The sequence below is a fragment of the Furipterus horrens genome, unplaced genomic scaffold, assembly GCF_987537825.1.
Source record: "Furipterus horrens unplaced genomic scaffold, mFurHor1.1.pri manual_scaffold_2, whole genome shotgun sequence".
NCBI lineage: Eukaryota > Metazoa > Chordata > Mammalia > Chiroptera > Furipteridae > Furipterus > Furipterus horrens.
This window is the reverse complement of record NW_028327172.1, coordinates 113,499,827-113,571,915: the sequence shown is the minus strand read 5'-3', so window position 1 is coordinate 113,571,915 and position 72,089 is coordinate 113,499,827. Positions and strand designations below refer to the sequence as shown.

The 72,089-nt window shown below is 35.8% G+C and overlaps 1 pseudogene; it reads right to left on the bottom strand.

The window, feature by feature from the left end:
* Nucleotides 1-19,751: 19,751 nt before the first annotated feature.
* LOC150019304 (eukaryotic translation initiation factor 2 subunit 1 pseudogene) lies at nt 19,752-70,807 on the bottom strand (annotated as a pseudogene).
* Between the last annotated feature and the right edge of the window lie 1,282 nt (nt 70,808-72,089).

Genomic DNA, 72,089 nt, shown 5'->3' with positions numbered 1-72,089 from the left:
GATGGTAACTTAGTGTTTATAAACCTCTGTCTTCTGATGATTAAGAACTGGAACCTGTCCTCTGTGGTTTTAAAATTCCTTTTGCTATGAGAGAGCCACATTCTGTAATAGCTTCTTTAATCTTCAACCTTGGCCCAGAGAGGAGAGCTCACACTGCACATCTCAGTGATGCTGGTCACCCTCTCACCAGCATGCTACTGTGTCCTTGGTAAATAATGCATGCTCTGGGGCATAATCATCTGCTGGGTCTTCCAGCTGTACATCTTATATCCATTCCACCATCATCTGCTCTTGGAATTTCAGCTTTGTTCAGGGTAGACCTTTTGTTTTTCCACGACTTTAGGAACCATCCTAGTGGTGAGTTGGCACTGTGTCCTGGATTATTATATTTTATTAAAGTACTCCTAAGTCAATAGACTCTCCCTATTCAATTTTATGTTCCAGACTCCTTCATTAGGCATCCTCAGAAACTGACACCTCCAGCTCCTACAATTAATGCTGTTTGGGTCCTTTAGGGTATAGTTATTTGTTCCCTAAGCAACTCCAAATGGCTTGAGATTTGCCTAACCCTAAACTGGTAATACTGCAGCTGAACCTGAGTTTAGGCTTAGGAGACAGGGGAGGGCATTGGGATGGGTCCTAGGAATGGGAGTGGTGGGGGGACATATAATGCTTTACCAAAGGCAAGCCTCTGTCTTCCTGCAAGGGTTGCAAGAGATGGCTCTGCATAGTCAGAAGTATCAGAGAAATCTAAGGATCAAAATCTCCATGTCATCCATACAGATGCCTTCTTTCAGTGTGTCAGAGTCCCAGGTTTTCCACTCCAGGCTCCTGACTGACTAGGATTAACATACTTGCCTTAGTTGGGAAAGGGAGTTTTTGGCTTTTGCCTGCCATCTAGGGAATTTTTTGGCATATAACCAAAGAAGCCCTTTGATTTTTACACTTGGCTTTTAATTGTCTATAATTCATCCTGAGCTGTTCATTGTATTTATGCTGAGCATCAGTGCTGCTGTATAACAGTTATTTGATACTTTCACCTATGTAGCTATTTCTCCATACATCCCAAAGTCTGATACAATGAACCTGCTTATTCTTCCCCTTCCAAGCTAGTGCATTTCCTTCTACCCTCTCATGAATATTTTAACAACTGGATGACTGCCTTGTGGCACAGGCTGTTTGTGCTTTGCCTACCACTAGTGGTTATGTATTTATTAACAGCCAGGTTATAAATGATTTTATCTTATTACCAGTTTTTTTTAACCATTCTGTGGTAGATTAAGTTCTTTAGAATTATATGCTAAAATAAACTTTGGAATGTGAAATATGTTTTAGAAATCAAGATATAAAAAGGGAAGGAAAAAGAAACAGAACTGGGGAGAGGAATCAGCAAAACTCAAATTTAAGCCAAACAAAGCCTTAGCCAACTTAGTGGGGGACTGTGGAACATGTATTCAACATTAGAGTGTCCCTTGTCAGTCTGAAAAGACCTGATCTTTATACTTCTACATCACTGAGTCAATGAATGCGAGCCACATTGTAAAGAGAATTAATCAAGGTTCTCCATAAAAACAGAACCAATAGTGTGTGTGTGTGTGTGTGTGTGTAGAGAGAGAGAGAGTGAGAGCCAGAGAGACGAGATGAGGGAGATCTGTGTCATAAAGAATTAGTTCCTGATTCTAACTGGACAGTGAAGGAAATGAAGACATGAGACTTTTGACAGGGATAAATGAAACAAGGTAAGAGGTCTCTGTGAGCTCTAAATACGGGTAGTAGGAGAATGAGTGAGGAAGCTGAAAGTTAACTGTTTGTGGTCATAATCTGGGGGATTACAAGTATGATTTTGTGGTGAAACAGTAAAGATAAGTCAGGGAATGGCCATCAGAATGAGTACTTAAAGTAGATACTGAGGAAACAGAGGCTTTTATGTGGCTGTTTGGATGGTCTCAGGCCATTTGAAGACATCTAAGATGGTAGGAGGATTTGGAGTAGAAAGAACTGTCATGAACAAGGGGACACATTTTTAAAGCATGGGATATATGATATGTGATCCAGGAGGCTAGCAAACTATCTTAATAAGGTGGACTAGAAAGATGCATATATTTCTAAGCAAGAAGCTTTAATTGTGAGGGCAAATATGGAATGCCCTGACTGTAGCTGGGCTTCGGGAAGAATATTAGTGTTCGAAAATAAGTGAAGTATGAAAAAATGAGTAGCTTCCATCTTTGAGAGCTCCTGAGGAAACAGAAGAAGTATTACTGACAAAGAAGTTTTTTTTTTAAAGCTAGACAATGAGGAATTTTGATGTTACAGTGGAAGGAGTTAGAATGAAATAGAAAATTGCATTTTGTATCACTGTGAGAGCACTAGAAAAGATGTTGCTCACAGAGTCACCCCTCTCTCGGGGGCTACATCTTGAGTGGTGACCAAATATAATAGAAATGTGAGACATGGTAGATGCAATTGCCATCATGGGTCCATCATAACAAACCCTATTGGGTGAAGGGTTGTGTCAGAGCACGGAAGTTCAGTGGCTTAATCTGTTGTCTCTTCTAATAACAATTTAGGCTCTGTGAAATGGCAGCTGGGCTGTCCTTTGCTGTATGATTGAGAAGATTCAGAACTGGGCAAAGGCTGGTGATGATGTCAGAGGATTTTTGAAGACTGTTTGTGGACTTCAATGTTAAGCATAGCAGACCTATCTACTTACCAAACCAATTACAAAATGCATGTACACAGAGACAGTGTCAACATGATCGTATTGTGCTACAATATACTTCTTTTAGATCTAGAGAACATTAATTTTATCTAATACACCTGATTTATATTTTATGTCTCTAGGTAGAAACTATTTGTCATTCATGATAAGTTTGCAACTCAAAATTTAGCATCTTCTCTGTAATACGAAGCTTAAGAAACAGATGGTATTCCTTTTATGACTTATTATCAGAATTCTTTAGGACATATCAGAAGTAGGCAATTTGTTGCATGGATATCACAAAATTGACCTATGAGTCAATTGTTGGTGATTTTTATTTTTCCTGATTGTCTGTGTCCATCTATTGAACTCTCATGCTCGTGTATGAATGTTTTTCTTCGAACTGCTCTCCTCACTTCTCTCTTTTCCTTCTCTTTCCTTGCTTCATTCCTTCTTCAATTTTATCTTTCTTATTTTCTTGTACTTCAGTTTCCCCCCTGCTTTTTTTTAATCACCTTTCTCTTTCATTATTTTTGGTTTGTGTTTAATTCCTATCTTTTGGGTGAAAGTGTTAGTGGCTCATGTTTGGGGGTTTATATGTCCTTTATGAGATGATTCAGAAACTCATAAAATAAGATGGAAAGGGGAAGCTGTTCACTAAGTTAATGAGAACAAAACAGAAAGGTAAAATCAGAGAGAAAAGCAAAAACGAGACAAAGAATTATAGAGAGAAAGGAGGGAAGCAGCCAGCAAAAATCACTGAGAATAAAAAGCTTACACTTAATTTTTATGAATACATATCATGTGCCTCCTAAGAAAGAGAGATTATTGTATGAATTGAGAAGAACATAATGGTGACTAAAATAGAAAGTTTGCCTTAGAGTAATTTACAGTATAACTTAAAGTATTAATATATTTATGTAATCATATTATTGTCTCTTTAGCATATGGTATCATGAGTATTATTTATATAATTACCTGATTTACCAGCCCTGGCTGGTTTGGCTCAGTGGATTGAGCGTCGGCCTGCGAGCTAAGTGTCGCTGGTTCGATCTTCCAGTCAGGGCACATCAGAGAAGGAAAACTCTGACTCCAAAAAACCTCCGCTGCCTTGCGGCATACCTCTTCAGGGGAAAGGCTAAGGGAGTAAACCCCGACAGAAAATCCGGAGCCGGAGTCCCTAAGGCGGTTTGACGTTGTAGTCAACACCGGCAACTCCTGCGGCGCACCTGAAGCCAAGCTGTATTGACTCCGTCTTTCCCTTGGACCCTTCAGCTGCGAAGAGAGGGGGGGTCTGCTGCATGGGCAACAGCAGACCCTCCATATCACCCTGCCCAGGCTCTGTAGCTTCAGCTTCACTGGAGAGGACACTCCAGCGTCATCGCAAGATGTCGATTCAACACGGGAGGAGACAGATACCGTGTCACTCCCAAGTCGGACTGCACAACCATTCTCAGCGGTGCAGATAGACTCTTAAGAAGCTACACCATCGTCTCTCGAGACGGACGGCTGCCGACGACGACCTGATTTACCATTGTTTATATATTGACCTATTTTCTTTGTATTTAAATCTCCTTAAGGTTTACTCTGGCAAAGTCACAATAGCCTACCAGGGGAAAAGTGATTCTTTCAGTTGAAGTAGCACTAAAAAGAGAAAATAGTACCCCTAGGACTAAAAAAATATAAAGTTAAAGGGCAATGGAGAATATGCTTACTATACACAATATACCAGGAGGAATAACTGTTTTGAACCTGACAATAATGGAATTGTAACAGAACCCCTGGGCTGCTCCGATTGAAACAGAACCCACGGGCTGTTTACTTAGGGGCCCGATTGCCTGCCGCCAGAATTATAACTCTCAATACCAGAGTTTGGTGAAAAGAAAAAGAATTGTTTATTTACACATAGTCCTGCCTCCCCCTCCCAGACCTGGCCAGCCTTAGGAAAGTCAGAAACACTGTTTCCCTACTTCCTAGGCACAGTTCAGCTTTACCAGTAGCTGCCAATCACTCAGTTCTGACTGGGGAGGTCCTTTCTGTGCTGTGGTGCCCTCCAGCTCTCAGTGCAGGACCGCCTGGATTCTCAGCCTCCTTGCGAACTGTCTTCTTTCTGTAAACCGCGTGGATCTCCTCTTCTCAAAACCGCCTGGCGAGAGCTTCTTCTTTAAGCAGCCTGGAGACCCCTTCTCCAAGCCAGATGGAGGGAGCCCACAAGAGCCAGAGAGTGAGGGCGTGAGGGCCAGAGAGAGCCTGAGAGAGAGAGCCTCCTAGAGCCAGAGCCAGCCCAAAATGTCTGCAGCTGCTTCTCTCTTCTCCCTGCCTCCCCTCTCTCCCTGCGTCCTCTCATGCAGTGGGTGTTGCAAACCGTCCTGACCATTCACAGAACCCTACATAGGCTCTGTCTGCTTCTTCCATACCAGCCCACAGTCCAAGATTCCTCCCATCTTCCTGAGTCTTGGAAGTAAAGCGGATCTTTGCAACAATGTTTCTAGCCACTAGCTCCACGCATGCAAGGGCATCCTGAAAGCTGCTTCCTGCTCCCTACCTCCCAGCCGCAAACTCTGGGGTTTGTTTTTGGACTCCCCTGTTTCTGTAACAGAATGATTGGAAGTCAGTTTATTAAAAGTTTAATCAAGCCCTGGCCAGTTAGCAAAGTTGGTTGGAGCATTGTCCCGATATACCAAGGTATTGGGTTCAATTCCTAGTCAGGGCACATACTAATGAATGCATAAATAAATGCAACAAAAAAAATTGATGTCTGTCTTTCTCCCTCTCACATCAATAAGTTAAAATTTAAAAAATTGAATCATAGTTAGATAGACAGGAAGATAGATAATGGATATCCGTATCCAAGAAAGTAAACAGCTAATTGTTGTTATCATTTTAAAAATTTTTTGAAATTTTTTTCTGTATATTAATTTTTAAATAATTATTTTTACATTCATTTGAGAGTAGATTTTAGTTTAAAAATATTTTTTTATATATCACATAATTATTTGATATAGATGACATTTTCGTTATAATATAATCATAGAAAGAAAATACCTTGATATTGAAGGAGTTAAATTGAATAAAAATGATTTGTCTACAATTATGTAGAAATTCTATTTACTAATTTCTGAATAATATTTAATTAAATGATAAATTTTATTTGAGCTTACAGATTATTTCATTAAAATAATTAAATATCTATTTAATGTTCTGTCTATGTTTTTTCCTTAGATAGGAAATATGACATGTTTAGCCATTAAACTAAAATGTTTAGAAATTTCTATGACTCCTCTCATTGATTCACCTCTCATTTGAAGTTATTCTGGTTCTATCTCCTAAATGTCTTTCAAACTTGCCTCAGTTTAAATATAGTGATAATTTTCCTTGGTCTATGTAACAGAGTCTATGTCCTTAGTAATAGTATCAATTTTTAGTATCTTACATTTTTTCTAGTTTGTCACATCTACTTCAGCCTCGTGGTGAACAAGTAACCACCCAATGCCCTATTCATTAGAAATATTTGCCATTTGATGAATCTGTACTTTCAAATTTTAGTGCTAATGTTCATGCCTGTGCCTTTCTCTGTCATATCCATGGTTTCGACTGTTAACATAATAATGTTTTTTTTTTAATTTTTAATTTTTTTAAAAAATCTTTTCAAGACTGTAATGGAACAACAATAAATTAATTTAAAAAATCTTTTCAAGGTAACAACCAATTTCTGCGCTCACCTCCACACACTATGATTGGGACATATGCTATAAAACAATAAAGCATTGAACAGGCTGAGAACAGGAAGGTAAAGAGGTTGTGCATTTGGAAAAGAAAGAGAAAATTTGTACAAGAAATGTTGGCTGCTGATAAAGTACAGTACCCTGAATGTAACATGTTTTGTCTATCTGGAAACAGTAAGTTAAATTGTTGAATTCAAGGTCCATAGCATTATTAAATTGAAGTTTTTATTGAGATCATTGAAAATTCATATGCAGCTGTAAGAAATAATGCATGAAAATCCAGTGTAGCTTTTGCCCAGTTTCACCCAATAACAACTTCTACAATTCTAGTGCAATTTTGTGACGAGATATTGACATTGATACAAACTGTTCATTTCAATCACGTTTACCCAATTTAACTTGTACTCATGTGTACCTATGTATGTGTGTTTAGTTATATACAGTTTTATCATTTGGGAGTTTTCTGTAGCCACTAGTACAGTCAAGCTCCAGAACAGTTTTATTATCCTGAAGATCCTTTGTGTTTCCCTTTATGACCAAAGCAAGTGCCCTTCCTATCCATCCCTATTCTTCTACCCTGGTAACCACTAGTCTGTTCATTTCTAAAATTTTGTAATTACAAAATGTTATGTAAATGGAATTATAAAGTATGAGAAATTTTGGAATTGTTTTCACTTAGTATTATTCACTCAGAATTATTTGTTGGTAACTTATCCAATTTAAGCATATTCCATTATATACATTTAACATAGTTTTACCATTCACCTCTGAAGAACATTGGAACTGTTTTTGTTTTTATTATTATAAATTAAAATATTATCAACAGTGATGTGTATGTTTTTGTGTCAACATGTTTTGATTTCACTGAGATAAGTGCCAGGGAGTTCAATAACTGGGTTGTATGGTATTTGAATTTTAGATATATATATATATTTTTTATATATATATATAAATAATATATATATAACTGCAAAATTATTTTCTGTTGTACATTTTACATTCCCAAAGGAAATTTATGCACTGATTTAGTCTCTTTGAATCCTCACCAGAAGTTGGTATTCATACTATTTTTATTTATTGTACCTATTTTGATAGGTATATAGTGATATCTGATTGTGGTTCTAATTTGCATTCCCCTAATGGCTAGTGTGTTAAACCTTTGTCCATGTGTTTATTTGCCATCTGTACCTCCTCTTCATTGAAATGTCAGTTCATGTCTTTTGCCCATTTTTCCAACTGGACTGTGTGCGTGTGTGTGTGTGTGTGTGTGTGTGTGTGTGAGTTTTGAGAGCTCTTTTTATATTCTAGATACCTCTCTTTTGTAAGGTATGTTGTTTTCAAATGTTATCTTTTTTTCCAGTATTTGGGTTCTCATTTCATCTACTTAGTAAGATCCATACAGAGAAAACATTTTAAAGTTAAAAATTCAAATTTATTTTATTTTTTTGTCTATTATACTTCGAGATCAAAAATCATCTAGCCCTAAATCCCAAATTTTATTGTGTTTTTATATTTTATGTTCAAGTCTTTGTTTCATTTTGAATTAATTTTTGTATAAAGGTATAATTTTTTAGGTTCATTTTTTTTTTTGCTCATAAATGTCCAGTTGCTCTCACACCATTTGTTGAAATAGATGTTTAATTGAACTAAATTGCTGCATTGAATTGTTTTTGCATGATTGTAAAAAATTGTTGGAAATATTCATGGGGGTCTAAATTCTAAGTTTGCTTTTCAATTCCATTATTCTGACTGTTTCTTCTTCAATACCATGCTGTTTTAGGTAGTCATCCATCGTCATCGGCAGCCGTCCGTCTCGAGAGACGATGGTGTAGCTTCTTAAGAGTCTATCTGCACCGCCGAGAATGGCTGTGCAGTCCGACTCGGGAGTGACACGGTATCTGTCTCCTCCCGTGTTGAAGCTACAGAGCCTGGGCAGGGTGATATGGAGGGTCTGCTGTTGCCCATGCAGCAGACCCCCCCTCTCTTCGCAGCTGAAGGGTCCAAGGGAAAGACGGAGTCAATACAGCTTGGCTTCAGGTGCGCCGCAGGAGTTGCCGGTGTTGACTACAACGTCAAACCGCCTTAGGGACTCCGGCTCCGGATTTTCTGTCGGGGTTTACTCCCTTAGCCTTTCCCCTGAAGAGGTATGCCGCAAGGCAGCGGAGGTTTTTTTTTTTTTTTTTGGAGTCAGAGTTTTCCTTCTCTGATGTGCCCTGACTGGAAGATCGAACCAGCGACACTTAGCTCGCAGGCCGATGCTCAATCCACTGAGCCAAACCAGCCAGGGCTTGTTTTAGGTAGTATAGCTATAGTAAAACAATATAAAATAGAGTGATTCCTAGTATGCATCTTTGCAAAAATTATCTTAATTCATCTAAGGCTTATGATTTTGCATATCATTTTTAGAATAAGCTTTTCATATTTATTAAAAGTATTGCTGCAGCAAGAAGAATTTCATTAAATCCATAGATCAATTTTGAGAAGAAATAATACTTTTGCTATCATGAGTATTCCAATGCATGACCACAGTATATCTTCCAATTAAATTAGATTGTCTTTGGTTTAATCAGTGCTTTATAATTTTTAGTGAACTGGTGCTTTATGTGTTTTGTTGAATGTATATTTAAGTATTTCCTTTCTTTAGAGTCATTGTAATTGTTACTTTTTCTTACATATCAGTTTCTGCATTATTATTGGTACTACATAAAAATGAGAGTGACATTTATATTTTGAGCTTATATCCTGAGACTTCACTAAACCCAATTTTAGTTTTAGAAGGTTTTTTCCTGTTTGTTTGTTTATTGTTTTTAGGTTCAGTTGTTGAAAGATATGTATTTATTGCCATTTTATTGTTCATATTTTTGCACTCTTTTTCTCCTTTTTCTTCTTAAAGAAGACCTTTTCATATTTTATGTAATATTGATTTAGTGGTGATTAACATCTTTTTCTTTTTTTGGCAAGCTCTTTATATATCCTTCGATTCTAAATGATAGCTTTGCTGGGTAGAGTAATCTCAGTCATAGGTGCTTTCTTTTCATCACTTTGGATATTTCTTGCCATCTCCTTTAGGCCTGAAATGTTGAGAAGTCAGCCAGGAGTTCTCTTGTAGAAGTTCTGCTTTTCTCTTATTGCTTTAAAAGTCTCTCTTCATCTTTAACTTTTTGTGTTTTAATTATGATATGTCTTGGTGTGGGTCTCTTTGGGTTTATTTTGTTTGGGACTCTGAATTTCCTGGACTTGTGTGTCTATTTCATTTACCAGGTTAGAAAAGTGTTTTGTCATTATTTTTTCAAATAAGTTTTTAATTTATTGCTCTCTCTCTTCTTCCATCAACCTCATATATAAATGTTGATATGCTTAAAGTTGTCCTTGAGGTTCCTTGTAGCATCCTCATTTTATTGGATTATGTTTTCTTTTGCTCTTCAGTTTGAGTGTTTTCTTTCTTTCTTTTATTTATTTATTTATATTTATTTTTATTTTTGTTTTTCTCATTTTATTTTATTTTATTGTTATTCAATTACAGCTGTCCCAATTTTTCCCCCATTGCTCTCCCCTGCCCTGCCCCCACCCCCCATTCCCACAGTCAACCACACTGTTGGTCATGTCCATGTTTCTTTTATACTTGTTCCTTGATTAGACCCTTCCCATTTTTTCTCCCATTAGCCCCCTCCTGCTCCCCTCTGGTGGCTGTCAGTTTGTTCTTTATTTCCATGTCACTGGTTTTATTTTGCTCATTCGTTTTGTCCATTAGGTTCTGCTTATAAATGAGAATACATGGTATTTGTCTTTTGCTGCTTGGCTTATTTCACTTAGTGTAATACTCTCCAGTTCCATCTAATGCTGTTATGAAAAGTAGGAAGTCCTTTTTTCTTTCTGCAGCATAGTATTCCATTATGTAAATGTACCACAGTTTATTGATCTACTAATTTACCAATGGACACTTAATCACTGATTTGATTCTCAGCTTTATCTACTGTAGTATTGATTCCCCAAATTATCCTTCATTTCAGTTAGTGTATCCTTCATTTCTGATTTTTTTAATGGTTTTAATGTCCTTTTTTATGCTGTTGAAGTTTTCACTAAGTTCATCTACTCTTCCCCTGATCTTCCTTATACAGTGTTTTGAACTCTACATCTAGTCAATTGCTTATCTCCTTTTTTTTTTTTTTTAGTTATTTTCCTGGAGTTTTGTTCTGATCTTTCATTTGGGAGATGTTTCTTTGGTCTCATTTTGACAGCTTCCTTATGTTTGTTTCTATGTACTAGGTAGGGCTGCTATACCTCCAGGCTTGGTGGGATGGCCTTATGAAATAGGTCTTCTGTAAGGTCCAGTGGCACAGCCTTCCTGTTCATTGAGCTGGGAACTCCAGGTCTGCCCCACCCTGTGGGCTGTGTATACCATCCTATTGTAGTTGAATCTTAATTGCTATTGGCACATCAATGAGATATGTTGACCCCCAGGCCCACTGGCTGCAAGAACTGACTGTCACTGACAGGGGCCCACCCCACAGAGCAGGATTTAATTCAGCAGGGTTCTGGTGTCTGCTGAATCCTCCCCTTGAATGTGTTGCTTATGAAGTTGGTTGGGTGGTGCTATGACATGGTATGGAGCTGTCCATTTCATGTACTGGGGCCTACTGAAAGCTTCAGGCCAAGGTCAGTTGCTACCTGTGTTCTGCCCAGGGCCATCAGGCATGAGCTACAAATTGATCTGTAGATAGCTCTACTTGTGCTGGACTTGAAAGTGCCCAGGAGAGGCCAAGCTGCAAATCAAGGCTGACTGCTGCTAGTGCTGGGCCAGGGGCCACTTAGCAGGGGGTACAGGGCATGCTGACTCCAGATGATGCTTCTTTGAGAATTTTAGGAAAGTCTGAAACATGGACCAAGAGAGGCCATTTATATGTAAAAGCCACTGGAAACAGTTTGAGTGGACCCAAAAGTTGGGTGGTTCAGGGTCTCAGGGAATCAACAGGGTGGGGTGAACAGTAATTAGCCAGGCTGATAGAGAGAGACTCAGATATTACATATACTGGTTCTATGTGGGGAAGACTCAGAAAATAAATAATAGTTTCTGCCAGCACTTTGGTCTGGGAGAAAGCTATCCCTGAATCTTTTGTCCTGATGCCATAGAGTTCCTCCCTGTATATTCCTGGTGCCTTTGGAGCTGCTTCCCCAGTGCTGGAGCTCAGAGAGATGAGTCCAAGTAAGCCTGTTCACGGGTCTTTTAAAGGAAGATATACCTGAGATCCCAGAAGCCCTCTTTCTCACTCAGCCAAAATCCTTGCATGTTTTCACAGCCCCCATAGTCCTTGGGATTTTCTGTATAAATAATCATGCCATGCATTTAGGAAAGTTTTAGTGTTTCTTTTTTTTCTAATTAATATTTTCTTCTTCTTCCTTGTCTTTTTCTTTTTCTTTTTTTTTACATTGGCTAGAATTTTGCAGTGGCTAAAATTTCAGTACCATGTTGAATAATAAGCCCAAGGGAACATTCTTGCAATTTACTTCTTCTCTGATGTACAGAGTACATTTTTCTTAATACTTGTTCTTCATCAACTGAAATTATCATGTGATTTTTCTTCTTTACAGCCTGTTGATATTATAGTTTTGTTGATTGATTTTTGAATGATGACTGAGACATACTTATCTAGGAAATATTTATTTGGTTATGGCGCATAACTATATTTTATATTGTTGGATTTGCTTTGCTTTTTATTCCCCTTGAGAATTTATGCCACTAATTCCTTAGAGGTAATAAACTATTCTTTTTTTTTTTTTTTTTTGTCATGCTTTTCTTTTGATTTTAGTATAAGGTAGTACTAGTCCTATGGGATAGACCCAGATATCTCTCTTTTCTTCTATTTTCTGGAAGGGACTCTGTACAACTTTGTTATTTCTAATTAAATTGTTGGTTGAATTCTGCAGTAAAATGATCTGGGCCTGAAGATTTATTTCTGAGGAGATTTTTAAATTAGAAATTCAAATTCTTCACTTAAGACTATTCATATTATCTCCTATTTTGATTGATTTTCAGTAGTTTTGGGTTATTGAAGAATTACTGCATTTAAAGTAAATTGCCAAGTTTATCAATGTAAAGTTCCCTTTACATAATATTCCCTTATCATCTACTTACTGGCTACAGGATATCTAGAGATAGCCCTTGTTTCATTCTCAATATTATTGATTTACTTCATCTCTTTCTTAAGTGTTTTCCACCTTGCTGAATTGTTATAAGTTCTTTTGATTGTTTTGAAGAACTAAGTTTATGTTTTCCTACTTTTCTGTAATTATTTTATTTTATTTTATTTATTTCTAATCTTATATTTATTTCTTTTCCTGTATTTGCTTTGGACTTATTTATTTTCTTTTTATGTATTTTTAGGTGAAAACTTATAGTATTGATTTGAGATTTTTTCTCATTTCTAATGTAAGCAGTTGTGGTCATCAATTTTCCTTTCAACATTGTTTTGCTGCTTCCCAAATATTTTAATATGATTTATTTTCAGTTAATTTCATTGTCTTTCTTTTTATTCTCTCAGACTTTTCTTTTGACCCATAGATTATTTAGAGGTGGGTTATTTAAATGCCATGAGTTGAGAGATTTTTCTGTTGTCTTTCTGTTATTGATTTTCAGTTTGACTCCATTATCATCAGACATTGCATCTGGTCTCTCTTGGTGAATGGTCCATTTGCTGTTGTTAGGAAGAGTGATTTGTAAATTTAAATTCAATCTTACTGATTAATTCTGTTGTTCATATCTTCTATAATCTTGCTGATTTTCTGCCTAGTAGTACCTTTATCAATTGATGAGAAAGGTATATTGAAGTTTTCACATTTTATATGGATTTGCCTTTTTATCCTTTCACATCTATCAACTTTTTTTCTTGTATTTACTGGTTCTTTTATATGATACATATACATGAAATATTATTTTGGTTTCTTGTGAATTATTTTGTCATTATGCATTATTCTTCTTTGTCACTATTAATCTTCTTTGCTCTAATATCTTATTTATCAGATATTAATATCCCCATTTTTGCATTTCTCTGATTAATATTTGCATGTTACATAATTGCCAATCTTTTTACTTTGAGACTACTGTGTCATACATTTAAAATGCATTTTCGATAAACAGTGTATAGTACTTTCTTAAATCCAATACCAATCCTTCCATTTTAATTGGTATATTTAGATTACTTATATTTAATATGACTATATTAGAGCTTAAACCTGCTATTTGTTACTGAGCTTTTGTTTGTTCTGTACTTGCTCTTCTGTTTCTGTTTTTGTGTCTTCTTGTGGGCTACTTGCACATCTTTTAAAGACTCTATTGATTTATTTATGCTTTTAAGCATATTTATTTGTATACTTTTGGTAATGGTTTCTCTGAATATAAATAAATGGCTTATTACCATATATTAGTATCAATATTTACCACTTTTAGGGAAGTTGGGAAATCTTTATTTTTGTTCTTGCTCCTCCCCCCATTTAAATATTATTGTTTTGAGAATCAGCTGGTGTTATTTTTTTGTCTCAGTCATCAATTTTTAAAAAATAAAACTAATAGGATAGGAATAGTTCATTGGATGTACCCCTATCTTTGTTCATTCTACTGTTCTTTCTTCTGGATTCATGATTCCTTCTTTTATCATTTTCTTTCTGCTTGAAGAACTTCCATTTAGGCAACTTTCAAAGGTGTGTCTGTTAGCAAAAAATTCTGTTAGTTTTTATTTAACTGAGAATGCCTTTATTTTCTATTATTATCTGATTAACAATTTCAATGAAAGTAGAATTTGTGGTTTAGTGCCATCACCTGAAAAGTGTTATGCTACTTCCTCTGGCCTCCATGATTTCAAATGAGTAATATAAATTAAAGGCCTTACATAGGACAGTTTCTGATATTATTTATCCCAAAATTCTTTCAGTTTCACTCTTTTTCTTTCTACTGCTGGAACCCTAACTATATTCCTGAGACTCTGTTCAATTTTTTTTTCAGTATTTGTTGTTGTCGTTGTTTAAGTTGGATCGATTCTATGTTTTGTCCTTAAGTTTACTCTTTCTACCATCTCCACTATCATCTCGTCTCTATCCTCAGTGGTGTTTGCTCTCCTATTGAGTCAATCCATCGAGTTTTGTTATTTGTTATTTTGTCTTTTGGTTCTTTAATTTGCCTTTGGCTCTTTTTAAAATTTATGTCTCTTTATCAAGATTTGTTTTTAAATTTATCTCCAGAGAATTTGTAGTTGATTGTTGAAGCATTTTAGTAATGGTCAATTGTCTTTTCTCATTCAAGTTGTGGTTTTCCTGATTCTTGGTGTGCTAGGTTTTTTATTTCACTTTTATATATTTTTATTGTATCCATTAGGAGTTTTTTAATCCTAGCTTAATCTTTTAATTTAGTAGGCAGTCATCCTGTTATGTTTAGCATTGTAGCTCCTAACCTACATTTGTGGGCTATTATTCTAAATGCAGCTGGGTTTTAGAGCCTTAATGATGTTATTTCAGTCTGCTTAGTTTATCAGTTCTTTCTGGGGTTTCACCCAGTCCTAGTCATTACTCCTTCCCATGGGCACTTCAACAAGTACATTGGACACATGCTTCTGTGGTGGGGTCCTCCTTGTTGATCTTAGGGGCTCTTTGTGACAGAATTTCCTTTTCAATCTCCTCTACTACCTGGCCATACTGACTGGGAATATCTTGGTGGCGGCACCACTGGAAACCAAAGGAAAACCAAAGGGGGTTTCTCAGGACCCCAGGGATTAGGAGAATCCCAGGACCAGGCTACTTATTGCAGTGTGGTCCTTCTCTCTGGTCTCACCTGGTCACTCTGGTATCTCTCAGTGGCAGAAGGTGAGTTTCAGACCTTGTAAGAATAGAGAACACTTTTGTGGCTATTAATTTTTTGTGGAGCTCCCACTAATGGCACTTGTTCCAGTGGTGCTAGGTTCTTTTCATTTCAGGAGATGAAATAGTCTACCTGAGTTTCCTTCTCTTGCTAGATTCGGGTTTTGAAAACACTGGGCTTCAATAATCTTCTATTAAAGAGAATATGTGGGAAACACTACTGCTGTGTTATTTCTCTAGTCCTGGGTCCTAAACCAATTCCTATTCCTCTGGCTACTTTTCAGAACTCTCCTTTTGGTCACCATTTGCATTATTTCTATGGTTCTAGTTGTATCTAGTCAGGATGAGCAGGGTGAAATGAGTCTACACAATCTTGTTCAGATCCTCATATTATTTTAATTTCAGCAAATCCTTGCAGTTCTCCAGAATTTAGTACATGTCAGATAGATCAAAATACACTTACTGAAATCTTACTCCAAAATATTGATAATTCATTTGTAGACCCAATAATGTACATAGCCTATATATTTCAACATGAAAAAAAAAAACACCAATTTTGACTTTTACTATTTTATAATCACTCCTATTAGCATTAGAAGCTGAACTTCATAGACTGATAAATGAAGTATTGCTACATGGCATTTAGTTTTGAAGCTTAAGAAATCAGAAAAACGACAAAATAGTACTTGAAAGTTATCTGTTAATGAGAGCTATAACAATGGGGGATAGAATTATGAAGATGTAAATAGGAGAAGTAGGTAAGATTGAATCAATTTTTGAATGTCATAGATAGTGAAGTGACCATTTTGATTCAATGTTACTTTTTAAAAATTTATATTGATTTGGCTATATTTTTGTATTTTGTGGTGGATAAAAGTCACTGTTTCTATTGTTTGATAAAGACAAGTCCTTTAATAATCTTACAGAGAAAACTCAAGGTATACATATGATTTGAAACATTAGTGGTCTCCTGACAAATGCAGATGTGAGGACAATAGTTCAGAAAATTTAAATCTCTTTATTTCCAGATATAACTTTTGAGAATTGAAATCATCCATACAGCTCACGGTTCACATTATCATGACTTATTATTACACTGCTTTATCAACATAATTTTACTGTTGCCCCAGGGAGATACAAGTTGTGAATACAGTTATAGTACTTCCTGAAACACCCCTGCTCTCTTCAGTAGAACACATTGAATGACAGTTAATACCTAAATAATCTTTGAAATTGTTACTGTGTCCACTTACTTCATCATAACCAAGTCCCATTCAATGAATGATCTGTCTTGAATTATTCTTAAATATCTAATTAAATACCTCTCTCTAGATACTACTAAGGATCTATTGCAATGGTGTTCTCCCTTTCTGCAGCAGGCAATAAATTCAGCTTTGTCTTTTCAACAGGTTTTATTGCTAATATCTGAGGGAACAAGCACCTGACAATACTTAGGAATGGATATAAACAGCCATTCAAATGGATTAATCACCATTTCCTTCTAAAAGTGTTTCTTGAGCATGAACTATACCTTATAATCTGCTCTGGGTAATAGCAATAGAATTTGTCAATGTTTACTGTTGCACTGACCATCATGTGAAGTACTTTATAGGTATTATCACAATTATCGAATGAGCTATGTATTACCATTATCATCTTCATTTTCTGGAGTCCATATTTTTAACCTCTTTTTTAAACTCTTCTATGCTCTGTTGTGCTTCTAAGGACTGGAATTTGTTGAATTTTCACCACCATCTCCACCTTGAAGATAAGATTAATTGAATTACATACCCAAGATATATTTATATATTTTGAAAAAGACAGAATTTAAAGTTTAGAAAAAGTAGCTTACTTTCCCCAGGTTACACAGAAATAAGATTTGATGGTAGGAATTTGAATGCTAATTTTTCCACTAACACTACTAAATGAATCTGGTTTACTAAGTTCTGAAACATCCTAAATGTTTATTGAAAAGTATGCACAAACTTCAGAAGTCTCTGAATCAAAACAGTACTTTTCTACTTGAAAATGTAAGGCTGATGCTCTACACAAGCAAAAATTCTTAAAACCATTATCATAAAAACTTATAGGTCTTCTTCATTATTTCTACCCTTGTTATAGCCCTGTGTTCTCAAACAAATGCCCTTCAAACACTGCTTTGATAATTCCTGATTTCTTAAACTTAAAAAAAAAAAACATTAAATGCTATTTAGTCACTCACAGAAGTGATACCTCATTCATCAACCTATTAGGTACTGCTAGTAATGTTATGGCAGTGATAAAGAAATAGCAAAAACACCGACCTGGTATTTCTCTCTCCACATATAAAGGGCAAACTTAGTGATTACCTTGTATGCTTCATTTAGCAGACTGACCAGACAACAAGCAATGCCTAAACTAAGGGCCTTCTGTTTAATTTTGCATTTTATATACTATATTAGTTCCACTTATGATATTCTAAATTATTTCAAAATTCACACATATAGCAGACAACTTCTTTCTTTGAGTTCGGTTAAAGCACTAATTCCATGCTATAAAATTCCTCTGATATGCTCTTTTCTCTGAATTTGTCATAAGTTCACATGTCATCTTTTTCTTCAATTTGCTGCATTTACAAAAATGCTGAAAATTAGCACATTCTAAGCGATGATATTTTAAATTTAGATACACTCTAATGTGTCCTAGAGAGATCAGTTCTCTTTGTTCAGGCTCTAAGTAAATGTAAACAGGTTTGGCTCACTACCTTTGGCAATCTTGAACAAGCGAAAGCAAGTGAGGGATACATATAAATATATGTATATATATATGACATATGCCATATATATTCATATATATGGTTATATATGATATATATAATCATAACATATTACACGCACACACACACACACACACGTATCCCCCATATAACATGGTACTTCTATAACATGGTTTCACTCTAACACGATATGACTGTAAAAGATATTCAAGAATTGCTGGTAGAAGAAGAAACTGATGAAGCAATTTTGGTGGAAATGGCATCTGGAATGTGCCAAAATAACTTAGGGGATGATAGCACTGATGAAAACAAAGAAGTTAAACAGTTTACTCTAAAAAGCAAAAAGAAAGGCCTAGACTTAGCCGAACAGTTAGTCATATTTCTTAAATGAAGATCCTTGCACTGAAAGGAGCACAAAGTTTAAGAAAAAATTTCAAAATTTCTTAGCACCGTATAATGAAATTTATAAAGATCTCTCAGCTAAAAGCAAGCAATCTGAAATAACAGATTTTTTTGCAAAAGGTAGGGCATAGAAATCAAGATAATGCCGAAGAAAGTTCAGATGATGAGGATATCTTATCAAAAAGAAAACACTTCAGTAAATGGAGCTTAGTAGTGATGATGAAGAACACATTACTTAATTCATATTAATATGTAATATTTTTGATGAAAATTGCTTTAATAAAGATTTCTCTTGTTATAAAAATATGTTAGTATGCTTTTTTAATTTTTGGAACCTAACCCCCCTTTTTGTACTAGTTCTTTGTTTCGTATAACACAGATTTGCATAACACAGCATTTGTTAGGAACCTGACAACCATGTTATACAGGGGTTACCCGTATCTTGGCGAGAGATATTTTATAGCACTAATGACTCTGGTAAATTGCTATTGTTCTTGACTCTTTGTTATTATTGATTCTTTTTATAAGTGAGGATTATTCAGGTTCAAAGGTAGTTTTGATTTCAATGAAAAAAATCGTGAAAAGCTTAAATGTCTGTTTTTAAAAATACAAATTTGTTTTTAGATATGGAACTTAACAAACATAAAGTTACTCTGTCAAATTACCATAGACATTTCTAAATGCTTATTCAATTTTTGTGCTTACCTCATTGAGTACTAATAACAAACATTTGACAGACCTCCTCTGCCCAAGATAATACTATGAGTATCACTATTTGCTCTCTATCATTTCTCAGGTCAGTATTTTAAATTCTTGTAAGAAGGATCTGCTTGACTCATCCTGGGTCAGATGTCAATGGGGGTAGATGAACACACTGGCTATGGATGGGCTCACCTTGGGAAGAGATACCATTTTTCCTTAATAAAAGAGACTGTCATTTAAAAAGAAATTCCAGAAATTTTTTTAATGTTTTCTTGCTATATGTATATAGAAAGTTTGGGACTATTTGCATTGGGTGCCCCTAATAAATTACATGGAGGCACTGCACTACTAACAGATGTCAATCTGGAGACATCAGAAATGGAAATCCCAATTTTATGACTATTCTTAAACATTTGTCTCTACTCAAATTATCCTCACCCTTAAAAATACTCAATGTGTTGGAGCTACTGGGTGAAAAGAGCTGACATTTTAGGAGCACATTTCATGTTTTTGTCTGTTGGAACACTTAAGTATATGGAAATAAAAACTATTTAGCTTTGAAGTTTTCTATACTGGAAACATTTAAGTCTAGGGATTACAGCCAGGAAGGGCTGTTCTGTGTTCCTTACACTGAACTCTGTTTCCCACAAAGGTAATTTTTGGCTTTGGCTTCCATTTGTTTCCCATTGCCACCTCCATCCGCTTCTGCATTTCCTCTTTCAGGCCTCTCCAGCTGCCTTGCAAGTTCAGTTTCATATGTGTCTGTGACCACTTTGGGCTCCATTTGAACATTGAAGACACCCCTCTTTCCTTCAATCTTTTCTTTTATAACAGCCATAGCTGGATTGAGGAGAGAGAGGCTTCTGTCCTCTCCAGGGTTGGGTGTCATTACATATCAAGGAGGAGCTATTAGATTAATCTTGATGGGCATGGTTTCTGTAGGGCAATTCACTCCTGCTCCCTGGGCTGTTTTTTTGTTTGTTTGTTTGTTTGTATTTTAAATTGTACCCATGCTTTCATAATCATAACAAACCACTTCAATATCTGCTGAAATTTTTGAGAGTCTGTAGGGTCAAACACCTATTAATGTTGTTCATGAGTACTTCCTGTTCATCTTCATTAGAATCTAAACTATCCAAAAGAAATGGATCTGAGACTGCATGCTTAAACGCATCCGAAGCACAACATCTGGGGCTCTTGTACTTGCCATCAAAGACCCAAGCAGTCCCCTGGAACAGGTTTTCCAGATGCTCATCCTCGGGTTATTGTAACGCTCAGCAACATGATGAAGAATGCTGTAAACAGTTTTGGATTTGGTGAATTTATCTTCACATTTGAGTGCTTTCCCTGGAGAAACTCTTCTTTTCAACAAATCAATGTAACCTTTTACTTTGTCCACTTTAATGACAACTGTACATTCATTCCTGCCGATTCAGATGAGTTTGTTTATAGAAGGAAAACAGCTTCTGGATGACTCACTAAGAAGAATTATGCCTTCAATAGTGTTCTATTCCAGCAGGCTGATATAAGACCCCATTTCAGCAATGGACCTTACATTCACCATTACTACACCTTCCACCTCAGGAAATTTGTGTTGATAGAATCTGTAATTTAGACCTGACACTCTAAGGTGTATGTATGAATCCTGCAGTAGGGTCCTGGACCATGGTCTTTAAGTAGAGAGATCAGACTTGATCCACCCACGGCAGCTGCTGATTTTCTTCAATGTGTGCTTCCCTCAAAGAAACTGTTATTTTTAAAACATGTCAAATATTCTCTTCTTGACCAAACTACTTTTCACAATTGAACTGCTTTCTCAGTGAGGTCCTGACATGAGAGCTTCCCTGTTTGTCTCTGAATTGTTTCATTTTAGCAGAAAACCTCCTAAACTGGTTGAGACATAATTCTGTCTCCTCAATATCCGATCACCCCTGCCATCTGATCGGGTTTCTCACCCTCAGTCATCCCGGTGTATGTCTGATTACCCTGGCTGCCCTTCAGCAAGAATGTTGGAAAGTCAGTTTAGCCAGAATCTCCCCTTACCCCTGAGGTTTCCTCTTAGTAATTTGTTATCTACTGTATCGCATGCTGCATCTTGGCTATAAATTCCCACTTTTCCTTGCTGTATTCAAAGTTGAATCCAATATCCCTGCCTGACTATGAAACCTCATTGCAATGGTCCCTACACTTGTCATGATGATCCTGAATAAAGTCTACCCTACTGTTATTTAACAAAAGTCATGAAATTTTTTCTTTAACAAATGAGTCATAGACGTCTCAAGAAGGCATAAAAAATATGATCCAGTTTGCACTTTTTTCAAAAAGCTTAAGTTCTACTAAAACAGGTGTTCAAACTGTCCCATGGTTAAAAGTGAAAATGTGTGGTTCTTAGGAACCATGTGTCAAGTCTTTCAAGAGACACTCAGCAATATGCTGCTTAACACAGTAAAAATCCATGTGACATTGTTTTTCTTCTTTAACACAAAATAGTAGGACCTACAGGGGCAATATATTCAACAGGTCATATATCTATCTAGATCAAAGCAGAGCAAAAAGATTGTGCTTCTGAAATAGAGCATATGTTTGGTGGACTTGTTTTCTGTGCAGCAGCACAAGGAAAAAAATAATGGGTGAAAGAAGGCAAGGGAAAAAACTGGAAAGGGTTTGGGATTTGCAGTCAGAAACACTTGACTTCAAATGTCCAGATCCTCACTTTCACTTAACTGTTAAAAAAATTTACTTCTGGAAAAAGTGGGTTAATAAAGTAATAACACATCATGGCATTCTTGTAATAGTGGAATGAGGTAATACATGTAAAAACACTAAAACCATGTTATTCATTTAATAAAGCACTTTTCTTTATATATAAGATACCTCATCTTAATCACTTAAGTACCATGAAATTCTTATATGATACAAGTATTTTTGCATATGAAACTACTGAGAGATTAAGTGTACAGACTTGTCTTAACAGTTTTAGCATATGAAATGAAGAAATCAGGCTCTGTTCTTCCAGCTCTGTTAAATAACACTGGATGTTATTATTTCATTGAGTTAATTTAACATTTCTAAACATACTAAAAATTATGGATTCTTAGTTATAAGGATTGACGTTTCACATATATATGTGTGTGTGTGTGTGTGTGTGTATGTATGTATGTATATATATATATATATATATATATATATATATATATATATATATAGTGGATCTCTGTCCTTATGGTTTTTTTGTGAGAGTGGAGGTAACAGAAGCATAGGAAAAAAAATGTATGGTGCATATGGTAATGTACAACACAAATAAGATATTAACAGGCCAGCTGTGGAAGAGTGGACATTCAACAGCCCAAAAGCAACTTTAGGTTCTAGACTAATCATAGACTCAGAGGTTAGACATAAAAGGAACTGAAAGGAAGACAATACAATCTATTTAATTAGACAACAAAAAAGGACTAGATTTGGGGAAAGACAATATTTTATTTTCTATGCATTTGTGTCTCTAACACATCTTAGAAAGAAATACGAAGTTCAGTTATTAAGTATTTGCACCCTGGCTCATGTGGCTCAGTGGGTTGAGTGTTGGCCTGTGAACAGAAATATTGCTGGTTCAATTGCCAGTCAGGGAACATGCCTGAGTTGAGGGCCAGGTCTCCAGTTGTGGGCTTGAGAGAGACACCCAATCAATGTTTCCCTCTCTTTCTCCCTCTCTTCCCATCTCTTTAGTAAATAAGTAAAATCTTTAAAATATATATAAATATTTGCTTTTGCTGCACAGATGAGATGAGGGAATGATATGGGCTTCTATCAAATATGTTAATAGTTGAATCATAAAAATATAAGAGAAGTATGGAAAAAGAAAAGGGCCAATGAAGAAAAATTGGATTCTCAGCATGGAACCCCAAGACATAGCACAATGACAAGGAAATAGCAAGTAGTCAATTTACATTTGTTGATTCAATAAGTGAGTGATAGGACTACTGAATGTCACTGTTGCTGCTACTATTATTATTACTGCTAGTCTTGTTAATTCGACTGCTCCTGCTGTTATTACCTATATAAGCATATTCAAGACAGATTTCAAATATTAATTTAATTTTTCTCTGTGTGTTTTATTTGCCTCTTTTTCACTTGAAGGTGAAGGATTATTTTTCCTCCATGAGCCTCTCTCTTTGTGAGAAAAAAACAAACAACCAATTTCAGGACAAGTGTAAGTGGAATACTATATGATAATTCTCCAGACATGCCTACTGTGTTATTTCCCCCTCTCCAAAACTAGGTAAGTCTAGGACTAGGGAGATGAGTGAGACCATAGAGCCCCAACTGATCCCTAGTCACTGGAAACTAACTGCACACTACTGACATAAAAAAATGACATTTTCTATACGACAAAAATAATTGTGGCAGTAGATATCTAGGGCAACATGACTAAGCATGGGAGCACACAGGGAAACCTCTGCCCATAATCAAGATAGAATTTAACCTATCCAGCAGGCAAGCCAGCATGACTTGCCATGGCTTTAGGCTTTGGGTGGTGGAGCTGACTCCCTGGGTTTGAAGGCTAGTGTGGCTGGTTAAATATCTGTGAACAAGTAATTTGACCTCACTATTTCTCAATATTTTCCTCTATAAAATGTACATAATGACTCATGGAGTTATTATAAGTAATAAATTTGTCAATACACTTGGAAATGTGTGCCTTAATGTTCTTTGTACATTTTCTCATTTAGTCTCAGAAGAATTCTATTAAAGATCTCATTTCCTCATCAAGACATCGGCTTAGAGTTGTGATGTAACTTAGCTAAGCTCATTCAGTTAACAAGCAAGAAGCTTATTAAAGTATTAGAGCAAGAGGTCCAAAGGGCATCTGAAACTAGAGGCATATTTAAAGAGGAAAATGATACAAACAAATGTTGACTGTTGATGTCCCAAAAGTAACAACAAAAATACTTGTTTACTAAACAAAGCTAAGTTTATTAGACTTGTACAATAAGTTAGAACTCCACTTTGAAGGGTCTTAGGAGTACCTTAGGGTAAATACACACACACACACATAATATAATGTGTATATAATATATTACATATTATATTTATCATATAATGTGTATATAATATATTACATATTATATTTATCATATAATATGTAATATATTATATATAATGAAGCACTGAAACTGCTTCATTTTAAGGTGGCTCTTGACAAGTAGGGAACTGGTTGGGATTTGGAAGAGTTTATACCTTAACATTTTTAGTTTTGTGATTACTCTGAGGGAGTATCTTGAGACAAGTATTTATGAGCAAGGTGAATGTATATCATGATAATTGAGCAGTTAGTTGGTTCATTCTTATCTCCTAAGAACAGGTATTTTTTGGGAGCAAGCAGTTGGGATATTTTTGCTTGGTCTTAGTGTTTTTTTAACACAGACACAAGGAATTATGCTGGCTTCATTTCTGAGAGGAAATGGCAAAATATTAGGAAGAGCCCAGCTAAAAGTGTGTACCTAAAGGTCATCTGGAGACACCTATCTTTAGCAAGAAAATTCCCACACAAGTTTGGATGTAAAAATAAAGGCCTTGTATAACATTTTCTTTCTTTCTTTTTTTTTTTTGTAAGACATTTTCTAGAGGTATAGGATATAAAAATGATTTGAGTTTTGCTTTAATGTAAGAATTCAACTCAGACTGGAAGTTATTAAAATGAATGACTTACAGAAATCCTCAATAGGAGAATTCTGAAAGCCAATTCAATGTTAACTTCTAAACTACTAGTATATAAATTTCCCCCTTTTAACCTACATTTCTTAATTTTATTTTTTTAGTTCTCATTGCTGTCACAGCCTACCTTGTTTTACATACAATTAACTTATTACAAGGAATAACATTGTTGAAGTTAATTTTATATTTCAGATGCTTATAAAACACTTATTAAAATTATTTGCTTTTTAAAAAACAGAAAAATGAACTCATTTGGGGAATGAATAATAATGTCCACTAATCTCTCATGTCACTGAAGCACAATGACTTATCTCCACAAATGCACAAATAGATTGAATTTCCATTGACATTGGCAAGAGATGGGGATGAAAGGAATGAGGTGAAAGAGGAGGACCCTCAGGAGGGTGAAAAAGGAACCTTGTGACACTTAAGCTTTAACAGGCAAATTGCTGACATCACAGATTTTCATAAGCAGTACTGAATTGTAACATAACGTCAACAAAATCTGCTAACTGAAATATTTCAGGAGTTGTATTTTGCATCAAAATACATATATCATGTTTTAACAAAAAATAAACAAACACATGGACAACGGGGAGGGATATGATTGTGAGAGAAGGGGTGAGCTGGATGAGGGAGAGCAATGGGGAAAAAATGGAACTACTGTAATTGAAAAACCAAAAAATAAAATTTAAAAAATTAAAAATAAAAATAAATAAATAAATAATAAAATAAACAAACAAAACAAAACTAGTATGACATTTTTCCTAATTTAAGTAAGTCTAAGCCTAATTCATATAAAAAAGTTTCCTAAGTATACAGACATACAGAAGTTGCAGATTCATAAATTCAATTTGAGAGACTCATACAGTCTTTTTATTCAATGCATTAACTAGGATTATGTGTCAATAGTATTTGAATTCATGGAGGTCAGCAAATCTTCAATATATTTTTAAATGTTGTGATTTACTGTCCATGACAAATAAATCCATGGATGTCCTAGATTCTCTGATTTTTATGCCTCTATTTTCATTAGTGTGTGAATTATTAGTGATTATCTGAGTCAATAGTTAACTTTTAATTTTTCTGTTTGGTCTTAGGTTAGTAAAGCTAAATTTGCAAAGACAGAAATTCTCATCATCCAATGTTATACACAAGTTATAAGTTATGAAGGTCATAACTATATGCATAATAGAAAGCCATTCTCATGAAAAGACTTTGATTTCTAAAATTATAAATTTAATAAATGGAGGCTTTTACTTCACATCACACCAATGAGAGACAATGAAAGGTATTACTTTGTGTCTAGTGCCATCAAGAAAATCACTGAGGCCAATTAACATCTAAATTTGCACCAAGTGAAAGTGAAATGTGGTCAAGACTCATTGTACCAATGACAGTTTTACCGTAGTTGAACTAGATAATAGCAGTGGGATGTTTGAATTAGAACATGACACACCATAGTCAAAGGCATTAGATCAGTAATTATTCAGAAAACCCCATCTCCAGGCAGGCTTCTCTACTTCCTAGTTTGGCAAATAGTATCACTTTTTCTTGAGTCAGTTTCCTCAATGATAAATTGGGGAATATAATGATATATTCTTTATTGAATTGTTATGAATCTAAATGTATTAAATTGTAATGTGCTAAAAAAGTGTCTGGAACATAGTAAGCATGTAATAAAGGTCAGACACTATTGTTATTCATTGTAGAACAGGCACATTCAAAAAGATGTGCATCAGAACAGTCACTGCTATATCCATATTGTGGGCAATTTAATTTCAGCAAAGTGATACCATCTGCAACATAAAATTAATGGTGCTAATGTGAAAGTTGGTTTAATAATTTTGTTTATTAATATTTAAAGTATTGAAAATTCTTGAATAGGCACTGATTTATGGTAATTACTATGCAAGATTTTGTTAAGTAAATATTAAATTCTGTTTATAAATTCATTCAGTTTCTGAGAACAGATAACAGAGAGAGTTTAAACTTAGGTTTTTTTTACAGATTAAAAAAAACAAAAATTTATTTTGTTTAAGAATCTGTTAATTTTTTTGCCATTTAAAACTATCTGCACAAGCCCTGGCTGGTGTGGCTCAGTGGATTGAGTGCCAGCCTGCAAACTGAAGGGTCACGGGTTCGATTCCCAGTCAGGGCACATGCCTGGGTTGCAGGCTAGGTCCCCAGTTGAAGGTGTATGAGAGGCAACCACACATTGATGTCTCTCCCTCTCTTTCTCCCTCCTTTCCCATCTCTCTAAAAATAAATAAATAAATAAAATGATCTGCACATTAGCAAAATATTACAGAGATGCTTCATACAATTTATTTGAAGACATTTCAAAACAGGAACTCTGGACTAGGGATCAAGAGATGTTACTTGGAGGCCCAGGTGAACAACTAATTAAGGCTATTAAAACTGACATCAAATTCACTGAACCACTGTACTCCGTTTCCTCATCCACACATTGATGTTTGAACTAAATAATCTTTGAGGCAAATTCCAAGATGTGGTTCTTTGACCAACTGCATAATCTGAGTTATCCAGTAAAAATTCTAACTTCTTTTTAAGTATGCTAATTTAGAATTACAGGAGCTAAAATACTGGAAACTGCATTTTTTAAGTAGTTGAATCTTATGCTGTCTGAGTTTTAAAAACCACTGCTCTAAAAACTATTACATCTTCAACTTACGTTTTTCATTCATTGGTTTACAATCCAGACTCCAGTTCAAAGCTTTCAATGAAGAGCAATTTACTACTTCAGGAGGCAACTGATGAAATTTGAAGGCCTCTCTAATTGTTCCATTTATTTAGCCAAAACTGTATTTCTGTAATTTATACCAACTCAAAGCAGATACAAGTGGAAATTATAGTAATGGTAGCAAAGAGAACACTAACAAACATAAGGGCAGGGTGACATTCTGAACTCGTGTTTATTCTAGGCACCAATGCTATATTATCATTTGGAATAGTTGTGTATAGCTGTATGCATATTATAAAGCCACTGAACGCTGTTAGATTATAAGAACAAAAGCATGAATCCTTTCTAAATATAAGTGGAACTTAGAGTCATCCATACAGTGTGGGAGGAAAGGAACCTGATTATTTATAAAATAAGAGTAGTTAACATGTAGTAAATGCTATTTTAATTCAGTTTAGTAATATATGTTATTTTTGAACCTATGTTAAATATACATTTTAAGAGATTTACTCAATAAATTGTGGTATTTACCACTTTGTATCAGTAAGAAATTTCTTATATGTTAGAAGACCTCTGAAATATTCTTGAGAAGACATGTTTTGACTTATAGAGTTTGAAACAAAGAAGGTCTATGGAGAAGATTACCAATGTATCAGTAACATGTTTGAGTATTTTAAAAGAAAATTTTAAAATTATAGGTAGTAATATATGTCACTTCTTTCACTACTGATACTTTATTTTTTGTAACATTTAAGTGTTTATTTTTGTTCAAAATGTTATAAATTAGATTTAAACCACAGAATAAAATTTTTCAGGGCAAAATGGATATTCAAGATGATAACTTTATATGTCTATGTATTGTTTAATTATTTGTATTATTTTTCTATTTTGTTCAACTTCATTTAATAACTACCCTTTATGCTTCAAAAGAGTTACTAATAAATGCTCCCTTGCTTTGCTCACATTAACTTTTTAAAAATAAATTTATACTTCCTATACCCATTTCTTCCAGGCCCACCCCCACCTCTGGCAAATACAAATCTGTTTTCTATTTCTATGAGCTTGTTCTTTTTCTTCTTATTATTTTTAATTCCATATATAAGAGAGATCATATGGTATTTGTCCTTCTCTTTTTAACTTATTTCACTTACCATAATGCCCTCAAGCTCAATCCATGTTTTTGCAAGTAGACTTTATTATTTTTATGGCTAAATACTATCCCATTGTGTATGTGTATGTGTATGTGTATCTATCATCTATCTATTTATCTATCATCTATTTCACACTTTCTTTATCCAATCATATATCAATAGACACTTAAGTTCTTTCCATATCTTAGCTGTTATAAATAATGTGCATTGAACATGGGGTGTATATCTTTCTAAGTTAGTTATTTAGTTTACTCTGAATAAATACCCACAAGTATAATTGCTGGACCATATGGTAGTTCTATTTTTAATTTTTTTGAAGTATCTCCATTCTGCTTTCCACAGTCGATTCACCAACTTATATTTCCACCAATAATGCACAAGGGTTCCTTTTTCTCCATGTTCACACCAACACTAAGTATTTCTTGTCTTTTTGATAGTAGACATTCTAACAGATATAAGGCCTAATATGCCATTGTAGTTTATATCTGCATTTTTCTAGTGATTAATGATGTTGAGCATCTTTATGTTCCTCTTAGCCATCCATATATCCTCTTTGGAAAAATATCCATTCAGATATTCTGCCCATCTTTAAATTAAGTTATTTTTATTTTTATTTTTTTGCTTTTAAGTTATATGAGTTCTTTATATGTTTTAGATATATCAAGTCCCTTATTAGATATAAGATTTTCACATTTCTCCCATTCAGTTGGTTGCCTTTTCATTTTGCTGATGGTTTCCTTTGTTGTGAAAACTATTTTCTTTGTGTGTGATATAATCCTATTTATTTATTTTTCTTTTGTTGCTTTTGGTGTCAGATTTTAAAAAATCATCATCAGGGAAGGAACGAAGGTTGTTTTCCTGAAAGATGGCTAGAAGGGACCTTAAGGCACAAGGAAAGACCAGAAAGACTTGGAAAAAACAGGTGTGTACAGGCAAGGATGAATGCCAGATATGTGGCACAGCTTCTGTGCCCTGAAGAACAGACTGAAGGTCACCCCAAATATTCCTTGGGTAAGTTCCAGCAAAGCAGAACTAAAGATCATAAGTGATCATTTGCTGCTCTTGTTATGTTTATGCAAACGAACAGGATAAATTAAAAATGGACTTAATGTAGTCCCTTTAAAGACAAGGAGGGTAACCTTAGGGAGAAAAATTATTATTCAAGGAAAATCACAATGATCAGTAGTAGAGTATAAAACAGGGCAACTAACCGTCTTAAAAGTTTCTTCTCCAGATTTAGAGACTCGTTTGCGGGTTATGTTACATAAATTAACACGTGTTTTTTGTTTTCAAAGGACATAAGCCTATGATCGCATTACCTGAGTGATTATCTGTACGCATAAGCCTCACTTAATCCTCTCTGCAGCGCTGCCTCCTGAGACTCAACGGTTTGGCTGAACTAAATGGCTGGGTTGGGGAAGAATGGGGTGGTCTGTGGGCTTCACTTTAAAACGGGTTTCTCTTTTCTATCCTAATGGCTTGGACAGAAAAGGCCCAGAGGTCTGAGAGGGGGAAAAACCTAAACTATTTACCTCAGCCCAAACTAAGTATAATAGGCAAAAGGGTTTTGGACAGGCGAGATGTGCCTAGCACACCTTCTTACAAAGAAGCCTTTTTTTTTTTCCCCCCCTAATATGGAACATTGAAAAATTAATCCCTGCCTTTTGTCATCTAGTAGTTATGGATTGAATGATGTCTTTTAACCCTTTTCACCAAATCTGTTGCCCCCAGAACACAACAAGGACACCAGCCTGTTAAACCAAGCACGCCGTTGACCGGAGACAGCCAACTGACCTGGAGTCTGCACGATCCTTCCCCATGCGGGAAGGCCACCCTCCCCTCCACACCCCCACTCTTATTAGGGTTTTCTGGACCCAAGGGTAGGTAGGACGACGACCATGTCCAGCTTGAAGCAGCTAGAGGAGCTTGAGACCTTCGCCCATTGTCCTTTACAAGATTACAAAGGGTCCTAATATTTGAGAGGGGGGGGATAGTTAATTTTTATGAACCAGGGGTATGGACTTGGGGGGGATTGCTGGGGGAGGGGGGTGCTGGGTGGAGGGGAGCAAGGGGGAGAAAATTGGAACTGTTGTAACAATATAATCAATAAAAAACATTAAAAAAAAAAGATCAATGTTAAGGATCTTACTGCCTATGCTTTTTTTTAGGAGTTTTGTAATTTCAGGTCCTATGCTCTAGTCTTTAATCTATTTTGAGTTAATTCTTGTGTGTGCAATAAGGTAGCTGTTGAGATTCATCCTTTCGCATATGGCTCTACAGTTTTCCTAATGCCATTTGTTGAAGAGCCTGTCTTTACCCTATTGTGTATTCTTGGCTCCTTTGTTGTAAATTATTTGAGCTTTTATGTGTGGGCATATTTCTGGACTCTCTGTTCTTGAAACAGAACCCATGGGCTACCACAATTGAAACAGAACCCATGGGCTGTTCAGATCTGAGGGGCTCAATTGCCCACCTCCAAAAAAGCATAACTCTCAATACCAGAGTTTGGTGAAAAGAAAAGAAATTGTTTATTTAATGGTCATACAGATTTAGATTAATGGCAGATTTCTGCTATTAAGTCTTACTTTCTTTAAAACACCCAAACACATAGTTCTTCCTCCCCCTGCCAAACCAGGCTAGTTTTAGAATAGAAAAGTCAGATATACTGTTTCCCTACTTCCCAGACACAGTTTAGCTTAACCAGCAGCTCCCAATCCTTCATGCCGGATTGGGGAGGTTTTGCCTGTGTTGTGATATTCTCCAGCTTTTAATCCAGAACCTCGCGCTTCTCTCTCAACCTGCGTGCAGTTCCCAACCTCCTTGCAAACCCTGTGGGGCTTCTTTGTTAATGGCTGTCACCTTACTTTTAAATGCCTGCCTGCAGCCTGTGATGCAGACCATATAAGCTTTTTGTCACCATTCTATGGTTAAAGTCCCTCCCATCCCCTTGGGGAACCTGTTCTGTAACATTCTGTTCCATCTATCTATTTCATACCAATACCATACTGTTCTAATTACTATGGCTTTAAATGTAGTTTGAAGTCAGGGAGTGGGATGTCTCCAAATTTCTTCTTCTTTCCCAAGATTTCTTTGACTATTTGTGTGTGTGTGTGTGTTTATGTGTGTGTGTGTGTGTGTGTGTGTGTGTGTGTGTGTGTGGTTTCATACAAAGTTTAGTATTGTTTTTTCTATTTCTTTGAAAAATGTCATTGGAATTTTGATAGAAACTAAAGGAAATTTTGAATGGGACTAAATCCAGTATTGCCTCTGGTATGTACATTTGTATTGTTTAAAGCAAGTATTTGCAAAATTGTATATTAATCAAATCAGAAAAAATGCTTATCGATAATAATTAATTTAATGGGCTATCTATCAATGCACAAGTCAGAACTCTGTGCCCTTGCAGCAGGAACTATTCCCTAGTATAAGTTATCTTCGTGCACTTGTGTAATGTCTCTCATCCCAAGGGAGAATGGCTTAAAAGAATGAACCTCAATTACCTGAAATCTGCTCAACTCTGAGAGTTGTGTGTTTCCAAATTTCTATAGCTGGGACTCTTGATCCATTGTAGTAGATAGAAGCCTCTTTTTTAAATTCATATTTGATGTGGATAAAGGATATAGAAATATTTTATGATAGCATAACCTTTGGAAACACAGTAGCTTGGATTATCAGTTTTAAAAGAGGGTCTTTTTGCCATTTTTTTCTTTCCTGAAAACATTATCTGAGTCATGTTATTATGTACTATGTTAACTAATTAGAATTTGTTTTTAACATTGAAAATAGACCAAAAAGTAGATATTATAAGTCTAATTCAAGGTTTTATATATATACACAATTTAGAATATATTTCAAGTAATGGTATAACAGATCTGGCCTTTTATTCTGATTAAGCATATTGATTTGCAATACAATTGTTGAAAGAAATAATTGCAAAACTAACCAAAGTCAAAAATAATACCAGTATTTCCAAGGAATCTAGACTTTGTTATGGTCATTAAACTGGTAAGTATCATAGCCAATATTAAAGTTAGTTTTAAAATTCATTGCATACAATTTCATCAAATATATCATATCCAATTATTAATACTCTTTCCTCATTCATAATAAATTAACTTTTTTGGATTATATGAAACTACTATCTTTACTTTTTACAAATTATATCTTTATTTAAGACTCAAATAAAGCAATATTTTACTGAAAAAAATTGGCATTTAAAAACTCCCACCCGTGTCTCTGGTAACACCACATAGTCAACCATGTTTTCATTTCTTTAGAAAATTGTATGAATAATTAGAGTAAGATTATACATGGGATTAACAGAGACTAAAAATAACAGCTCTCCCCATCAGTTCGCAATATAGGTTTTTCCACAAATTGATTTTGGCACAATTCCTACCAAGTACTTTGGATTTTAGGAATTTTTTAAAATTCTAGTACTATGAATAATGGATCATGGGGTTATTCCAAAATTCTATAAGTTTTGATTGTCCCTGAATAATGAATTTGCCTCTGGGGAGAAACTTGGACACTGAGGAGAGTCTGATACTTCTTACATTTCTATAAATAGTCCCACTTAATGGGCTGCACCCACACTCAAGGGAATTTATAGTGTTCCCCATATAGTTTTACAAGCAATATGTCTTAGTCCTAGGATTTGATTTTTTTTCTATCAAAGTAGAAAAGTTATTTTTAACACAAGAAACATTTGATTCACCCTTGCATCTCTAGTGATTCTAGCACAAAGATGAAATGTTCATTATCACAGTACAGAGTGAAAAGAAACCTGGAAAGTTCAAGTAAGTCAGACATGTTTCTATTGATCACAACACTACTGAGAGTAGAAGGAGATAGATAAGATCCAGAAAGTTGGAATTAGTTTAAAATGATCTCTCCAAGGACTGAGCCCTTTTGGAAAAAGCAGTGGATAAATTACAAGTTGCATTTTAATAAGCTTTGAGAACAAAACTGTAAGTGTACTTTATATGTGTGTGTTTTCTAAAACAAAAAGTAATTGTCATGTTATTTATAAATTTCTATTCTTTAGAAATATGTACTGATATTCTCAGGAAAATTGTAAGAAATACCTCACAGTTGCCATAGTCTCAGGTAGATATGGTTTGAATGCAGTGAACTGAACCTTATTTTGAATTAAAAATGTACTAAATGTGTGAGATTTTCCTACAATTCTGAGATTAAATGTATTTGGATAAAAGTTGGGTGAAATAGTTGAAGGGATTAAATCAAACAAAACAAAAACAGATACAGAAAACAGTATGGTGATCACCAGAAGAAAAGGCGGTAGAGGAAAGTGGAAGAGTGTAAAGGGGAGATAAATGATGACAGAAGGAGACTTGACTTTAGGTGGTGAACCAGAATACAGTATACAAATGATGTGTTTTGAATTGTGTACTTGAAAACAATTTTATTAACCAATGTTATCTCAATAAATTCCATAAAAATATTAATAATAATTATAACTAATTATATATTTTAGAACAGATGAATTTTTTTCTGTTTTTTGATATATATTATGTGCAATATATGTCATACTAAATAGCAAGGTTACTTGGGGTAATGATGTGTCCCAGGGAAGACACACAAGTTAGTTATGTAAGCTACATAAGTCAAACTTGAGAGCTCATAAGAATCAGATGAAAACCTTGTTAAAGCACAGAGGTTTTCCTTTGGTAGGACTGGGTTGGGATGCAAACACTTGCATTTCTAACAAGCTCCAAGTGATGCTACGTGGGCGGTGGTGGTCATGAACTACAGTTGGATTAACACTAAGTTGTTACTTAGTGCAGTTCTCAAAGTTCAGACTCTAAAACTGCACCTTCACCGTCAGAATTACTTGGGGCCTTGTCAGAAGTGCCAGTTCTCAGGATTTGCTTTAGACATATTAAATCAGAAACTTGAGTGGTGGGCACAATTTTTTAACAACCCTTCTAGATGAATTTGGTTCATACTGAGGTTTGAAAACCACTGCCTTAGTGGATTGGAATGGCTTAAAAAATTGAAAAACATGTGACTGATTATAAACAAATGTAGTTAGAACAGATGCAGTAGTTATTAAATCACTACATTGCCTTACACTTACTTAATAAATTACAATTTATATTACCCAAAATGCAGAAATAGCCAGTGCTGAAAGTTGAATATTATAAAATGGTTAACTATTTACTATGAACTATGAGCTAATAAATTCTAATATGCACTACTTTTTCATGTGTTAATATAAATATGGTAGTCTTCCAGATGTTTTTCAGAGGATTTCAAAAGAATCCACTTAATCTCTCTTCTTTCTTCATTGCCAAAATTAAAACCCTTGCATCTGGAGAATGCACAAATCTCAGAAATATTTACTTCACAGTAGAAACAGTATAATTTTCCCTTTCCAATATCCTGTTTTGGCAAAAATATGAGAAAGCACTTTTTTTCATACAAATCTCAAGAATGTACATCAATATAGATACTTTGGGGAGCAATTTGGCAGAACCTATTAAACTGAAAATGTGCTAGAAAATTACTGTACATTGTATGGAAAACAAAAAGTTGGAAACAGCCAAAAAGTACATCTCAAAGATGCTAGTAAAATAAATTTTGGCTAAATCTGCTTGTGGAATATTATGCAGTAATTAAAAAGAAGTAAAACATATATTAACTGTAATGGAAAGATATCTAAGACATCATGTATGAGGAAGTTGCAGAAATGGACAGTGCAATGTGATTTAGGCAAAAAACAAAATTGCAAAAATAATGGATTGGCTTCTGTGTGCATTTGTTGTATATAGTATAATTTCTGAAATATAATAGATAACATCAGTTTTCTGTAAGGAATGAACTAGGGTTGAGAGCAATAATCAATAGAAAATTTATATGCATGTTGAATTTTATGAAAAGGAAATATATTTACAACGTCATAAAATTAATACTTGTGACTTAAAAATAAAAATACACAAAGTTCATGTTATGGAGTTATACAGAAATACACATATCTGTAACTGAGGCGGGCTGCCTCCAATGCCCCAGCTCAGTGGAAACTCCCTGTCCAGCAGAGGTTTCAGGATCACAGATGAGAGAACAAATTTACTCAGTACACTGTCTTTTGTCTGGGAGGAGGAGAGGTGGCAAATCTCTCTAGTGGAGAAGAGTGTTGAATGTTCTAGACCATTTTATTGGGGAGGGGATTCGAGAGATACAAGGTCAATATTCAGGAATCATCAATTAGCTTTAGATGCTTGGGTTACAGCTGACAGTTACTGATTACAGATATCAATGTAAAGAACACAGTGACCGGTCTGCGCCAGGGTCTGTTAAATATCCTGGCGCCATACTGACATCAAATGCAAGGCTTTACACATTCTTTGCTACACACTGTTATAGTTCACTAAGAGATAAGAAAAGCAGAGCAAGCTCCAAAGCATAATATGCATTCTTTAAGTCCAATTCTCATGGGAACCACCTGGGTGGTCTTCGAGTCATGTCTACCTCTGGCCTTCCTGGTGTTCCAATCGAGTCTTACAAAGCTTTCAGGAGCCTTGTTCATGGCTTGGGCTACAATTCCTGAAACCACATAGAATGGTCCCCTACATATAACTATCAATTGCAAAGACCTGTTTTATCATCATTAATGTCTGAGATCATAAATTTATATTTAATAATTTAGAATAATACCCATTGTTAATGTACAGTGTGGCATCATATGATAACATTAATATTGAATTGGAATTTTAGATCAGAAAAGTGTGCTTTTATTGTTATATATACTAATATAGCTCTGTGTATGTATCATGTAATACAAATATAATGGATACATTATTATTCAATGTTAATATGTACATAATATTTATACAAAATATTTAAAATTGCAGGTCAATATTAGATTTGATTCTTGCTACTCTCCAATATAAGCAAAGTTCATCCTGTGTGTAATATCTTTAATAACTCCTAAAATGTTAGCAGAATGTAGGCATACAGAATTATAAGAAATTGTGGCTAAGATCTAAGTAAATACTTTAGAATAAAATTTTCATTTTATATGTTTATCCTTTTTACTTTCTAGTCAGTTTGCTCTACTTCCTCTCTATACAATAAACTTGCTCTGAATTCAGCTTCCACTATCCAGAGTTTTAAAAAATATTTGTATAATTTGGTGAATTACTTTCTAAGACGTTTTGCATTTTAGGGCAAATGTAATTAAGCTCTCTATTTAAAAATAAATTACTTATTTTTAAATAGTATCTAACACAAGAGTTACTCCTTACAAATTTGATCTGGTACATTACTCTTCACCTTACCTTGTTACCACACCTAAGCTGAACTCCTCATCATTATCCTTCCAGTTATATGCACAGAGTCACCAAGTGTATCTACCCCAGTGTGCCATTCATTGGATATTCACAGAGTTTTGTGCAACACATGAATAGGTGAACTCATGAGTAAGATCCTCTCCATTTTTAAAAACTTCCTTCTTGCCATTTTAGATATAATAAAAATTTTTTACTACACCTGGGATTAATAGTGCTATTTTAATATTGAGAATAATCTTACGACTGCTTGAATTAATTGTGAGGATCATTTTATGTGTTAATCTGTCTAAGCTATAGGCCCCAGTTTTCAAACAAACACTAATCTAAGTGTTGCTATGAGCTATTTTGTAGATGTGATTGACATCCACAATTAGTTAACTTTATGTGTAGGAAATTATTTTGATAATCTGCAAGTGGCAGATCTGACCAATAGAAAGACCTTAAGAGCAGAACAGATGTTTCCTTGGGGAGACGTCCCACCCATAAACTGCAGTATCAGTTTCTGCCTGAACATTTTCAATACATAGAAGGGTCTTTGGAATTGAATAATAGTAGAGAATGGAAGAAATTTGAGGCCCATGATAGAAAAAGCCTAGAATCCTATAAACATAATGTTAACAGAAATATGGACATCAATAGTACTTCTGGAAACCTCTCAGAAGGAAGTGAGGAGCATAGTAGAGAAACTGTCTATTGTCTTGGAGAACACATATGCTGTTTTAAACAGAATGTTGGTTGAAATATGAACAGTAAAGGGCTCAGAAAATAATGAAGACTGTGTTAGTGAAATTGGAGAAAATGTAATCATTGTTATAAAGTGGCAGAAAACTTGGCTAAATTGTTCTCTAGAGTTGTGTGGGAAGCAGAGCCTGTAATCACTGAAGTTGGTTATTTAACTGAGGATATTTCCAAGCAAAGGAATCGGTGTGATCTGGCTTCTTCTTGCTATTCACATTAACATACAAGAGAAAAGAGTTAAACTGATGAAATAAGTTGTGGTGTAATAAGAGAGATATTTGGTCTTTGTCCCAGTGCCTGGCACAGAGCTCCTAAAACCCTTGAAATTTCCTGAGTGAAAGGAATGATGGGAGTGTTTTTTGTTCTAACAAGGTAACTTGACAGGTCCTAGATAATTTCAGGATGGAGGATCTTTGACAAAAAGACCAAGTTTTGATTAGAAGCTTGGAATATTCATCCTTACCCCTCAACCTCCAGGGAAGGCACAGGGCAGGAGAATGAGTTAGTCATCAGCAGCACAATCATGTTTATGTAATGAAATCTTAATTTTAAAACAAAAGACATATTTGCCAATGATACCTCAGACAAGGTTTTGATCTCCAAAATATATAAAGAACTCATATGACTCAACACCAGGAAGACAAACAATCCAATTAAAAAATGGGCAAAGAACCAGGACAGACACTTCTCCAAGGAGGACATACATATGGCCTGTAGGCATATGAAAGGATGCTCAACATCACCAGCCATCAGAGAAATGCAAATTAAAACCACAATGAGATACCACCTCACACTTGTCAGAATGGCCAATCATTAACAAATCAACAAACAACAAGCAGTGGCAAGGATGAGGAGAAAAGGGAACTCTAGTGCATTGTTGGTGAGAATGCAGACTGGGGCAGCCACTGTGGAAAAGAGTATGGAACTTCTTCAAAAACTAAAAATGGAACTGCCTTTGATCCAGAGACCCCACTGCTGGGATTATATCCTAAGCATCCCGAAACACCAATTCAAAAGAACCTGTGCACCCCTATGTTCATAGCAGTGTTATTTACAATAGCCAAGTGCTGGAAATAGCCTAAGTGCCCATCAGTGGATGAGTGGATTAAAAAAACCTGTGGTTTTCCATTTACATAATGGAATACTATGCAACGGAAAGAAAGAAGGAATTCCTACCCATTGTGACAACACAGGTGGAAATGGAGAATATTATGCTAAGTGAAATAAGCTAGACAATGAAAGACAATTTCCATATGATCTCACCTATAAGTGGAACCTAATGAACAAAACAAACAAATGAGTAAAATAGAACCAGAGGTATGGAAATAAGGAACAAACTGATAGTGACCAGGAAGGGCGGAGAGGAGGATAATGGCGGAAAGAAGGGGAAGGGTCTAGTTAAGGAACAAGTATAAAGGACCCATGGACATGGACAATAGGGTGGGGATTGACTGTGGGAATTGGGGTGTGGGGGGCAAGGGGAAGTAACTGGGGAAAAATTGAGACAACTGTAATTGAACAACAATAAAATGAAAAAAATTTTAAAAGAGGGTATTAAAAAGACACTTTAAATTAGTTCAGGGACCTTCCAAGTTGGTGAACATATCTACATGATAAATCTCAACTCTATGGAACAGAAGCTACTGCACTTGAGAACATTCTGAACCATGCCCAATGTACCTATTCATCTGTGTATTTATTTGTATTTTTATAGTAAACTTTAGCAGTAAGAGTAGCATTTTCTTGAGTTCTATGGGTCTTTCTGGCAAATTATCAAAACTGATGGACAGGGTTTGGAAATCTCTGATTTGATAGCAAAGTTAAACAGAAGTGTGGGTGACTAAGGGTCCTGATACTTGTGATGGGCATGTAAAGTGGAAGCAGTCTTGTGGAACTGAGCTTCCACAAGAACATGAGGGGTCTGACCTTTACTCCAGGTAGGGAGTGTCTGAATTGAATTCAATGGTAGGACACTCATCATGTGGGAGAATCAGAGAATTGGTTGGTGTGAGGGGGAAAAAAAAAGCCTCTCAAAATTGATAAGCAAAAAGGAACTAGCACTTGATAATTTGGTAAATTCTCATCTAATTCAGGTTATAAAAATGCATAAATTAGGGTAAAATAAATTTAAAATAATGGTTTGCTTATTTGGGAGAAGTTGGGATGGTGCAAATATATTTTGCACATGGGAGAGACATAAATTTGGGGTAATAGAGGACATGTCACAGTAGACTAGTTGGTGGCTCCAATAAGATATGTTCAAGTCCTTATTTTTGAAACTTACAATTATTACTTCATTTGAAGAAAGCTGTTTTGCATATGTGATTCAATTAAACATCTTGAGAGGAATAATTTACCCTTGATTATACAGTTGGACACTAAATACAACTATAACCATGACTTCACATTTCTATTAAACTTTCCTTCTCCATCCTTATAAAAGCCTCTGCCTGCATTGAGATTATTAAGTTGGGCTTTGGGCCCTTAGTGCTGTGGCTCAGTTGGTTGGGCATCATTCTGCAGAGTGAAGACCATGGGATAAATTCCCATTCAGGACACATGCCTGGATTGCGGTTCAGTCCCTAGTCAGAACATGTACAAGAGGCAACCAATCAATGTTTCTCTATCACATGGATATCTCTTTCTCTTTCACCTTCCTTTCTCCTCTTTCTAAAAATAAATAAATAATACTTAAAAAAAAGAAGAAGATAGACTTTAAAACATGAGTCCCTATCTTCCAGGTGTCAGGTGTCTGGCACCTGAATAAATCACCTTCCTTTACACCAGCATCTTTCTCTTGAGTATTGGTTTTTGAAGTGGCAAGCATCCAGACACAATCACATGTACCCTTATAACATAGAGAGAAATTAGACTAAGAAACAGGGAGCAAGACAGACATAGCAAAGAGGAGGAGGCAATAATAAGCATAGATTCAGAGATTACAGTGATGTGGCCATAAGCCAAAGAACACCTGGAGCCATCAGGACCTGGATAAAGCAAGGAAGGCATTCTCCACCAAGGGCAGTTCAATGGAGCAGAGCTCTGCCCATATTTTATTTCAGACTTCTTATCTCCAGAATTAAGATAATAAATTTCTGTTGTTTTAAGTCAATCAGTTTGTGGTGATTTGGTACAGTAGCCATAAGAAACTAATAGTTAAATCTAATTTTACCATGAGAGAAAGTTGCCATTTATAGATATGGAGAATTAAATGAAAGAGCCTTTTCATCTGTCCATATTAGTGCTTTGTATACTCAATTTGAAGCTTATCAAGTTATAATAGGTGGTAGGAAATACTATGTAAGTGTAAAAGATATTGTGCTTATACACCGAAGTATTCTCTCTTCAACTGAGAGCAACAGAAATAATCACAATACACTAGGACTTGACTAACATTAATATTTTCATCATGACTCTGAAAAGTAAAACCTTTTATACTAGCAAAAATAATTGCTATATTTTAAAGTAGAATGATTTAAATTTATTCACAATATTTTCAAGTTACATTTTTTAACTATTTTAGAAAGCTAATCTTAATATTATAAGTATGATTGCTTACACGAGTTTCTAAAATTGAGTCTGTTGGTCAATAGTGAGATAATATAGCCATATAGAAGTGGAGCATTTTCTAAATAGAGCCTGTGAAAAAGAAGAAATTTGGAGGGCCAAGAAAGTGATTCTTAAATCAGTATAAAATAGTGAAGAAAGCAACAGATTTACTTGACTTTCCCAAATTCTTAATGCTCTTTGATGATCTCACAGATTCCCTTTAGAGAGAACACTCTTCCCTGGCTCCAAAACAAAAGTTCTGTTACTAGGAGCTTTTTATTAAACAGATTATATAATTTTCCTCGGGTATTTTGTAATAAAAAAGTATTAGTTACTGTTTGTGTTCTATTAATATCATTGTCATGTATCTAAAAATGTATGCTAAATATCCTGCTTTCTTCCTATTCGTCGTCGGCAGCCGTCCGTCTCGAGAGACGATGGTGTAGCTTCTTAAGAGTCTATCTGCACCGCCGAGAATGGCTGTGCAGTCCAACTCAGGAGTGACACGGTATCTGTCTCCTCCCGAGTTGAATCGACATCTTGTGATGAAGCTACAGAGCCTGGGCAGGGTGATATGGAGGGTCTGCTGTTGCCCATGCAGCAGACCCCCCCTCTCTTCGCAGCTGAAGGGTCCAAGGGAAAGACGGAGTCGATACAGCTTGGCTTCAGGTGCGCCGCAGGAGTTGCCGGTGTTGACTACAACGTCAAACCGCCTTAGGGACTCCGGCTCCGGATTTTCTGTCGGGGTTTACTCCCTTAGCCTTTCCCCTGAAGAGGTATGCCGCAAGGCAGCGGAGGTTTTTTGGAGTCAGAGTTTTCCTTCTCTGATGTGCCCTGACTGGAAGATCGAACCAGCGACACTTAGCTCGCAGGCCGACGCTCAATCCACTGAGCCAAACCAGCCAGGGTAATTTCTTCCTATTATATTTGCCATTACTGTATATGTAAAAATTTGTGCAGTATTTGCCATTCTTATATTTTTTCAAGACAAGTATTCAAAAGAATGGTTATTTGCCCTTGAACAATTTGCTTGCATTTTAGAAGATAATTGCACCTATAATATAACACTATGGCTTCATTGTTTAAACAGTTAAGGTTGCTGTGGTTAAGATACAGAATTCAGAGATTTTCTACCACTGCTTCACCCAGTCCTAGGATTTCACAAGGTGCCATTAGGTGTTCTGCGAAAGACTATGGCTGAAAAGAAAAGGTTTTGAACTTTGTGTGATGTATACTGATGAAGTTCTGACTGGTAAACAACACCTTTAATAATTTTATTAGCAGTTTTGCAGACCCACATAGCAGTGCACAGTAGGACACCATTTTGTCCAGTGTTTTGAGAATACACTCAGGTTTGACAACAGATTTGGGGCAGAGCTGAGGTTTGGGGAACAAAGAAAATTGGTGAGTGTGGAACTGAGGAAGGGGAGAAGGTGGGCTGATGGTGGCCGCCTCTCTGTACTAAATTATCTCCGTAAATCTTTTCTTAAGTATGGCCTATTAATTTGCAGGAGCAAAGAAGTCCTATCGATAATAGAAAATCAGAGAAAATGTTACATTCCAAAGACAAAATGTTTATGCATCATAGATTAGGAATCCTCCTGCCACTTTGCTATCATTATTGTAAATGTTGCAAAATGTGAATAATGTAGATTGGCAGAGTTGTGAAGTGTTAACTTTTGGGGTATGATTTTCTTTTTAAATTATTCATCATTAATGTGTTTTATATTTATTAACGTTTCTGTTTAAAACATGCTTGAGGATCCAATACAGTGTTTTCTGAACATGAGGTGTGAGATGAAAGAGGATGACTCTAAGCTCAGGTCTGTGGATACTTCTGATAATATAGTATAAATAACAGCAATGTTCAAAGTCATTTCAAAGTTCTTGAACCAGAGCAACAAAGAAAAGAAAAGGAAAAGAAAACAGACAAACTACAGAAGCAACAATAACCAAAATACCCATTTATTAACATAAAAGCTAGCATCAATTATTTTTACCTGAGCTGATAATTTATCTAATCTATCCATTGTATATAGTTTGTTGCTAATAATCACTAAGTGAAACAATGAGATCACAAAGACACAATTTAAAAAGTAAAGGTGCTAGAAATGAGATTAGTTAAAAATAGTTGCATTTAGGGGAAAACTTCAAGAATCAAGTTATTTAGTACAGTGAATTATTGATTCCCCCCACAAACACACACACAAAAGTCACATGGTTGGTGAGAACATAATGACAGGAACATGACAAATTATAGTAATAAAATGCTAGGTCAAGAAGCAGCTTGTTAAATTGAAGACTCCACCCTCTATCAATATGATAAATTGAAATACTAAAGACATACCTCCCAAAACTGAAGAAATTTTAGAGCAATAAACGTAAAACTCTTTTTTCCTGATTGATGGGTAAACAGATTTCACCACTAAATATCAACTTGTAGCATTTATATGAAGTGAAAATGGTGAAATTCATGAATAATGTTTTCTTGCTGCTAGATTCTGTCTAAAACAGAAAAATGTCAAGATGTTTTTAATGTTTTGTCTTCACATCTAGAAAGTTCTGCCAGGAGGAACAATGTTGGCTTCTTTACTGAGGTTATTTCCTCAGTATTTGGCTCCATGAGAGAAAGGTTTTGTCTCTTGTTGTAAAATATAATCTTGACATTGTCATAATGCATTGCTTTGTTCACAGATTAATGCTGATGACAAAAACTACTTGGAAAGAAAACAAAAACTAAAATGTCTGGACTACAGTACAAAATGACTGACTTTATTAAGAATGATCAGTCCCCTTGAGCATGTTAAAAAATAAGCTATGAAAAACTGGACAAAGAGCACACACATCTTTTAATACATACAGAAATCTGGATTCCTTGTTGTGAGAATTCTCAGCGAAATATTTGAGCTGGAAGGTAAGTTTTAGTACTATATTTAAGGAAATTTTAATCCACATTTTGTCGAATACTTTGAAATTGATTTGTATATGCCTAAACTAACCTGATACTAGCAGGCATTGTTCACTTACACAAGCTGAACAACTCAGTCAGGCTTGGGAGTGATAAAATTCTGACTCTTTAAAAGGAAATTGATCCTGGTAGGTATGACTCAGTGGATTGAGTGCTGACCTGCAAACCAAAGGGTCACGGGTTCAATTTCCAGTTGGGGCACATGCCTGGGTTGTGAGCCAGGTCCCCCTAGTTGGGGCCGTGCGAGAGGTAACCACACATTGATGTTTTTCTCCCTTTCTTCCTTTCTTCCTCCCTTCCCCTCTTTCTAAAAATAAATAAATAAAATATTTAAATTAAAAGAATCATATTGGAAACAGACATTTTTAAATGTTCCCACTTTTGTTTGGGCTTGACAGTGAAGGATATCAGTAAATATCCCAATTCCGCATTAATTAAAGGTGATATTAATTGCCTGCCAGAAGAAAATCTCTTCAGGAAAAACTTAGTATCCAGAGCCTTTACTAATATTAAAAGCCTATTAATAATATTCAGTCAGTTATGTCAAGCAACAGAATAGAATAACTGAAAACACAGATAAAAACATAGGAAATAGAAAAAGACTATTGAGGTAACAGATAGTACTTTCAAAATAATGTTAATTTATATGGCCAACAATTGAAAAAATATGGGAAATTTTAGTGACCTACAAACAAAAACATCAAATGCATACTCTAAAATTAAAAAATAAAATAACTAAAATTATAATTCAACAGGTTTTAACACTTCACTAGATTGAGTAAAATAAAGAATTAATGAAGTAAGAAATAGTTCAATATAAAATATCAAACTGAAGTCTGGAAAGAGAAAAATAATTGAAACTGCAGAGGAGGCTGTACAATATATAAGGTATATGAAAGACATATCTAATATTCAGATAAGTGTAATTTTCCACATTAACAAGGCATGGGAGGAAAATCATATGACCACAAATAGATGCCACAAAAATACTTAATAAAATTCACCAATAATTTATAAATCTTAAAAGTAATTAGAAGACCTGTACCAGAAGTGAGCTTACTTAATATAATAGAGTATCCACTAAAAATCCTACAGTATATGTTCTACTTAATGGTGATATATTATAAAATTTTACTCTGAAACTAGAAATGAAAGAGAGAAGCTTTCTAACACCAACCATTTATACTCAATATTTCATTGGAGAGATTTCAGGGGTAGAAAAAAAAGAAATAAAAGATATGGAGATTGGAAAATAATAAGTAACATTTTCTTTATTTACAGATCATGTTATATAGTACACAGGCATTCAAAAGAATATTATAAAGAGGCAATTACAATGAATGTGACCTTAAAATGTCACTTGATTGAATATTGGCATATAAAATAGGTTGAAATTTTACTTAAAAACAACTAAGAAATGCAATTTTGAAGAGTAATAATTTATCAAAAATAAAAAAAATTTGCACAAGACTTTTGCACCAAGAAAAAAATGTTATTGAGACAAATTAAGAACAATTAATCAATGCAGAAGACATTTTATTGTAAACTTCTCACGTCTTTCTATGTAAAATTATAGATTCAATGCATCTCAATCAAAATCTCAGTATGTAAATTGATGGGCTGTTTTCAGCTCAGGTAGAAATGAGATAATCAAGAACAGAGAAGACAATATTGAGAAAATAAACACTGTTGGAGAAATAATTGTCCCCAAGATTTATAATAAAATTATATTAATTAAATCAGTGCTGTATTTTTTTAATGCTAGATATATAGACTGATGGAATAAAACAAATAGTATAAAAACTGGCCTGATTTAAGACAAAGATGTCTCTGCCATTAACAAAGATGCTTGTTTCAATAAATGATGCTAGAGTAATTATGTAACTGCATGAAAAATATAAACCTATCTATCTTACATCATACGCAAAACCAGATAGATTTTCACTTTTTTGGATGATCGTCGGCAGCCATCCGTCTCGAGAGACGATGGTGTAGCTTCTTAAGAGTCTATCTGCACCGCCGAGAATGGCTGTGCAGTCCGACTCGGGAGTGACACGGTATCTGTCTCCTCCCGTGTTGAATCGACATCTTGCGATGACGCTGGAGTGTCCTCTCCAGTGAAGCTGAAGCTACAGAGCCTGGGCAGGGTGATATGGAGGGTTTGCTGTTGCCCATGCAGCAGACCCCCCCTCTCTTCGCAGCTGAAGGGTCCAAGGGAAAGACGGAGTCAATACAGCTTGGCTTCAGGTGTGCCGCAGGAGTTGCCGGTGTTGACTACAACGTCAAACCGCCTTAGAGACTCCGGCTCCGGATTTTCTGTTGGGGTTTACTCCCTTAGCCTTTCCCCTGAAGAGGTATGCCGCAAGGCAGCGGAGGTTTTTTGGAGTCAGAGTTTTCCTTCTCTGATGTGCCCTGACTGGAAGATCGAACCAGCGACACTTAGCTCGCAGGCCGACGCTCAATCCACTGAGCCAAACCAGCCAGGGCTTTCTGACATTATGGTGTATTTAATTAATTTTTGGATGATAAAGCAATATTAATCTGAGAATAAAACAGAATATCTTTGAGACTTTGGACTATTCAAAGAATTTTTAAATGTTTTGCAAGAAGCACTAATAGAACTATTAATAATTCAACTCCATTAAAATTCAAAAAATTAGCTCATTATAAGAAACTATAAGGAGACAGAAAAGGCAAACCACAGAGGGAGAAAAGACATATTTATATCCAACAAAGAATCTGTATCCAGGATAAACAATGAATTCCTAAATATAAACAAGAAAATAAAGACAACCCAAATTTTTAAAAATAAAGTTTGACTGTTTTCTTTACAAAAGATGATACCCAAATGACCAAATAGCTTATGTAAAAATTTCAAATTAATAGCCAAAAGGCAAATGAAGAATAAAAGTACAATTAAATGTTACCATGCACCCACGACAAGAGTGGCAAAAACTAAAAAAGAAAAAAAAGTGATCTCAAGAGATGGTGAGAACATGGAGTAAGTGAAAAGCTCATTAACTACTGGCTGGAATGTAAATTGGTACACTGCTTTAGAAAACACTTTTGAAATGCTTATAAATACTCTCTGATCCTTTACATATAGACCAAGAATGTTCATGTCAGTTTTTCCCAAAACTTTAAACAACACAATTGTTCACTAACAATAGAATAGAAAACTACAGCTATAAGCAACAAGTGATAAACCTCAAAGAAGCTAGGGACCAAATAGTGAGTACTATTTGCTTTCAGTCATGTAAAAGCTCAAGCACAAGCAAACCAAAGTACTGAATTCCTTTGGCAGGTGCCAGTAACTGGTAAAGAAATAAAGGGATATCCCTGGGATGATGATCATATTCCATGTCTGCATCTGATTATGGCTATATGTTCAGTTTGAAAATTATCATTGAACTGTACAATTTATAGTCTATATAATTCTCTCTATGTGTGCTATGCTTCAACTGGCATTTAAAAGGTAAATTAAGATTTAAATAAATTGCAAAAAATATTTTGCCCACATGCTAAATCATTATAGCCATGTTTTCCTTGGATTCTGTCTTTTCTGTTGATTTGCAAGACTATGCGCAGATGCTAAATTATTTTATTCATTTTATTTTTAGAATTAAGTTTACAATTAGCGTGACTATTTTCAGTATTTATGTGATAACAGAAACAAATTAGACCTTTTGAATTAATATTGAGTCTTTTTAGCTAATGATAGACTATGTATTACTATTTATTATTTTTTGCTTTCTGTTTCTCAATGGTGTTTAAAATATTTTTGTTGATATTTTTCTTATTCCTACTAACTTTGTTTTTCAATATTTTATTTTTTATTACTTTAGTGGAACTGCACTTTAATTAAAATTTCATAGTGTTTTCCTTCTTGGACTATGGAAAAACTACTTAAAATTAATATTATAAGTAGTTACCAAAGCACATTCTTTTATAGTATAAAACATTTTTTAGTTATTTTTTCTGTGTTTCTAGGTATCTAAATTTATCAACTGGAAATTGCAATAATTTTCTTTCCTTCTCTCCAAGTTTCCTGCTTCCAATTTGTATCTTTTTTTTTGTATTACCCCCTCGGCTCATAAAAATAATACATTTTTTATGGAGCTTTGATTATAAATCCAACATTATTTGTTCAGAATGAGTCTGAAAGCAAAAATGGAGAATAGGGTCATGACTGAATCTTACAAATTAGGTTCATCTTGTATGGTTTTCCGACAAGGCAGCTATGTAATAAAGAAGAGGAAAGAGGAAAATTATAGCCATTATAGTAATTATTGTAGAAACTTCCATAAGGAATTGAATTGAATTATTTAAAAATTATTTATATTCTTTCCAGAGATACATATTAACATTAGAGTAATCCATATCAGCATTTCCAAGTTTAAGGAGCACTATCTGAGGACACAGGCCTGAAAATAAAAGTTTGTTTTCCAAGGACTCAAGATTAATCACTGTAAGACTCAGATTCCCATATCCCAAACTGACACCCAGATAAAAGTTTATTACAAAGTAATTTAATAATCTAAGAACAATTAATTTAGTATAACTTAAATACATACAATTTGACCAAAAATGAGATTATCTTTTTTTTATTTATTGTTTTTCTATTACAGTTGTCCTACTTTTCCCCCAATTGCTACCCCCCACCCCACCCACCACTTATCCCACATTCAACACTAACTCCATTGTCCATCTCCATGCATCATTTATACTAGTTCCTTGACTAGACCCTTCCCCTACTACCCTCCTTCTCCCCACACCCCCCATCACTATTAGTCTGCTCCTTGTTTACATGCCTCTGGTTCAATTTTGTGCATCTATTTTTGTTGTTCATTAGTTTCTTATGTTAGGTTTTTTTCATATGGTACTTGTGTTTCATTGACTGGCTTATTTCGCTAAGCATAATTCTCTTTAGTTTCATCCATGTTGTCGCAAATGGTAGGAGATCCTTCTTTCTCTCTGCTACATAATTTTCCATTGTGTAAATGTACCACAGGTTTCTGATCCACTCTTCTAAGATGAGCACTTAGGTTGTTTCCAGCACTTGGCTATTGTAAACAGGGCTGCTATGAACATAGGGGTGCATAGGTTCTTTTGAATTGGTGTTTCAGGATTTTTCAGCTATAATCCTAGCAATGGAACTGCTGGTTCAAAAGACAGTTCCATTTTAGATTTTTTGAGGTAATTCCATACTGTTTTCCATAGTGGCTGCACCAGTCTGCATTCCCACAAACAGTGCAGTAGGGTTCCCGTTTCTCCTCATCCTCGCCAGCACTTGTTTGTTGATTTATTGAAGATGGCCATTCTGACTGGAGAGAATTGGTATCTCAATGTGGTATTAATTTACATCTCTCTGATGGATAGTGATTTCGAGCATTCTTTCATATGCCTATGGATGACCCTCTGTATGTCTTCTTTGGAGAAGTGTTTGTTCAGGTCCTTTGCCCATTTTTTAATTGGGTTGTCTGTTTTCTTGGTGTTGAGATGTATAAGTTCTTTACATATTTTGGAGATCAATCCCTTGTCTGAGGTATCACTGGCAAATATATTTTCCCATATAGTTGGTTCCCTTTTCATCTTGCTGATGTTTTCTTTTGCTGAGCAGAAACTCTTTAGTTTGATGTAGTCCCATGTGTTTATTCTTTCCTTTATTTCCCTTGCCTTAGGAGATATACCAGCAAATATATTGCTATGTGGGATATCTGAAATTTTCTTTCCTATGTTTTCCTCTAGGACTTCTATGGTGTCACAGCTTACATTTAAGTCTTTTATTCATCTTGAGTTTATTCTGGTGTGTGGTGTAAGTTGGTGATCGGGTTTCATTCATTTGTTGTTGTTGTTGTTGTTTTTTTGCATGTCCCTGTCCAGTTCTCCCAGCACCATTTGTTAAAGAGGCTCTTCTCACTCCATTTTATGTTCCTTCCCCCTTGTCAAATACTAGTTGACCATATAGGCCTCAGTTTATTTTTGGGCTCTCTATTCTGTTCCATTGATCTATATGTCTGTTCCTACGCCAGTGCCAGGCTGTTTTGATTACCGTGGCCTTGTAGTATAGTTTGATGTCAGGTATTGTGATTCCTCCTGCTGTGTTCTTCTTCCTCAACATTGCTGTGGATATTCATGGTCTTTTCTGGTTTCATATGAATTTTTGAAGTATTTGTTCTAGGTCTGTGAAATATGTCACTGGTATTTTAATAAGGATTGCATTGAATCCATAAATTGCTTTGGGTAGTATGAATATTTTAATGATGTTGATTCTTCCAATCCATAAACATGGCATATGCTTCCATTTATTTGTATCTTCCTTAATTTACTTCTTCAGTGTTACGTAGTTTTCCACATACACGTCTTTTACCTCCTTGGTTAAGTTTATTCCTAGGTACTTTATTTTTCTTGTTGCTATAGTAAATGAAATTTTTTTCTAGTTTCTATCTCTGATATTTATTGTTGGTATACAGAAATGCCTTTGATTTTTTAATATTGACTTTGTACCCTGCTATTTTGCCTAATTCACTTATTAGGTTGAGTAGTTTTTTAATGGCATCTATAGGGTTTTCTATGTACACTATCATGTCATCTGCAAATAATAACTGTTTTACTTCCTCTTTTCCAATTTGGATGCCTTTTATTTTTTTCTTGTTTGATTGCTGTGGTTAGAACTTCCGACACTATATTGAATAGGCGTGGAAAGAGTGGAGATTCTTGTTTTGTTTCTCACCTTATGGGGAATGCTTTTAGTTTTTGTCCATTGAATATGATATTGGCTTCAGATTTCTCATATATGGCCTTTATTATGTTGAGGTATGCTCCCTCTATTCCCATTTTGCTGAATGTTTTCATCATAAGCGAGTGTTGTACTTTATCAAATGCTTTTCAGCATCTATTGATATGATCATGTGATTTTGGTCTTTCATTTTGTTTATGTGGTGTATTACATTTATTGATTTGTGAATATTAAACCACCCTTGCATCCCTGGGATGAATTCCACTTGATTGTGATGTATGATCTTTTTAATATGTTGCCGGATCCAGTTTGCCAATATTTTGTTGAGGATTTTAGCATCTATGTTCATCAATGGTGTTCCTGGTTTTGGAATTAGTGTAATACCAGCTTCACAGAAAGAGTTCGGGAATCTTCCCTCTTCTTGGATTTTTTGGGATAGTTTGAGAAGGATAGGAGTTATTTCTTTTCTAAATGTTTTGTAGAATTCACCTATGAAGCCATTCGGTCCAGGGCTTTTGTGTGCCAGGAGTTTTTTGATTACTGCTTCAATTTCACTAGTTGTTACCAGTCTATTCAGGCTTTCTGCTTTTTCTTGATTTAATTTTGGAAGATACATGGTTCTAGAAATTTGTCCATTTCATCTAGGTTGTCAAGTTTCTTGACATATAGTTGTTCGTAGTAACTTCTAAAAATCTTTTTTATTTCTGTGGTATCAGTTGTGATTTCCCCTCTTTCGTTTCTGATTTTATTTAGGTCCTCTCTCATTTTTTCTTGATAAGCCTGGTTAAAGGCTTGTCAATGTTGTTTATCTTTTCAAAGAGTCAGCTCCTGGTTTATTGATCTTTTGAATTGTTTGTTTAGTTTTTATATCATTTAATTCTGCTCTAATCTTGAAGATTTCCTTCACTCTGGGCTTTGTTTGTTGTTGTTCCTATAATTCTCATAGCTGAAGAATCTCTTATTTGAGATTCCTCTATCCTTTTTAGGTAGGCCTTTATTGCTACAAACTTTCCTCTCACGTCTGCTTTTGCTGTGTCCCATGGGTTTTGGGTTGTGTGTTCATTATCTTCTGTTCCCAGAATTTTTATTATTTTTTTGTTGATGTCATTGTTAACTCATTCACTATTTAATAGCATGTTATTCATTCTCCATGAGTTTAAATGTGTTTGAGATTTTCCCTTGAGGTTCATTTCCAGTTTCATGACATTGTGATCTGAGAAGATGCTTGATATAATCTCAATTTTCTAGAATTTGCTGAGGCTTATTTTGTGTCTTACTGTGTGGTCTATCTTTGGAAATGTTCCATGTGCACTTGAATAGAATGGATATTTTGCTTCTTCGGGGTGAAAATTCCTATATATATCAACTAAGTCCATTTGAATCTAGAGTGTTGTTCAATGCCTCAATATCCTTCATGTTTCTTTGCTTCAATGATCTGTCCAGTGTTGACAATGGGGTGTTAAAGTCCTCTACTATGAGTTGTTTCTGTCATATACTTCTTGTACTCTTCCAAGATTTACCTTATATATTTGGGTTCTCTTATGTTGGGTGCATATATGATTATCAGGGTTATATCTTCTTGATGGTTTTTTCCCTTAAGGATTATGAAATGTTCTTATTTGTCTCTTTCTATGGCCTTTGCTGTGTAGTCTGTTTTGTCTGATATAAGTATTGCTACCCCAGCTTTTTTTTTTTTTTATCATGTCTATTTGCTTGAAATACTTTTTTCCATCTCTTCACTTTCAGTCTGTGTAGGTCTTTTGTTTTGAGGTGGGTCTCTTGTAGACAGCATATATGTGGGTTATGTTTTTCATATCCATTCCACTACCCCTGTGTCCTTTGATTGGAGCATTTAAAACACTGACAGGTATTTATTCATTGTCACTTTTTCCCTTTGTATCTGTGTTCCTCTCCATTTCTCTTTTTCTTCTTAAAGTATTCCCTTTAGCATCTCTTGAAATGCTAATCTAGTGGAGATATATAATTTTAGTCTTCCTTTGTCTGTGAAACTCCTTATTTCACCTTCCATTTTGAAAGAGAGCCTTGCTGGGTAGAGTAGTCTTGGCTATAGACCTTTGATTTTTATTGCTAAAATATGTTTCCCGTTCCCTTCTGGCTTGTAGGGTTTCTGTTGGAAATCAGCTGATAACATACAAGGGACCTCCGATAAGGCTATTTGCTGTTTTTCTCTTGCTGCTTTTAGGATTCTCTCTTTGTCTTTGAATGTTGCCATTTTAATTAGGATGTGCCTTGGAGTGGGCCTCCTTGGGTTCCTCTTCATTGGGACCTTCTGTACTTCCTGTACTCATGAGACTTTTTCTCTCCTCATGGTCAAGAAGTTTTCTGTCATTACTTTTTTTATCAGGTTTTCTATCCCTTGCTCCTCTTCTTCTCCATCAGGTATCCCTATGATATGGATATTATTATGTTTCATGTTGTCCTGCAGTTCTTGTAAACCCTCTTCATTCTTTTTTAGTCTTTTTTCATTTTGTTGCACATTTTGGGAATTTTTTTTTTCTACGTTGTCCACTAACACACTGATCCAGTCCTCTGCTTCATTTGGTCTGCTTTTGATTGCTTCTACTGTGTTCTTCAGTTCAGAAATTGTATTCTTCATTTCTTCCTGGTTCTTATTGATAGTTTCTATGTCCTTTTTCATGCTGGTGTAGTTCTCAGTAAGTTCCTTGTAGCTTCCCTGGAGTTCCTTGTAGTTTCCCTGGAGTTCTTTGTAGTTCCCCTGGAGTTCGTTGTAGTTTTCTCTGAGTTTGCTGAGTTCATTGAACTTCCTCATTACCATTGTTTTGAATTCCATGTCTGATAGTTTGCTTGCCCCTATTTCATCTATGCCTCCTTCTGGGAATTTCTCCTTTCCTTTTGATAGGGTGTTGTTTCTTCATCTCCCCATTTTACATGGCTCTTCTTATTTGTTTCTGCTTCTTAGACTGATCTGCTTTTATTTCCTGCCTTTGTGGTGTTACCTTCTGTGATAGGAATCCTGTCTGATTCAGTGGTGCAGGCTCCTTGATCTCTTGAACTTGTTGATTTGGGGATGCCCATTATGCCTTTTATTTAGATTCTCTGGTAGTATTTTGGTTTTGGTTGTTGTTGTGTTGCTCTTTGGTGAGCCCTTCCCTCCAATTAGCTGAGAGTCACACTTTCCACCTTGTCTTATAGACAGTTGTTGAGCTTCTTCCTCCAGCTGATGACACTTGGAGGGTAGTAGTCTGCTTAAGAGATTTCTCCCATAGCACTGGGGATGAGTCCGCACTGGGATCCCATTTGCTTCTCCCCAGCTCTTTCTCCAAAACCAGTGCCTAAAACTTTTCCAAAGCACCTCTAGTTCACATCACCCTCCTTTGGCCATAGCCCAGGTCAAGCGGGGTGAGCATGCACCCTCGTGCTGGCTGGGGGTGGGCCGGTGGTGAGCTGGAACGGGCAGACCTGGGGCACTCCTGAGCACTGGCCAGGAGCAAGGGGGTGGAGGGGAGGAGGGGGAAGTGTACTTCTGCACATGCACTCCTCAAGAATCTCACCCTGCCCCTAGCCTTTCCTCCCCATACACAAAAACAATAAAAATAAATATATGCCACTCCTTGCCTCTCAGAGCCAGATGCCACCTGGCCAATTCTTTGCTCTGCCAGTGGGCAGAACCTTGGTCTCCATCCCCGACTCCTCTCAGGGGAAACCTAGGGCCACTGAAAAGTCTTTGCACACTGCCAGCCACTGCCTTAGGAGGCATGCCAGTCAGAACTCTCATCTCTCCCATTTCTTCTCCGCGATCCTCACCAGACAGGTCGCTCCGAGATGGTCTCCTCTGCTGCCAGCAGCGCCAAGGCTCAACTCCCACCAGATGTTAATTGAGATGCTTTGTTCACAATTAGGCAAAAGTACAGACTGGTCTCTCACTCTTTCATCATCTTTTCTCTCTGAGATTATCTTTTAAACAGTGATTTAAAAAGATTTTTTTTTTTTTGGCTGTGTTTATTTTCCCAGTCAATGTAGCTTTTAGCATCCATGATGTACATAAAACAGCCAGCCAGAAACAAATACGATATAAAAAATACAGGACTATTTTATTTTCTTCCTTTCTTGGAATATCTATTGAAAATATTGAAAATTTATTACTGTAAAAAATTGTTATCCTTATTTTACATCCTATTTTAAAATATTTTTACAAAGAAAATATTCCAAAAATACAAATGATGGAAAAACAGATTTTCAGAATGCCTTCTATTTATTCATTTATTCATTCATTCATTAATTCATTTATTTTAAGTATATTTTATTGATTATGTTGTTAGAAGAGTTCCAATTTTTTCCCTTTGCTCCCCTCTACCCAGTACCCCCATTCCCTCCAGCAATCCCACCCCCTTAGTTGATGTCCATGGGTCATGCATATAAGTTCTTTGGCTTCACTCTATTCTACACTATTCTTAACTTCCTCCTGTCTATTTTGTACCAACCAATTATGCTTCTTAGTCCCTGAACCATTCCCCATTTCTCCCCCTCCCCCCCAGCTGATAACCCTCCAAATGATCCCCATACCTATGATTCTATTGTTATTCTAGTTTACTTAAGTGAATTTTGTTTTTATTTTTTAGATTCAGTTGTTGATAGTGTGAGTTTGTTGTCATTTTATTGTTTATAGTTTTGGTCTTTTTTTTAAATAAGTGCCTTTGACATTTTATATAATAACAGCTTGGTGATGAAGAACTCCTTTAGCTTCACTTTGGGAAGCATTTTATCTACCCTTCCATTCTAAATGATAGCTTTGCTGGATAGAGTAAGCTTGGTTATAGGTTGCTTTTCAGCACATTGAATACTGCTTGCCAGTCCCTTCCTGCCTGCAAAGTGTCCTCTGAGAAATCAGCTGATAGTCCTATAGGCACCGATTTGTAGGCAATCTCCGCCTCTCTCTTGCTGCCCCCAGGACTCTGTCTTTATCTTTCACCGTTGGTATCTCAATCATGATGCATCCTGGTGTGGTCCCCTCTGGGTCCAGCTCACCTGAGACTCTCCGTGCTTCCTGGACCTGTATATACATCTCCTTTGCAAAATTAGGGAAGTTTTCCTCATTTTTTTTCAATTCTCTCTTCCTCATTCTGCACTGGTTGATTGGTTTTTTTTCTTCCTTATGTTCCAGATCATTGATTTGAACTCCATTTTCCTTCTCTTCACCATTGGTTTTGTGTGGATTTTTCTTCATTTCACTTAGCATAGCCTTCACTTCTTCTCTTATGCATTTGCCATACTCAAGCATATCTGTCAAGCCTGTGAGCATCTTTATCACCAGAGTTTTAAATTCTTCATCTGTTAGGTTGTCTATCTCCTCATCTGTTAGGTTGACTATCTCCTCATCGCTTTGTTCTCCCACTGGGACCTTGATCTGTTCCCCCTTTTGGGCCATACTTCTCTGTCTCCTCATTCTGACAGGCTCCTATATTTGTTTGCCTCCACATCTCAGGTAGAGCTGTTGCTCCTCTTACATTGTAAGGGGCAGAGCCATAGGAATTCATCAGTACACGGCGACCTGTTTCACCACGTTGTGACACTGTATGTGGGGTAGGGGCCCAAGAGGGAACAATGCCACCTTCCCAGCACTTGCCCCTTTTCCAGGCACCTCTCCCACTTCCGCACTGGACTGGCATCCCTCTAGCTGCTGCCCTGGCTGTTTTTCCCAGAGTGGATGGGTCTGTGGACATTCTTGGACCATGACAAGCAGACTCTACAGAGACCAGCATTTTCTGCCTCCTCCCCAACTCCCCCTGGCCTGCACAGTCAGAGGCTATGAGGCTTGATTTTTCCTGGTACTGGGACCATGGGCTGCAAGGGCCAGTAAGGAGCTGGGTATGCTCCTCAGGTGTCCCTCCTGACTTTTTAAAACATGTGACGGCGCTTTCTTCTAGCCTTCGATGCCACCGCTGCTGCCACCACCACACAGCATCCTCTCCACCCTGGCTCCACCCCTCCTACCTGTCTGGACTTTGTTTGCTGGACTTCCATGCAGTTTGACTTTCTGGAACTTCTGGTTGTTTCTAGTTTTGAGGTAGTTGTATTCATTCTTAGTTGTGGAGGGATATGCAGCGTGTCTGTCTATGCCTCTATCTTGACCAGAAGAGAATGCCTTCTATTTAAATATAGACACAAGTAATTTTGATGATTGTATTGTTTTTTGTTTTTCTTTAATTCTACCAAATTATGAAAGGATGAGTTAGACTTCCTAAAATGATCATTAGGTCATCAATAGTGAGGATTAATATTTCTGAACTTTCTTTTGAAAAATAAGAGACTTATAGCTTTATTAATAGCAAAGTACATTTGTATTTTGACCACAATTTCTGTTATATCAAGTAATATTTTAAAAATTCAAATTATCATTATAATGCATAATTTTTTAAGTAAACCAAAATTTTTGAGACTATGGGTAGAGATAATGGCTAACCTTACTTGTAGTCATTCATAATTAAAGACTGAAACACATTCAAAGGTAATAAAATTGTTAACTTCTCCTTTCCCTAACAAACATGTTTTTATGTTCTTGCACTTGGAGAGATAGATAATCAATTTCAATTTCTCTAAGCAATTTCTCTCTTCCTTTAACCCTTAATTTTTTTGACCTGGACATTATTTACAATTTATTAAAAATAATGTACATACATTGACATTTGTTGAGCAATGGATCAATGCTACTGTAAAATGCATATATCATAGTTAGGCTGTTTCCATTCATAAGCAGTTCATTCATTTTGACTAAAAAGCTTTACCTAATGGATGACTTAGTAGACAAAATGGTGAATTAGTATGTGCTTGTTTTAATTGCCTTGATGCTCAAATGCAGAGAGTTAAAATAAATGAATGAATGTGGATGAAGGCAATAAATAATAGGGAATAGTGATGCCCTGGCCAGGTAGCACAGTTGGTTAGAGTGTCATCTGCTATGCCAAGATTGCAAGTTCAATCCCTGTCAGGAAACATACAAGAATCAACCAATAAATTCATAAACACACATAACAACAAATTGCTGTTTCACTATTTCTCCCTTTTTCCTTTCCTTTCTCTCTCTGAAATCAATAGATAATTTTTTTTAAAAATAAGCCGTGGTGGAGACTGTGGCCAAAGGAAAACAAGTAAGCTATATGAAGTGTGACTCACTATATGGGTACTGCAGATCATTATTATACAAGAATGTGAGCAAATTCCTGGATCTTCCTGTTTTAAAAGAAGCTAATAATATAGAATTTTGTTTGAATCTAAAATCTCTCTTAAGAAAAAGTAGGTGGGGAAAAAACATTTATACAAACCAAATCCAAACCCTAGACTTCTAACTGCCAGAGTCTCTCTTTTTGTTAAATGAAAACCATATTCAAATATTCGCTCCAATTCCATCAGTGTATATTCATAATCTCAAGATATATAAGACATCTTTGTATACGAACTTACACCCTAGGTTATGAGTGGGCAATGTTTATTGCAAAAAACTACCCATGGCTGGAGACTGATTTTATCCTAAAAACACAAGGACAGAGACCTAAATATAATCATGCAGTTCTTGCTTACTAGAAAAAGAAATAGAGACTGTCATGCAGGTCAGTACCATTGTTGAGATAACTTCTTCCTATCTCATATTCCAACCAGGTATCTCCTGAGATTTTAAAATACTTCCTCTTAAGAAGTCCTAAATAAGAGTGTGCTTATATTGGCAAGAAGGGGATTTAGGCATGGAATCTTAAGGGGCTATCTGTATGTGTAACCTTTGCCTTACCTTTTCCTTCAAAATAATTTTGGGATTTTACCTCTTTCCCATGACATATCTGCATTTGTTTACATGTAAAAATATTTTAAAAAATATTAAAATCACTGTCCCAAAGAGAGATGCCAGTTTTTTTTTTTTTTTTTTTTTTTTTTTTTTTTTTTTTTTTTTTTTTTTTTTGTGACTTCCAAGAAGAAAGGCCTATAATCTGAGAGAATTGGAACATTCCATATTATGACTCCCAAGCTTTGATCCAGTAGTGTGGCCAAGGCCAATAGAAACCATACAATGTCATTAATATTTTGTAGCTCATATCTACATTTCCATTTTTCTGAGCTCTGAGGAGAGCTGAGAGACTAATCATCAAAAATAATATTTCCAGAAATCGGTTACAAGCAGAAGAACATTATTCTGCACCTTAATAAATGAAGCATGTTTTTATTTGCAGCACTGTCACGTTTTTAGAGCCAGTGGTGGTATATGCGCCAGAATTACTGTGTATATATAAATAGGAGATTAAAATTATGTACTTTTACAAGTTCTTTAGCACGACATAGGAAAAAGGAGAAATATATATGAGCAATATTGGCTTAAAAAAAACAGTCAGGCTATAGTAACTATTTCAAAAGACTCACAACCTTACTTTTTATTTATTTCAATCCCCTTAGCTATTCTGAATTATTTAAATGATATATATTTATACTGTGTGGAACCCAAATGTGTTTGTATCCAGAGGCAAATTACAGAACAATGTATTTTGTGTAGAAGTCTATTTCTGATGTTTGATTTTTTACACTAAAAAACTTAAAGCAGCCTGGGTCAATGGTCTAAACATGCGCCAGTCCTTTTCATTACAACATAAAATTTGGAATCTCTTTCTGGAGTAGGATAAAGGTGAGTACTCTATTAGGATGTGCACAAAGATTTTGCTTTTTTTCTATGATATTTATATTCCTATTTTCTATACATATAATTATTCTTAGAGTAATGACAAAATAACTTCTAAGAGTGTGTGTGCGTGTATGTGTGCATGTATTGTGTATGTCATAACTCCTTAGATTGTGCAACATAAAATTGTATATAATAGTATACAAGAGAAATAGATGTGTTCTTAAAGTGGGTAGTTTGAATCCCAGTACTCACTTTGATGCCTAGTATTTCAGTGAATTTAAAGAAATTACTTACCTCATCCAAGTCTTACTTTCCTCAAATATCAAGGGATAAAAGTAAATACCTCTATGCCATAGGGTTGTTACCAGAACTGAACCAGGTGATGAATGTAAAGTAATATGCACTTGCTACTTATTAGCTCCCATTATTAAAATTAGCATTCAATACAGATCTGATATGGATAATTAACTTTACTAAAATTTATTTATAATCTCATTGTCAACCCTCAGCTCTGAAATTTACCATTATCTCAGGCAAGTTACTTAATCTCTCTGAACCTCAGTTACTCATCAGCAAAATAGTGACAATGATATTAGTTACCTTGTTCTGGTGTTTGAGGATAAATGAGATGAAGCATGTCAAGTGTTTAGAACTAGATAGCACATAAGGGCTCAATAAATATTTATTAACATAATAATTATTTGTTTTTCTACTAAACAGACTTTAACCAAATGAATTAAAATGCAATGTTTTTATTTAATTTCTCTGGTTCTTTTATGCTTCCTTCCAGTTTCAAATAAATTTTTATGTAAAATTTAATTCTCTTTACATATATGCATCATCATTTTTTCCTTAAATTAATAACAAAAGTTCCTTTGACAGTAGTAGGTAAAAACTGCATATTTTTCTGTTTGTTATCTCATGGCCCAAAACAATCCCCAAACACTATTTGTATCACATGAAGACTGTTGGGAGGTTTGTTGCTTCCCCTCAGGTGTCCTCCACCAGAGCCATACTGTACAGTAGAGACACAAGAGCTGAAGTTAACAGAAGATCTTTGTTCTTAGCAAGGGCTAGTGAAACATTGTGTAAAGCAGACCATTTGATAGTTACTGCATTTGTCAAACCAAACAGGCTATTGCTGGAGTGGTACGACTTAGTGGCAACTCTCAGAAGTAAACCCCAGCACTCGTCTGACACTGCTGGACTGGAACCCTCTAGCACAGCCACTCCACTGCCCATACAAAGTCACTGCACGGCACTGACAAGCACACCCCAGGGACCCTAAGGACAGCCTGGCTGTGGCTACAAGGAAATGAATCAGTGTCTGGTAATGGACAGACATTGCTCTTAGTACATGACAAATCTATTCACACCTACCTATCTTAATACAAAACAAATTTATCTACAAGTGATAGAACCAAAGCCCATTTAGTAAGTGTAATTTTAATCTCCAAGTCTCAGGATTTTATTATCTCTATATGTTGTATGGGTCTCTCTCCACCATAACATTATAGCTTGCATGAAAAAGAATATATAATATTTGGACTCTTATGCAAGTTATATATTTACATCGATAGAAAGTTTATTGCCCTCTCAGCTATACATAAGATATTTGAATATAGCAGCAAGTAATGTTTTCCTTTAATCTTTTTTTTGGGGGGGGGATAGGGGGCTAAGACAAACATGTAATTCTGTGATAAAACTACCTTATCATGTGTCACAGATTTTTCTCCTCATTTCTCAGAATGATCTTTTCCCAGAATTTTTGAGTTATTTATTTTTTTCATAGTTATTATACCTTACCCTAATAAGTACTTAAAAGGAACCATTTACACTCCATGCAATGTATACTTTAATTCAAATTGAAAAATATACTTGCAGAAATTAAGATCATCAGTAGACTGCGTGCAGTTTGCAATTTCAATGATTTTTATCATGAATATTTATGTAATTAAATGTTAACATGTATTCTCTGGAAAATGGGTTATTTTGGGCAGTGTCTCTTTCTATTTTCTTCTGTAATTTTCTTTTATATCTCAAGCACTCATACATAACCTGTAAAAATATTGATGAAAAAAGTATTTAGAGGTGATACATCTGTGAATTAATGAGATAATAATATCATTGTTATCTTGCCATTTAGCCTGAAGTATAGTATCTTTGTTTCTTGACGGTGACAAAGGGCATTCTTGCTCTCCCCACCCTACTTTTAACAAGAAAGTAAAAAGCGCCTAAAGTTTCATCAGCTTTAGGAACTCAGGCAAATTTCTTGGTATGAATAAGTCTTATTTTCTTCACTTGTGTAAAATAACTAATGCTCCTTTCTTCTCAAGTTTTCCCTGAGTCTAAAATGAGAGGATCCATATAAAATACATAGCACAGAATAGACAAATTTAATTCTCCTCCTCTGTTCTCATTTTGTTAAACCTGGTAATTAACACTCACAAGAGGAACCCTGAACTATAGTTTAAGCTGAGAGGCAATTGCAAGGATATGTGAGCCCCTAAAAGAGGAACTGATGCTTTGTGAAGGTGATTCTAACTGAAGTAAATAGAACTGCATGGAAGATGAGAGACCTCCCGGCAATTAACATAATGTCAGCACATAGGTTCTTACAGAGACAAACTGCATGGCATTTAGGGATTATGGTGCAAAAAGAAATCACAATGTAATAATACATTTTAGAAATGCATGGGAGGAAACTAATTATAGTTCCTAGTGATAGAGAAAAGGGAAAGAGAATATTGCTTTTTGGTTGTGAAGTTGACTAACTGAAAAAATAAAGCTTACAATAGCATTGGCAAAGTTAAGTTAAGTGTACTCTGACTTTCTCAAAAGTTACATTTGTTTTTTGAAGAGAAATCTATGAATTCACGTCATTTAGGACTACAAATGCTAGTGAGAGTAAGCTAAAAGAAAGAAACATACTATCTAAGCCAGCTACAGGTATGAGACACAAGACCCATTTTCAAGTTCAGTTAAACAATCAGGCAGTGGGTCAACACCTGGAATCATAATGTGTGTTCGAGCACAAAGCACAGTATTTGAAACTATTATTATATGTAGCAAGAATAGAGAGGTAAAATAATCAGGTAGAATGGCAGAGGGATAATTTTGAAAGAAAAAATAAAAGAATAATACAGAGATTTAGAATATGGTAAAATGCATTGTTTTACATTATATTACTTAAATATGTATACAGAAAAACATATCTTGTATTAAATGTGAGAGACTCCTGCATGTGTTTAAGTGTGTTTGAAGTAAAAAATAGGAAAATCTGTTTGGGCAAGGCAAACTTCCAACTCTGAAAAATGAATTGCTTTCTCAACCTTACTTAAACATAAGACGCAGCCCTTAGCAGTGGCAAACTAGTGATATGTGGTTCACACACACACACACAAAATGGAACCTTTGCTGCAATGTGACAAGCCAAGGCCAACCCTTGGTAAGGGCAGGGAAGGAGGGCTTCTCTGATGGCTCATCATTCTGAGCTACCTAAATTGTCCTCTGTGCTCCTCTAATGCAACTCTAATGCTAGTGCTGCAGCATTTCTTTTCATGATTTGAGAAGCAGGAAAAGGTAGAGAAAGCAGCTTTTTATGGACAGTGTGAATGCTGCCTATTCAGCTGTAACAAGCCAGTGAATTGGGAGGTTGTAAATGAGAGGAGAATCACAGGGATCCCTATTAAATTCAGCTCTTGCTCTTGAGTCATTCTGTTTTATCACTTGCTAGACAAAGCTTAGATTTTAGTGATTTGGGGTTCATCAGTTCTGATCTAGTTTCTTCTCCTCAATGAGCTGGGTCAATTTGTGAGCAATCTAAATTAAATTCCATAAATATGACTTGCTACATAGATTAAGAGTCACTGAGGATTCTAAATCCCCATTTGCTTTTCATTCTGTAATGCGATGCCAATAGCAGGAGAGGAATTGGACTCACACACATTGGGAGGCTCTAGATGTTTTGCCTGTAAGATTGATTCAGTGTATTTTGGTTCCTACATTCATCATTACATACTATTTTGATTGGAAGTGGACTCGAACAGAACTCTCCTGAGTTACCTCAGAGCTGCAAATCTTAATCTAGTCACAGTTTATTAATGAAGACAGTAATACATAATGAAATGCCATTAATTCACACATGTAATATTGGTTTCTAATTTGAGGCATCACATCTAATTATCAGTAGATTAGTTACTCAGATTCATAGCCTGGTGACTATGGGGAAAATGTGCCTACTTCTACTACCGGGACTGTCAGAAAATAGAATGATGTCTATTTCTTATGAGAGCAACTAGGAAATCTCTGAAGCCTTCACATCGTTATAAATTTATGGCTCAGTCCATAAAGACAGCTCAGGAAAATCAGCTCTGCTGCTTGTTATTTCTCTACAGCTCTCATCCCAGACTGTGTTTGCAAAGAGCTTCATCTTAGAAAAAGCACTTTATTTCAGTGCAACAGTTAGAGACCATTATTCTGCTGGATTTGGGAGTAAAGGGCATCAAAACATGGCAGCCATATTTCTAAAGCCCTGACTTCTGAAAGCATAAAGGAGTTCAAAATGTGATCAACCTTTTAGGGGCAGGTTTCTTATTCATGGCATGAATCGCTAACCTCTGACTCTGTGTTTGTTTAGCTAACATGGAGCGTTTGCCCCCCAGAACATTCTTGCTCCTGCTTACATCTATTGTGTAAGGCTAGTGCTTTTGAATTCTGGGAAACTACAGTCATGGCCATATTGGAGTTACAATTACATGTTGTAAAGACTGGCCTCTTTAAAAGAGAGTGCGAATGTTGTTAGAAAACATTGTCTGTCTTGGCTTCAAAGTATCCACAGCCATTCAGCAGGGAAATGTGAGGATATCAGGTAAACATGATCAAGCCAATTGTGGAAAATATCAAAAAAGAGAAAGGCAGGCAACTTTCCAATCTTCTACTTAGTGACACTAACTTTCCCTAATTATTTTTCTCCCAAGAGGTTAAAAAATAAAAAAGAAAGGGAAGGGATAATTTCAGTATTATTATTGCCATTTTCAATTTTTTTTAACAAAGAAATATGTGCGAAATTACAGTAGTACCCAGTAACAACTCTGTAGTAAAGGATTTCTCAGCAGTTCCAATACAGACACTTATTTTTGAATATTTCTATTTCAAGGGTAAAATATTCACTTTGGGGTAAAACTGGCATAAATATTCTCCACCCAGGAGCATTTTTGCTTTGCTCACTATTTTTAAGAAATCCTCAAAAAACATTTAATCATTTTTAAAGACTTAGTACATCTTACATGAATGGTGTGATGACTCTCAAAATTGAGGTTCAATTTATTGGTTATCTAGACTATAATTATAAAAAGTGGTAATCTCTTTAAAATAAAAATTTTATTTCTATCTTGATCAATCTAGCTGAATGTCAATCATCTGTGAAATTGAGAAAGAAGGATGGTGTGAGTAAATTAAGTATCAGTAACTAATAAATTCCTAAACTTCATGTAGATAGTTTGCCTCTTTCCCTTTAAATAGGCCTCACCAACTATCTTGCAGACCAATAGGAAACTTGATCAAAGATAACACTATTTCAACCAACTTTCAGAAGTCAACATCATTAAGCAGGAAAATGGCCATTATAAGCCATCTAAAAGAAAGATTTTTCTACAATGATCTAACATGAGGCCCATGGCTCATGGACGACAGTCTTTGAAGAATTCCAGGAATCTTTGACATTGATTCAAAGGGTTTTGTGCATGCGCTTGCAAGTGTGGAGACTGTCTCTTTTTCTCTGCGAGGATTAAGAGTGATCTGTAACTGAGTGTGAATATCACAAAAATCCAGATATGAGAACATACTGGAGTGAACAGACTTGTCTGTTAGTCCTTAAAAGGTTAAGGGACACCTTGCAGGTGCCAGGATACACTGGAAAGTCAGTGGTATGCTATAGAATGACAATACAATGGGGGGAAAAAAGGATGGATGAATGGACAGAGCATTTAATAAAGTTGTGATCTTGGGCAAACAACTTAACTTCTCTATTAGTTAATTAATTTACTTTATCGCATGTTATGAAAAATAACTGAATTATTTTAAAATTTCCTAAGGAGATTCCAAAATTACACATTAAAATGAAAGTTCCAGAATTTATTGTTTAAAATATTCCCAAAGGGAGAAAAATACCAAATTTTTTTTTGGTCTGCTGATCCTAGGACTTTTTCTGGTCTACCAAAAAAAGGAAAAGCTAAGTTGCTACTTATGTTTTGAGACTGACCTCTCATGTTTAGATAAACGGGTGATCATACCGCTTTTCTTTGCGCAGTTTTCAAATGTTCTCTCATATTGACATTTTATATATTATTATAACAATGAAAAAAGAGAAAGTTCCCCTCCTATCTTTGTTGGTTCCTGTGGTTTTTGAATGCTCCCTGTCTAGATACATTCTTGTTGAACCATCCTGCTTCTCTGACATCTCCTCTGATTGTGAGTCTCTCCAAGCCCATTTTTCATCATCAATTCTATAAACAGATAGACAGAGATTGGAGATTTTTAAAGGCACAGCTTTTTCACAGGGTGAGAAATGAATGTGCTTCATATCAGTTTTCGTTTTAATTATCAGATCATCAATATTGATGAGACAGTGGTCCATTTTTATTATTCTAAAGCCAGAGTTGGGTTTGCTTTAGTTTTATTTGACAATTGCAGGATGGTGTTACCAGTAAAGGAGCATGCAGAATTCAGAACTGCTATAAAATTTGCTTTAAAAGTACAAATAAAATAGGGTACATGCAATGGTATTGAGTCTTAAGAGGATTGATAGTTAATATTTAAAACACTATCATTAACATCTTTATTATAATATTGAAACATAAATCATGGAGAATATACTCAATTACTTACTAGAAATTGAAGGCTGTCCATTAGCCATTCTGCCTTACTGCTTCAAAACTTAAATAAGTGGCAATTTTAGTCATAAAATAAAGTGTTTTGGGAAATATAAATATGTAAGGAAATATAAATCTTTAGGCATAATTTTCCTCCCCAAAACAAGAAGTTAATTGGGCACTCTCACTGAAGTGCCAAGATATAAAATACTAGCTAGGTCAAGCCTCAGTTCTAGAACAGATATAATTTACAAGTGAAATATTACAAAATGGTTACATGATTCTGAAAACTCTTACACACAGTGAGGGTATTTAGTGATGAAGATTTGGAGAAAAAGAATTGATCTAGAGACATCTGGCTGGGCTCTGAGTCCACATCCCCATCCCCAGTAGCAGGAACGTCTGCATTTCCCTCAAGCTTAAAGAGAAAAACTTTAGTGAAATAGATCTTTCAGAGAGTTTAACATCTGTTCCTTGATGTAGACATGAAGGAGAGATCACTGAGTTGTTAAACCCTTTCAGGGTATGTTGATGTATGTTTCCCATGGACTTGATTTGTGGAGGGGGCAGGGGAAGGGTGAGAGAGAGAGAGAGATTGTTTAAGATCTTGTCTAATAAGTTTGTCCTTTGGAGTCTGAACAAGCCTCTGCAGAGACAAGACAAAATTTTCTGAGACTCCTGTATGCATCAGAAGAATTTGAATTCGTGAGTTTTGTGATGGCCCTACACTGTCTCACCTTAGTTACACTGGAAGCACGTTTCCTAGAATTTCCTTACCTTTATGGCTTCAGGCTACGCTGGCCATGTGGAAAATTGGCAAGGCATTTGGAAGGCAGAAATAAAGCTTAGCCTTTAAGCTCTGGAGGTGGGTGCTGGGCCCAAGTGGTTTGCACCGGTAGTTGCAGCTTCGCTGGCTCACCATGCTGGCATAATGCTCTACCCGGACCCATAACTCCTCCAGGGCATTCTAGATCTTCTCTTCCAGCTACTGAGTCCTTGGCCAAGTGTGCGTGTGCAACTCCAGGGCATGGAGTGCCATCTTTTTTCCTTCAGGAATATTAATAGCAACAAAGTTGGAGGTAATGAGGCTGACTCGGTTTATAGTTTGTTCTGAAGGTCCCTGTTTGTCCTTGCAAAGTCCAGGTTGTCTCTGTTCTTATTCATGTTTGAATTTCTTTTTTGACTACCAGGCTAGCTGACCTATAGTGACTCTAGGTTCATCACCAGATTCAGGACAACAGACTGCTCTATCAGCTCCTATAATTGTATGATCCCTATCATACAACTCTTATTCTGTGTCTCCCTTAGCAGTTTTGCTTCTCTGATCTATCTCAGACCAATACGAGACATAATAGAAAAAGGTTCATCACTCAAAACTTAGTCTCTTGGTGATGGGGGTAGGTATTGAGGAAAATCACCAGATACACCAAAAGAGCCCCCTGTCCCCAGGAGAGTGGGCTTTCTATCTCAGCCAAGCCCAGAAAGCAGGCAGCTTGACAGCACTTGTAGGTGACTGCAGGCATGCAGTCTTTTCACCTGACAGAGCCTACTGGGAAAAGAAAAGTAACTGACATTTTGTCTGAAGTCGGAAACTTTGACTTTTTAAATACAGGACTGGGCATTCATTGTACTGAAATAAGACTGCTTTGTGATATAACATGACAGCAACTTGAATTAGCTGAATGTGAGTAGAAAAGTCATGGGTGCCTCAATTTTTAATCCAGTTACAAGTGAAACAGTCCCACTGAGCAAAGTTAAATGAACAATTGCTAATATATTAAACGTGCTTTTGATTGTGTCTCTCTAGTTTGATTGCTTGTTCACCATATTCTTTTCATCACTAAGCTTAATTTCTTTCCTTTCCATGTGTTTGTTTATTTCCCTATATACCTGTTCAAATCCTTTCTCTTCTCTTTTCCAGTATTTTTGACTTTTTGTGTTTTCTGCTTTGTACTAACATCATCATCCATTTGCAAATCTTTCCTTAAGCAATTCAATTTCTAAATTCCACATCTGTTTCCTTTACATTCAGTGACAAAGAAACAAAGTTACGCTTGTCAAGTCAAAGAAAGTTTACTAGTCAAAAGACCTGAGATTGTTCCCCTAGAATGAGGTGGATATAAGCAGGATCCTTTTTGAAATGCATTAGGTTATGAGCTGCTTTGAAAAAGGCACCTGTTTTCAATTTAACCACTGCAGGTTCATGAACGTGTACTTGTATATTACTCAGGACTGTTAGAAAACACATCCTGGTAGAGCACTAGGATGTATTTCCTAGCTAATTTTCAATTCTAAGAGAAAATAGCCTTACAAAATGCCTGAAAGAGTGGGTGTGTGTTTTTATTTTAGAGAGAGAGGAAGAGAGAGGAAGGGAGAGAGAGAGAGAGAGAGAGAGAGAGAGAGAGAGAGAGAGAGAGAGAGAGAGAGAGAGAGAGGATTTATTGTTCCACTTATTTATGTATTTATTGGTTGCTTATTGTATGTATCCTGACCAAGGATTTAATCAACAACCTTGGCATATGGGGAGGACACTCAAAATCAACTGAGCTACCTGGCCAAGGACAAAGCATGTGTATTTTTCATTCAAAACTAACTGGTGTGATTCAGAGCTTCAACTAAAATATTGCTAAACAAATCTCTAAAATGAAAAACCACTCAATGAATGCAAAATTGCTTTATCTTTGGCCTGCTTGTTTGACATAGATTAGTTAAGGCCTTGTCCCTGGCTGGTTTGGCTCAGTGGATTGAGCGTTGGCCTGCGAGCTAAGTGTCGCTGGTTCGATCTTCCAGTCAGGGCACATCAGAGAAGGAAAACTCTGACTCCAAAAAACCTCCGCTGCCTTGCGGCATACCTCTTCAGGGGAAAGGCTAAGGGAGTAAACCCCGACAGAAAATCCGGAGCCGGAGTCCCTAAGGCGGTTTGACGTTGTAGTCAACACCGGCAACTCCTGCGGCGCACCTGAAGCCAAGCTGTATTGACTCCGTCTTTCCCTTGGGCCCTTCAGCTGCGAAGAGAGGGGGGGTCTGCTGCATGGGCAACAGCAGACCCTCCATATCACCCTGCCCAGGCTCTGTAGCTTCAGCTTCACTGGAGAGGACACTCCAGCGTCATCGCAAGATGTCGATTCAACACGGGAGGAGACAGATACCGTGTCACTCCCGAGTCGGACTGCACAGCCATTCTCGGCGGTGCAGATAGACTCTTAAGAAGCTACACCATCGTCTCTCGAGACGGACGGCTGCCGACGACGAGGAGTTAAGGCCTTGTTGATTCCACTTCCAACTTTAGTGATTGGTATGGTGGCTAAATTGGCTCTTCCTTTCAATGAAATTACATTGAAATAGAAGTTTCATTATAGAAGAAGGAACAGAAAACGTTAAGTAGAAGTGGCAAATAGCTCTGAAAGGAAATTTGTGTTGGCTTTCTGTTCTGTTCCTTCTGCTCACTCTGGGCAGCCCAGTCCTATCCTGTGGGGTAGTAGTGATGACAGAGAAATCATCTAAGCCTAGGTTGCTACAGGTGTTCTACTCCAAGGCCTGTTGGAAACGCTACCAGTAAAACAAGTTTGTCTCAGTAAATTTCAATTTTGCCAGTGCTGCCATTTGCAGTAATGAACAGAGGAGGAAACCTATTAAATGAAGGGGACTTGTCCATATTAAATAGTCAGTACAAAAAGAGCAAGTTAAAGAGAAAATTGATAGGAAAACCACATGAGAAAGAGAGAGAGAGAGAGAGAGAGAGAGAGAGAGAGAGAGAGAGAGAGAGAGAGAGAGAGAAAGAGAGAGAGAGAGAGAGAGAGAGGACATAGAGCCCAGAGAGAAAAAGGCAGAAACTATAAACTAGTCACACAAAATTAATTGGAGCTAATACAGTAAAAATTTACTAGGAACAGTTAAGTTTTCTGTAAAGATTGCAATACTAATTCTCCAATCTGATTACCCTGGCAACATGGCTCCTTTTTTAAAAAAAAAAGAAAAAATGCCATTATAATAGGAAAATAAATGAACAAAAATTATGTGAAAAGTGATTAGAGGGTAGGTCTTAATCCACCTTGGAAAATGCTTAGGGGAAACATTGAAAGCCATTTGTCCCAAAAGAAGTGAAATCATAAGGAAATTCATGGAATTGAACAAGGATAAGTAGAATGTGTTACCTTCAAATGTTTTCTGCATCTGTGTGCTGCAGTTCCAGCCTTGGATGAAGGCAAATAGAATCCCTTCCTCTGATGCCATGACTTGAAGGGGTCACACTGCAGTTTCCTTCCAGCTGCATCTGTTTGCGTGATATGAGGCATCCTCGCCCTTTTGGGGTGTGTGCACTAGGCCCACGCATCACTTCCCAGGCCACGGTCCTGGTTCCTGCACTCTGAAATGCTCTGCCCAAATGGCTCCCAGTCTGTGTCTCTGGCCTGCCTGGTCCTCTCTCGGATGGATTGCACCACTGTTGTGGGTACCTGTAGGCACAAGTGTTGGCCAAAGGAGGTTGTTTGTGGAGACTTCAGACAGTTCCAGAAATTCAGGCCAGGGCACTGGGCCGGGTAGTGCAGGCTGGGCTGGGAAGGAGAAGAGGGCACACTTCGCAGCTCCATTTAGTCACTAAACTATGCCTTTGCAGGTCATTTTGAGAAGCACCCTTTTAAAAGTAATAGATTGAGTACATTTAACTATGTTATTTCACATTTAATATAAGGTTATATATTTAGACATGAAATTTGAGCCTCCATTTCTATTCTCCTAGATCTTGCAAATGTTAAGGGCAGGCCTGCCATTGCATGGCATAGATAATTGCACTTATGTTTATGTTGACAGTACTTTTCTCTATAAGTACTTTAAAGACAAGGATGAACACTAGCCTACACATATTATGAGTATTCTTGAAGTATGACTTAAAAATCTGTAAATACAAAATTAAGATAATTCATTTTATTCTTATCCATATATGAAATCGCCTATGGCCTTCTATGCATATGCTCATCAAGGACAAGAAAAATGAACAGACCAAGAGCCAGGGGAGAAAATATTTGCAGAGGTAGGCACGTGCATTAAAAAAAAAGAAACATGATAAATAACAGTGCACGTGAGTCACTATTATGGGCACAACTCAGCCAAGAAGCATATTTTTAAAAATATATTATTTTCAAATTTTTTAGTCCTAAAAATAAACTAAAATAGTGTGATCCAATGCTTCTCAAGTGCTGGTAACTTCCTTATTGTTTTTTCTCAATAACTTCTCATATGATTAAAATGCTATTCCCATCATTTGATTAATAGAGACAATGGATGTGAATACATTGAAATTGTATTATTATACATATTATATCACCATAAATAAGCAAAACATTTATTATATTTTATATAGTAAAACTACACTATCTATGCAAATATTAACTTAATTATTGTGAACATTTATGAAAATGCCTTAGAGTTCAGTGTTGCATTATTAGCACTGATTTTGAATAATGACCATGGTAAGACATATCTAAGACAAATAAATTGGAAGTCCAAATCTATTCTTCATATTTGACTTTAGTATTGCGTATAATCTTCCTTGAGCAAGTTATTTGTGTATTATATAAT